Raw genomic sequence first — 69,613 nt, forward strand, 5'->3', positions numbered from 1 at the left:
AGGGGCGCTCCTGACAACAGAGAATGTCGTCCATATAGTGGTAAACCACTATATCCGGCCAGCGCTCACGAACCGGGCGCAGGGCCCAGGCAACGTAGAGCTGGCAGAGGGTTGGAGAGTTCTTCATGCCTTGTGGCAGCACTACCCATTCATAACGCTCTGCCGGTTCCGCTTTGTTCGGTGACGGTACAGTAAACGCAAAGCGCTGCGTATCCTGGGGGTGCAGCGGAATGGTAAAGAAACAGTCTTTCAGGTCCACAATCAAGATGTGCCAGCCTTCGGGCAGCATGTTCGGGGATGGTAGGCCAGGCTGGAGCCCCCCCATGCTCTGCATTTGTTCATTGATTTTTCTGAGATCATGGAGGAGTCGCCACTTGCCGCTTTTCTTCGGTATAATAAAAATCGGCGTATTCCAGGGGCTAACTGAGGGTTTAATATGTCCCAAGGCAAGTTGTTCTGCGACCAGCTGCTTGGTGATGTGCAGCCGCTCTGGACTCATGGGCCACTGGTCAACCCACACAGGCGTATCGGTAAGCCAGGTGAGCGGTGGGTTGGGCGGCTGCTCTCCAGCGCCCATGATCAAAAAGGCTGGGTTGTAAGAACCGCACCGACCTGATCCAGAGCGTCCCGGCCGATCAATGCCTCCAAGGTTCCCGGCAGCGACATCACAAATACCTTAAGGGTGGCTCGCTGACCTTCCGGGAATTGAATTTGTACCGGTTGTGTACTTACAACGGGATGAGAACGACCTCCGACGCCTGCGATAGATGAGGTCGGCTGTTCCACAGGCCATTGATTGGGCCACACGGAGCGGCTGATGATGGTCACGTCGGCCCCCGTGTCAAGCATGCCCTCGAGCCGTTTCGTGAGGCCGGATTGAGTGATGGCAAGGCACATTACAGGCCGGCGATTCATCCGAGCTGTAAAACAGACAGCAGGCCCGGAAGAGCCAAAACCGCGAGTACCTCGGAGCGTGGCGGGTCGTGGGGTTTGTCCTTCGGTCGCAGCAAGCGCGATTATTTGCGCTATCCTGCTGCCCTTAGGGATCACCATGGGGGGGCTCAGTGTGTGGGCCATGATGTATACGCGGCCCGTCGAATCAGCATCAATTACTCCTGGTAAAACAATCAAACCCCGCATACTGGCAGACGAGCGACCCACAATTAAACCCCCAATCAGGCTATCTGGGTGAACGAGAGGCCCTATTACATTGCTGGGGATTTTTTGCACCGAGGAGTCTATAAGCGTGACGTCTACTGTGGTTTCCACGTCGACTCCCAGACTTCCTCAGGTGGCTGGTTGGTGCTGCCCAAGAAAGCCCCTGGGGTGGTGGAGGGGCGAGCTTGTGTCCGCGCGCGGCCCCCCCCCGCGCTCATCCGGTCGTTTCCCGAGCACACCTTAGTGGCATGGGAATCCCTTTGGCAGTTATCACACCACACTGCTGCACGGCATTTTGCCCTAAAATGTCCGGGCTCGCCACACCGGTGGCATAGTGGCCGCCCAGACTGTGGGGTCCGTCTCTGGCTCAGCCCTCGCCCCTTCTGCACTACTGCTGCGACCGCCCCTTGGACCGCAGCGGCGACCGTTGCTCCCTGTCTTTGCTGTTCCGCTCTCTCTACCCTCATCAGCATCTCCTCTACTCCTGCGCCTTTCGGTAGGGCGGCCAACAGTTGTCTGGTACTTTTATTCGCGTTGTCGAAGGCAAGGACTTTGAACATTTGGCTCTTCCCATCTTCTGTAAGGTCTGGGTGTTGCATGATTGCCTCCCACAGGCGATCGATGAAATTGCTGTACTTTTCTGTAGCCCCTTGAACCAGGCCACCGAAGGACGGCGCACTGGAGCCGGGGAGAGCCAGGAACGCGTCAAAGGCAAGGCGCGTTGCTAGCTGGAGCATAGTCGGGGGAAAGTTAAGCTGTTCCACATAACTGGCCCATGGACCGTCCCCCGTTAGCATTTCTGCTGTGATGCCGAGAAGGGGGTCCCCGGCTGACTGATGACGCATGGCCTCCTCCGTGCTGCGCTGCTGCCAGGACGCCACCCATAAAAGGTATTGGGTGGGCGTAAGCAGCAGGCGCATCAGATTCTTACAGTCATAGGGACACATCAGATCGGCTGAGAAAATCCAATGTAGGATTTGACGGGTGGCTTCTGATTTTATGCCGTAAGTGGAAACCGTCGTACGAGCCTGCTGCAGAAGTTTCCAATCGTGGGGCTGCCACTTCTTTTCACCTCCCCCATAGATCACTGGGAAAGCGAGGGCGGACGCTCCACCCCCCGCGCCCTTGGCGTCCCACTGTCCTTCTATGATCGCATCCCTGATGACGCCACTCCAACGCGACTCCTTACGGGGGGAGTGACCTGGCAGGGTCGGTTGCAGGCAGGGAGGAAGCGGCCGGCTGGCTGCTTGAGTCAGAGCTAGCTTTTCTAATTTCTCTGACAGTTCCTCTACACGCCTCTCTAAGCGTTCCGCAGCCCGCCCGCTAAGGTCCTGCTCGGGAGGCGTGACGATTTCTGACGAGCTAGGTGAGGGCGGCATAGCTGGTTTTTGCCATTCCCCCTGGGGCGCTTCTGCTGGGACCGGAAGGGGTGGTGCACTGGGGACAGCTCCGCCTTCCGCCGCGCAATTTCCGTTATCTCCACCGCCCGAAGTGTCCGCTGCAGGGATCTCCCCTTCGGATTCTGGGGTACCTGAGCCTTTTCTCAAGGACTGGAGCATCTCTGCCACAGTGCGGTACGGCTTGCCAGGGACGCTCGTTCCTTTGATGGCTAACTGATGCCCCCCTCCCGCGCCTTGAGAGGTGTTACTCTGAGGTGGGCTCAACATTCTGGTGGCGGCCGCCGCTACCTCTCTTTCTGCCTTCATGGCCACCAGAGTCTCTAGAACGGTGCTCCAGAGGGTCCGCACCGCCTTAATCTCCTTTTCATCCTTCGTTCCTCCCTCTATAGTTTTAGACCACATAGTGTCCCCAAAGTCTCTCCACTCCGATACGGAGAATAACAAGTGTGTATCTGAAAAATGTTCCCATTGCTGCCCCAGTTTAATCAACCTCTGTAACTGCTTCACCGGTGCGTCAATTCCTCTCTTGGAGAGTATACCGGCTAGCAAGGTGGCCGCGGCATCTGCTTCCATGCCGCTGTCTGGGAGACGGGGAGCGACCCCGGACCGTGTCTGGCGGGAGCCTTGTTCTGCCAGCACTTCCCCCAGCCCCTTCTATCCCCCACTCCCAGTCCTCTCGCTGCTTACCGCAGTCACGGACCATCAGCCGAGGTCAAGCCTCTTGGTAGACGCGGCGAACCATCCTCTGCTACCAGATGTTGGAGTGAGGGAGGGGACCCCGGAGTAACGATGAGTCTCAATATGAGTATGGTCGTTCTCGTTTTATTAGAGCTTACACAAAGTATATATATCATCAAGCACTACGCATGCGTTAGCAATAGTTACATGATTGGTTACAGTCTCTGTCCATACGTATAAAGCGGATACATGATTGGTGCAAAGTTGCTGACTGCGCTCCATCGACATTTATGGAACCTAGTTCCGTCCAGACTTGTTTACCAGGTTTGTGAATACCTTCCTTTGTAGTGCTCAAGGCCGCTATACGGCCACGTTCAGCAGGCCTCAGCAGGTTCGCTTGCCTTGGCCTACATAAGGCCGCTTTCAGCAAGTTCGCTTGCCTTGGCCTACATAAGGCCGCCTTCAGCAGGCTCACTGGCCTTGGCCTAGATGCCTTCCTCTACCCCGAAGCCGGGATTGCTCATCCCAAGCAGAGCATGCCCGCTCTCAATTAACCATTCCTCCACAACCTCACAACCACAAACTCCACCCACATCACCAGCACTGGCCTATCAGGCACTCAGCCACAACTGACATCACAAACACAAACTCCACGCACATTACCAGCACTGGCCTATAAGGCACTGAGCCACAAGTGACATCACAAACACAAAATGCAGACATGTGACCAGCATTGGCCTATCAGGCACTGAGACACAAGTGACCTCACAATCACAAATAGCACCCACATGACCAGCACTGGCCTATCAGGCACTGAGCCACAAGTGACATCACCAACACAAACTGCAGCCACATCACCAGCAATGGCCTATCAGGCACTGAGCCACAAGTAACATCACAACAACAAACTGCACCCACGTGACCAGCACTGGCCTATCAGGCACTCAGCCACAAGTGACATCACAAACACAAACTCCACCCACATCACCAGCACTGGCCTATCAGGCACTGAGCCACAAGTGACATCACCAACACAAACTCCACACACATGACCAGCACTGGCCTATCAGGCACTGAGCCACAAGTGACATCACAAACACAAACTCCACCCACATGACCAGCACTGGCCTATCAGGCACTGATCCACAAATGACATCACAACAACAAACTGCACCCATGTGATCAGCACTGGCCTATCAGGCACTGAGCCACAAGTGACCTCACAACCACAAACTCCACCCACAGGATCAGCACTGGCCTATCAGGCAGTAGAGGAACAAGTGACCTCTCAACCAAAAACAGCAGCCCTGGACCTAGCACTGGCCTATCAAGCACTCAGCAGATGTGGCCTCACAGATACAAAGAAGTAGCAACGTGGCTGCTGGTGGCCTAGCAGGTACTGAGGCCAAATAACTGCACAAACACAAACAGCAGCAATATGCATCAAGGTGGACTCTCAGGTGCTCATGCTGAAGTGACCTCACAGGCAGCCATGAAGCCAAATAGCTGCTCCTGGCCTCTTTGCAACTGAGGCACAATTGACCTCAACAAGCACAAACAGCAGCAATGTCCATGCTGATCGCCAGTCACATACTGATGCACAACTCACCACAAAAGCACCAACAGCAGCAAAGGGTCTGCCCACCCTTTAGGAGGCACTGAGACACAAGCATCACCAAAGCTATGGGCATGCTGTTGGCCTACCAGCTTCAGAGGCACAACTCACCTCACAAGCACAAATGGCATCGACCTGCCTGCTGCTGCCCTATCTTTGACTGAGTCACAAGGGAGCTCAAAAGTGCAAACCTTCACAGAGGAGAAGCTCACCTGGGCCACTCGCACGTCCCTTGATTACGCTGTGATCATTCCGTACAGAACAGTCTTCTGCAAAAGGCTTTCATCTCCTGACAAGACTCTCTCCAGATCATGCAACAGCTCCACTCTGCCACCCTGCACACAAATCACAAAAGGAACAATTGGTCTCGCTTTTCCTTTAGTACCATCAAGTCCGAGCTGGGAGCCTTCGCACTGCAGCACCTACACAATGGCAGCAGCATGCCACTTCCATTTCTAGTGCATTTCTAGGGACAGAGATCAGCTGAGGGAGCAGCTGCACTGCAAAGGCTTTCTGACACTCTCAGATCAACTCGGCACTGCACCAGGCATCAACCTGACGCCAGACCTCTGCTCTGCCACCTACTCTACAAACACACTGCCTCTGCCCCACACAGCTGCCTCTTCTGCTAGATACAACCAAGTGCCAGCAAGAAGAGATGCATGCAGGACACTCGCCACTTGCACACTCCCCAGCCACTGCTCTGCTCGCTGCCTTCCCTTGGCTTCTCAATCCAGACACTCAGGCAAGCTCTTGTGGTAACACCACAAGGTGGCCAAGGCACTCTAGGCTCACAAGGCCTGTGCAAATGAGCAGCACAAGATCAGGCACAGAGCTGCCTCCTTGGGTGATGCTGCTCTTTTCAGAGGGAAGCATCCTGCTTTCTTTGGGCACAGCAGGCTGCTGCTTTCCACCCCCATCCCCTCACGAACCTCCTGCTAGGGATGGGGACATGGGGATTTTCTGTAGTAATACAAAAGTTACAGATACAACACAGAAACACTTGAGAGTCCGGAAGGCCTCCTGAGCCCAAAGGAACCTCCCTTCCTTTCCTTTAGTTACTTGGACAAGGAGCTTGGACGGGGAAGGGAAAAAGGGTGCAGAGCCTTTGAAATGAGGCCCAAGCAATGAGACAGCCCCACACTGGACGGCTGCTGAAATGACAGCTCTCCTGGCTGCGCAGCCTCTGCAGCACCAGTCCGCGCTCCACAGCTGCCTTCACAGAGCACTGAGGGCTGGGTGCCACGGGCAACCTGGCCCTGGGCACATCTTCACCCCTCGCAGAGCCGGCAGCCCAAGAGCTCTGAGACTTCCACAGGTCAAGCTATGGACGCTTTGGGGCACTCACACAAAGGCACTCCAGACATGCTGGCATCTATTATAAGGGTCTTGGACTCGTCCTATATGGCACCACAACCTCCTAGGAAAAGGAGGGGGCACCGTAGCATTTGTTGAGCGGGCTGGCAATAACAGCACTTGTGGGAGGCGGAATTTGCAGCACAGCAGAGGTACCAGGAGCTGAACCCACAACCCAAGTCACCCAGGGAAGACAGGCGCATTTATGGAAGCCTTCGCATCCATACGTAGCCTCTTCTCAGTCACTTGCAGCTGCTTTCACAGAGGGCTCACGACGCTGGCCAAGATGTTGACAGGTACAGGGACACAGCCTGGCATCCTGCCTCCATCCTCAGCGCCTCTAGCACTGCACTGGGAACCTCCATGAGTGGAGCAACCTAGAAAGAAAGAAAGAATCGGAGTGTTACTGGCAGTTCTGCTGGCCTTACAGAGTCGCAACAGGCAGGGGCAAATGTCTCCCCTCTGTGCTGAGCTCTATTGGTGAGAACACAGCCAGCAGGGCCACCAAGACGTTCTACCCCTCTTTTTGGCACAGGTGACACCATGTCTGTATACCAGGTCCTGTTTGGGCTCTCCAGTTCTGCACAGGCGCTAACACACTGCAGGGAGTCCAGCACAGAGACACCAAGACGGTCAGGGGCTGCAGCGTGGGGCATAAAAGGAGAGGCTGCGAGAGCTGGCTTTGTTCAGCCTAGACAAGAGAAGGCCAACGGGGATCTTCATGCTGTGCACAGCTACCTTATGGAGGGCACAGAGAAGACGGAGCCGGATTTTCTTGGAGGTGCACACTAGTAGCATGGGAGGCAACGGGGACAAATCGGACAATGGGAAATGCTTCTGAGACATTAAGAAGAAACCTTTTTCTCCGTGACGGTGGCCAAACTGCGGCACACGGATCCAGAGAGGTTCCCAGATCTCCATCCTTGGAGGTAATCAAAACTTCACTGGAAAAGGCCCCAAGATACCTCCTCTACTGGCACCTGCCTGGAGCAGGGCGTTGGAGCCTTGCTACCTCCACATGGCTCCCCCATTGCAGCCTCAAGGAATATGCTATTATGAGACTCTTGCCAAAGGCACCAGAGGCTTTGGAGATGCCGCCTCCACCGCTCAACAAGGACAGGTGTCTCAGAGCCACCCATCGCCCTCACAGGCCTGACTTCTTGTGAGGGGGCATCTCCCCTCTCTGCAAGGCTCTGCGTAGGCACAACGTGCAGAAATGCCTCTGACTGCTTTCATTAACTACCCATCTCGCTGAGGGACTGGAATGGATTAGCGTCTGAGATGGGAAGATGCAATGAGGGTCCAGATTCAGCAGAAAGCCTTTAAGGAGGGAGAAGAGAACTCTCGCCAGCAGTCGGTAAAATCCCAAAGACTCACGGAAGCATCAAACCCTTCCGAAACTGCAAGCCTGAACCTCAGCTGACACAAACCACCAAACTGGGAGCAGCCCTGCCTCGCACCACGATGCTCCAAGGAGGCAACACGGTCACCAACAGTCCTCACCCACGTCTCCCAGAAGGACACCGTGATGGCAGGCTGGGCCTTGGGAGCAGAGCACTGCTCTCTCCAGACACCTCCTCCCACGCTGAGCAGCAAAACACCGGCGCCACCACCCGGCTCCACCACAGGGCATCTCGCACTGTAACACGCCGTTACCTCCACACCTCACAGAGGGTTGGCAACCAACACACGCCTCTGCATCAGCGACACACAGCCCACAGCACCACACACGGCACCACACAGGGCACCCCAAGCACCCCACAACACACAAAGCCCAACTCTCCAGACCTTCCATTCCTTTCTAGTCCTCCAAGGCCTTGCAACAGGCTCTGCCTCTGAACAGCCACTCACAGCCCGGGGCCTGCTCACTTCCCACCTTCCCACCAGGAAGCAGAGAAGAAGTGCTCTCACAGGGGCTGATCAGGCCAGCTTTTCCCTCTCGCTTGTGCCTCAACTTCTCTGAACAAGAAATCTCTTTCAAAATGTGGCCCATACCCTTTTTGGGGGGTGACATTCCTTCCATCTCCTCCAACAGCCTTTGCACCCATTCTCCAATGACTGCATACGTGCACAGAAAATCAGAGACCCCTAAAGTGTTACAGTTCTAAACGTGTCATAAAAGCAGCTGGACACCTCAAAGACAGACACAGCATGCAGACCTTGCAGGAAAATCTCACAAGCTCCCTGCTCTTTTGACAGGGGCAACTTCTAAAGCACACACACACCCTGGCAAGAAGAGATTATTCACACCACTGCTCACACCAGCACTACATTCACTTAGCAGCCTCAAAAGTCTAGCTGCACTCCCTAGCTGACCGGGAGGAGGCTGCAAGCTTCTACCTAGCAACAAGTGGAAAGGCCAACTCCATGTCCATGCTCACCACAGAACATCATCTGCATTTTAAATGTAGCAGTACTAACTCATGATGATGGAGTGGAATAAAATTTGTGTCAGATGATGTGGAATATCGACTTCTGCTTGATTAATGAGTTGCATTTCTGTATTGCTGTAGAGCTCTGCAGGGGTCAATCCCTCCTCTGAGCACACGCAACAAACCCAGAAGTGACCTCACCACCAGCATCCAAGCCATGCATCTTCCCCTGACCTGTCAGCTGCTCACACAGAGGTGTCATCACATCACAGATTCACATCATGGCCTCATAATACTCACAATGCTCTCAAACACCCATTGCCTACCAGTTACTACACCAAAAGATTAGCTTCTGCTATGCATTATCAACACCTAGCCTATGAAATTTAAGAATTGCAGAACAGCCTGCAAGTAATTCTTGGCAACATTTTCTAACGGGAGGATTGCATGGGAGCAGCGATCATCAAACTGAAGACAGCAGGGCCTCGTGTCCCAGGCACAGGGAGAAGCCTTCCCGCAACTCAGAACTCTGGTTCCTTCCCCAATGCTGAACAAAACCAGAAAATCCTCTACACATCCAGGACAACAAGCATTCTCCTATTTTAGGCCCTCACAACTGGAGGCACGTGGAAGGACTCAGGCCAGGGCATCTCAGTTGGTGAAACCAGCAGAGACACAATTCAGCAACTCTTCACCCTGACCTAGGAGCATGGAAAGAACAACAGCAAGTGCAAGCAATGGCCGTTCATCAACTTTCAAGGCCCCTGACAAGCAAAACAGCTCACACTTACAGAGCTCTTCTGCAAACACCCTTCACCCTGCTGCCAGGCTCACAGGTCTCGGTGCAAAGCAAGAGGCAGGGAGCAAAAACAACGGCTAAGGCACGGCATCACATGCGGGCACAGCCTCTCTCAGAGCCACTCGGAAATGCAGTTTTCACAACAAAAGACACCATCGGGAAGGGCACCTCGCGACGACACCAGCAGCCTGCTCACACTTTGCCCAGCACCTCCCAAATGCACCTCAAAGCAGCACCTGGGGCTGCGCTGGCAGCAGCAGCTCAGGGAAACGCTTTAACAGGGATCCCAGAGCCACCACAGGGCCAAAGCTTCCTGCCCCCAAACCCCACCGAGCCGCCCCGGCCCAGCTGCTCGCGGCAGGCCGCCACGTCTGGCTGCAGGGCAGCTCCCCCCTCTGGCCCACGTCGCTCTGGCCCCTGCTCACGGCCCCACCAGCCCCTGCTGCAGCTCCTGCAGCAAAGCAGCCCCGGCAAAGCCAGCACCGCTGCCCCGCCCCGGCGGGAGGGCACCCGCCGCCATTTGAACGCGCCCGCAGCCCCCACCAAACGCTCTCGCCCGCTCGCTTCTCGCCTGCTTTGCTCCCGCTCCTCTTCCACCTCTTTGACGTCTTTTTTTTCCCCACATGCTGGACTGCAATTGGCTGGCAGAGCCATCAGTGAAATCGATGCCCGCCCTCCTCCTCCTGACAGCCAATAGAAGGGCTGCACTGCGGCGATGCCATGGCAACGCTGGGCCCTCCTGCCCTGGCGGCCAGCTCCGCCCCCTCCCCCTTGGTCGGGCGCCATGTTGTGGGCGGCAGCGCGGGGCGCGGCGGGGCCTGGGTGCAGCGGGGTGCTGTGTGGGCGGGCAGTGTGGGGCCCCGGGGTGCGGCCGCTGCCCCGGCGGGGCTGGGCTGTGCGGCAGGGGCCCCGCGGGGCTGCTGGCCGCCCTGCGCCCTGGGGGCTGTGCGGGGCGTGGGGGGGGGCAGCACTGGGGCCTGTGCTGGTGGCCTCTGTGGTGCCGCTGTGGGGGCCCTGGGGCTGGCTGTGGCACCAGAGCCCTCAGGCAGCGTCCTCCTGCCCCCAGGGCAGGGCAGGGCAGGGCAGGGCAGTGTCCTCTCGCCCCTCCTGCCCCGGCCGCCTGCCCACGGCAGCCCTAGGGCTTGGCTAGGTAGCGGTGGTGTGGGGTCGTGAGGGTGCTGGGGGAGATGGCTGTGTTGGGCTCACCCCAGCGCTGCCCACCCAGCTCAGAGAAAAGACCTTGGTGTCAGCCAGGACCTGTTGAATGAGGATTGCACCTCCGCCTGTTTCCAGGCTGCTCTCTCCAATGTATTTTCTTTTGGGTGCAGAGGTTTGAGCCCAATTTGCAGGAAGACAGGGTCTGTGGCCATCTGAAGGTGGCATCTCTGAGCCCAAAACATGCTGCGCCAAGCTGGAAGCATAAAAGGATCGAGGGGGAAGGAAGAGAGATTTTTCCCAAACACCCAGAGGACTTGGGGTTATTAAAAGGTGAAGGTTTTATTATCATATACGGACATTTCCAGCAGGGTCTTGAGAGCCCCATGGAGCTGCAGGCCACCTCAGCATCTGGGATGCAGGACCCCTTTCCTCTCAGAGCCAGACCCCAAAGAGGACCCACTCCCAGGGAAACCTGTCATGGATTCCCATGCCCCCCCCCCACCCTAAGAGGCGATGGAGCTGGCCGCACAGAAGCCTTGGGGCTCAGGACAGCCCCATCCCCAGGACCCAGCAGTCCTGGCTGCCACATTGTCCCCCGAGCCAGAGGGGACCCTCAGGCAGGGCTCTTGCAGCAGCCCCCAGCCCTGTCCAGGCACCCCCACAGCCCGGGATCCACAGCAGTTTTGGCAGTTAACAGTCTCTGTGCGACACCTCGGGAAGGATCTCCCAAAGCCCTTACCCTCGGTGGAGAGCCGCAGGAGCGCAGGGGACAAGGAGCTGTGGTCCTGGCTGATGGTGTCCATCCAGCAGTCCTCCATCTCGCTTGCCCTCTTGCTCTCGTTTCACCTCTCCAGCCAGAGAAACAGGACGCTCTTCCCATCTCATTACCCAAAACTCCTTTCCAACATGCCCCTGCTCCTCCGTCTGTTGGTGAGGGGCCCCAACGTGGTCCCACTGCCTCCTGTCCCCTCTCCTTGCCGTGGAGCCACTATGAAAGGCAGCCGTGGGGAGGGTGTGAGCAGTGCCCAGGAGTGCCTGGGCCTCACAGGGAAGTGAGGGTCCCCGCCCACGACACCGGGGAGACCTCCCTGTGATGTGGCACGTCCCATTGTGACCTCAGCTCGTGTCATCTGGGGGCTCTGTAGGTCACTGTCATGGAGATGGCACAGCCAGGGAGAGAGCAGAGGGATTTCCCCTCATGTCCTGGAAAGCCATCACTTCCCTTCACTGCAGTTATTTTCCATAATTTTCTGATAAATCCTTCAGGAATGTCTCCAGACAGTGTCAAAGACTGTGAAATATCTCAAACGGGGCACTGGAGATGTCACTTCTGCGCCCCTGCACTGACAGGTCACTGCACTGGGCAGACCTGTGCAGGAATCTGGGGTTTGGGGGTTGGCGTTTTTACAGGATCCAAGGCATGTGGGATGAACCAGCACAAAGCATGGCCACAGGCTGAGAAATGCTTTGGTGAGCCTCAAAACTGGTTTCTGCTGTGGGCCCCTCTTTTTGTGGAAGCAGGATGCAGGACAATGTGGGACAGGACGTAGCTTTCCTCCTTTAGGCACCAAGGCAGGATCTCTGCTTTTAAAAGTGCTCAGCAAGGTTTCTCAGTCGGCAGTGCTTGAGCTAGAGATGCTATGCCAGAGAAGAGCAAACATAGCCTTAACACACGTCATCCAGAGGCCCTTATCCAGGACCCTGGAGCCTGCCAGGCTCCAAAGCCATGGGCGAGGCCAGGTAGCAAATGTGGGGAAGTTTTCCCATTTCCCATGAAGTTTGCCCATCTTTCCTTCTGGCTGAGCCTGAGGAAGCCATTTCTCATCCCTGGGCCTCATTTGGTCCTTGTGCTTTTCAGTGTCACCTTGGGGCTGTGCTTCTCCCCTGGGTACGCTCCTCAGCCCCCTGCCCTCCTCCTCCCCGCAGGCACCCTTGCTCTCCCGGGTCTGTACAGCCCCGACATCCTGGATCTCCCACATTTTATGACTCTGGGCTTCTCAGGACATGCTCACACACTGCAGTGCTGCTGTCCAGGCTCCGGTGCAGAGCCTATGAGGCAGTGCGATGCCTCAGGATGTGCATTTTGACTCACTCCCAAGTTTGTGAGATGACCAGCTCCCAGCTCTGCAGCTGCTGAAGTTTGAGAACATCCCTACAACCAGCCTTCCTGCTCTTCCTAATCTCTGCACAGTTTTGGGGCAAATCTTGCAGAAGGGAGACTCCATCCCCCTTGAATACTGTGAGAGATGTGGCTTTCCAAGTCACTGCAAAAGGAAGGACTCCTTTACTTCTTTGGGTTGCTTCTTGAGCCTGTGGCACCCCCTCTGTGATGCTGGGAGCCCCAGCTCTGCAGCCTGCTGTCTTTGCCCTTTCTCTCCCGTGTCTCCTGTTTGTCTACCCAAAGTCTTCTCTCCACACCAGGGGCATGGGAAGTGCTGCTTTAGAGAGCTCATTTGAAGCTGTGACATGTTGTGAAGCTGAAGGCCTGAAGGAGGCTAGTCTGGGACATGGCTGTGCCCACAGACCCCCTCCTGTTCCCAGCCTGAGGATCCAGGAAGGTCTCCAGGGAGAGCAGTGGGCTTGGGGGTGGGTGAGATGGGTTTCCCTCAACATCCCTGGGTCCTGCATGGGTTTCTCTGAGTGCTCAGGAAAATCCCTCTTCTCTAGGGGCTTGCATCAAGACTTTTCCAGACTTTTGTACAGAAACACAGCCTGGTCCAAGATCCCCAAGAGCAGCACGGCCCCCAGCATCGCCCGGGACCCCCAGGAGCTGTCTGGCTCTCTCTTCTGTTCCCCCATTCCCCGATTAAATGGACAGTTTGTAGCCTCACCTTTACAACACTCCATCTGGACACTGCAACATTGTGACTCCTCCCCTAGCTCATTCCCATAGGCAGCTGCTGATTTGCGACCTGCCTATTGGCTGGCAGGAGGAGGGGGGCGGGCCTGGATTTCACTGACGGCTCTGTCAGCCAATCGGAGTCCACCATGTGGAAGAAAAACAGACGTGAAAGAGAGAAGTGAAAGAGGAGAGGGAGCGAAGCAGGGGAGGCTTTGGGTGGAAAGCAGGACCGGGCTTGGGCAGCTTGTTTCTCACAAGACCGTGAGAAACGCTCTGCCCCCCCTGGCCAGTATAACTGCTCTGCCTGGCACTGAGGCACAGGAGGACTCAGGGTGGAGATTGGGCTCTGCAGAGAAGAGCCCCAGGGGCAGAGTTAGGAAACAAGAAAAGACCTCGAATGCGAAAAAACAGCATCTTTAAGTACACCAGAAACCAGCAGGGGCTGGAAAATGCCCCAAGCTGTAGTAAAAGTTTCTGAGCATAAAGAAAAATCAATGAAAAAAAAGAAAAACTGTTCAAATTTGAAAAATAGATGGATGTAACCGAGTAACCTTAAAAGAAGTAGCTTCAGCAGTTACAGTTAAAACCAAACTATAACAACCTAATGGCCTTGGTAGGCTTTTCTTTTTGTTTGGGTTCTACAGAGTGACCCTCTGAAGAGCAACAACTTGAAAAGAAGCAGCCAGAAAGAGTGGTAGAATTGTTAGGCTAAGTAATGTGGTTTTTAAAAGTATCTAAATAATAGAATGAATCTAGGAGCCAGGAGAGAAGTAACATCAAAGGAAGATGGCAGACCTAAGAATGAGGGGATACACATACCAGGCTGATAACGAAACTCAACAGCTGTATTCTAGTGTTTGTAAAAATTGATGATCCTAAGGAAGGGGCTAACACCTTCCCTTGATGAAAGGAAAGGAAAGAAAGAGAAAAAGATGGTAAAATTAAGCATAAATGTAACAGCTGTTGATCTGAAGTTAAAGTTGTCTGTTTCCTATAGAGAAGACAGGGAAATACGGAAAAAGAATAATAAAAAAAAGGTGACCAACTCTATTTGAAGCTCCTCTAAAGGGAACTATTCCAGCTTGGGGAACAAACTGATCTTTCGGTGCAGGAAAGAAATGCCTGCAATTAAAGGAAATAAGATTTCTGTGTTAAGATATGGAGCTGGAACAACACTCGGATTCACCGAATTTGGGTCAATAGGCCAGACCAATCATGTTGCTATTAGGATTAAGACTGTTATTTTTAACAGTTGTTTACGTGTTACTGCAAATGGGCATGCTTTGCTTTTGGCGTCTATTAATAGCAGTGCGCATTTCCCCAGTACACTGTGCTTACCCAAAAGCCGCCCACTGCACACCAAGGGGAATTAGCTGACTTCTGAAATAAATGCGTGTGTCTGGCGGTGTCAAGGGGTGGAGTGACAGGCGCCACACAGGCAAGCGTGGGACTCTGGATGGTGCAGCCCACAGAAGAGGGGTTTGCTCTGGGGTGATCCCAGGAGTTAAGGAACCCCGGGTGCATCACGGCTGGAGCCACCACACTGTGGGGTTGCTGCAGCCTGGGGGCAACCGTCTAACGACCCCACGACTGACAATTCCAGACAGAGGAGAAGTGACACCACAGACTCACCCCATAAACATCTAGGTGCTGTGGAACCATTCCCCACAGAAAGACCTGTTAGTGGGCAAGTTGTTACTAACTGAACAGTGCTGTGGGCTGAGCACTAGGTTACCTGTTGATGTGCACGCTGTTATTGACTGAGGCCATACAGCTTTTGTGTAACTGCGGTCTGGCGTTGTTTTGACTCGCTATAGAAAAGAGTAAGCCACAGAAGTTGGTGTGGACTCTGACCGACCATCAGCTGGCCTGTGGATGTCAATGGCGTGATGAGGAGAATCCAGGAAAACTACCAGGTTTGTTATAAGCTCTTATCTCTAATAAATTCTCATACTTGACAAATGATGATCTCTTGGAGTTCAGTGCAAATAACCCCCGAATTCAAAAGAATCACAGACACCCCTCTATTGGCGTGTCACAGGTAACACTCACAAGGGGCATCAAATCTCTTGAACGGGATGGTTGGTTACTGTCCAGATGGTGGTGGCAGTCTCCTTTGCCAGGGTCCTTCCAACAGTGGCTTCCACTGGATCAGATGAGACTCCCCGAACTGTTCTTCTGGGGAATTTTTATAGTCCAGCTGGCTTGTGGTCCTGTGTGACCTCTCCAGCATATGCATGATCCATTGCTACTGATTACCTTAAATTGCATATCAAAGCATCTCCTAACTCTCCTAAGAATGCACAAAAGACTGTCCTACATAGCCGCTTCTTCATTTGCAGGAGCAGTTTGTACTGTCGATTTTCAAGGGCCTTAAGTATTTACAGTTTAATCAGTTCTGCAGCAGGAGCTGCTGCAGAGATTCTGAAACAGCCAGATACTCCACCTGAGGTGGTACTCACCACATTTAAGCACAGGAATTGGTCCAGGCACAGCAGGATCTGCCTCTAGAAATCTCTAGAACTGTCTGAAATACCCACTTGGAGAGGTTCTGCACCAGTCAGTCCAACACTTAATTTGGAAAGTGGTAGGAGTTCTGTCAGTCTCCTAGTTTTAAGTCCATCCCCTGTTTCAGACGACCAGCCCCAGGGCCCCCACGCTGGCGCCAGGGCTGCCACCAGCACAGGCCCCAGTGCTGCCCCCCCCCACGCCCCGCACAGCCCCCAGGGCGCAGGGCGGCCAGCAGCCCCGCGGGGCCCCTGCCGCACAGCCCAGCCCCGCCGGGGCAGCGGCCGCACCCCGGGGCCCCACACTGCCCGCCCACACAGCACCCCGCTGCACCCAGGCCCCGCCGCGCCCCGCGCTGCCGCCCACAACATGGCGCCCGACCAAGGGGGAGGGGGCGGAGCTGGCCGCCAGGGCAGGAGGGCCCAGCGTTGCCATGGCATCGCCGCAGTGCAGCCCTTCTATTGGCTGTCAGGAGGAGGAGGGCGGGCATCGATTTCACTGATGGCTCTGCCAGCCAATTGCAGTCCAGCATGTGGGGAAAAAAAAGACGTCAAAGAGGTGGAAGAGGAGCGGGAGCAAAGCAGGCGAGAAGCGAGCGGGCGAGAGCGTTTGGTGGGGGCTGCGGGCGCGTTCAAATGGCGGCGGGTGCCCTCCCGCCGGGGCGGGGCAGCGGTGCTGGCTTTGCCGGGGCTGCTTTGCTGCAGGAGCTGCAGCAGGGGCTGGTGGGGCCGTGAGCAGGGGCCAGAGCGACGTGGGCCAGAGGGGGGAGCTGCCCTGCAGCCAGACGTGGCGGCCTGCCGCGAGCAGCTGGGCCGGGGCGGCTCGGTGGGGTTTGGGGGCAGGAAGCTTTGGCCCTGTGGTGGCTCTGGGATCCCTGTTAAAGCGTTTCCCTGAGCTGCTGCTGCCAGCGCAGCCCCAGGTGCTGCTTTGAGGTGCATTTGGGAGGTGCTGGGCAAAGTGTGAGCAGGCTGCTGGTGTCGTCGCGAGGTGCCCTTCCCGATGGTGTCTTTTGTTGTGAAAACTGCATTTCCGAGTGGCTCTGAGAGAGGCTGTGCCCGCATGTGATGCCGTGCCTTAGCCGTTGTTTTTGCTCCCTGCCTCTTGCTTTGCACCGAGACCTGTGAGCCTGGCAGCAGGGTGAAGGGTGTTTGCAGAAGAGCTCTGTAAGTGTGAGCTGTTTTGCTTGTCAGGGGCCTTGAAAGTTGATGAACGGCCATTGCTTGCACTTGCTGTTGTTCTTTCCATGCTCCTAGGTCAGGGTGAAGAGTTGCTGAATTGTGTCTCTGCTGGTTTCACCAACTGAGATGCCCTGGCCTGAGTCCTTCCACGTGCCTCCAGTTGTGAGGGCCTAAAATAGGAGAATGCTTGTTGTCCTGGATGTGTAGAGGATTTTCTGGTTTTGTTCAGCATTGGGGAAGGAACCAGAGTTCTGAGTTGCGGGAAGGCTTCTCCCTGTGCCTGGGACACGAGGCCCTGCTGTCTTCAGTTTGATGATCGCTGCTCCCATGCAATCCTCCCGTTAGAAAATGTTGCCAAGAATTACTTGCAGGCTGTTCTGCAATTCTTAAATTTCATAGGCTAGGTGTTGATAATGCATAGCAGAAGCTAATCTTTTGGTGTAGTAACTGGTAGGCAATGGGTGTTTGAGAGCATTGTGAGTATTATGAGGCCATGATGTGAATCTGTGATGTGATGACACCTCTGTGTGAGCAGCTGACAGGTCAGGGGAAGATGCATGGCTTGGATGCTGGTGGTGAGGTCACTTCTGGGTTTGTTGCGTGTGCTCAGAGGAGGGATTGACCCCTGCAGAGCTCTACAGCAATACAGAAATGCAACTCATTAATCAAGCAGAAGTCGATATTCCACATCATCTGACACAAATTTTATTCCACTCCATCATCATGAGTTAGTACTGCTACATTTAAAATGCAGATGATGTTCTGTGGTGAGCATGGACATGGAGTTGGCCTTTCCACTTGTTGCTAGGTAGAAGCTTGCAGCGTCCTCGCAGTCAGCTAGGGAGTGCAGCTAGACTTTTGAGGCTGCTAAGTGAATGTAGTGCTGGTGTGAGCAGTGGTGTGAATAATCTCTTCTTGCCAGGGTGTGTGTGTGCTTTAGAAGTTGCCCCTGTCAAAAGAGCAGGGAGCTTGTGAGATTTTCCTGCAAGGTCTGCATGCTGTGTCTGTCTTTGAGGTGTCCAGCTGCTTTTATGACACGTTTAGAACTGTAACACTTTAGGGGTCTCTGATTTTCTGTGCACGTATGCAGTCATTGGAGAATGGGTGCAAAGGCTGTTGGAGGAGATGGAAGGAATGTCACCCCCCAAAAAGGGTATGGGCCACATTTTGAAAGAGATTTCTTGTTCAGAGAAGTTGAGGCACAAGCGAGAGGGAAAAGCTGGCCTGATCAGCCCCTGTGAGAGCACTTCTTCTCTGCTTCCTGGTGGGAAGGTGGGAAGTGAGCAGGCCCCGGGCTGTGAGTGGCTGTTCAGAGGCAGAGCCTGTTGCAAGGCCTTGGAGGACTAGAAAGGAATGGAAGGTCTGGAGAGTTGGGCTTTGTGTGTTGTGGGGTGCTTGGGGTGCCCTGTGTGGTGCCGTGTGTGGTGCTGTGGGCTGTGTGTCGCTGATGCAGAGGCGTGTGTTGGTTGCCAACCCTCTGTGAGGTGTGGAGGTAACGGCGTGTTACAGTGCGAGATGCCCTGTGGTGGAGCCGGGTGGTGGCGCCAGTGTTTTGCTGCTCAGCGTGGGAGGAGGTGTCTGGAGAGAGCAGTGCTCTGCTCCCAAGGCCCAGCCTGCCATCACGGTGTCCTTCTGGGAGACGTGGGTGAGGACTGTTGGTGACCGTGTTGCCTCCTTGGAGCATCGTGGTGCGAGGCAGGGCTGCTCCCAGTTTGGTGGTTTGTGTCAGCTGAGGTTCAGGCTTGCAGTTTCGGAAGGGTTTGATGCTTCCGTGAGTCTTTGGGATTTTACCGACTGCTGGCGAGAGTTCTCTTCTCCCTCCTTAAAGGCTTTCTGCTGAATCTGGACCCTCATTGCATCTTCCCATCTCAGACGCTAATCCATTCCAGTCCCTCAGCGAGATGGGTAGTTAATGAAAGCAGTCAGAGGCATTTCTGCACGTTGTGCCTACGCAGAGCCTTGCAGAGAGGGGAGATGCCCCCTCACAAGAAGTCAGGCCTGTGAGGGCGATGGGTGGCTCTGAGACACCTGTCCTTGTTGAGCGGTGGAGGCGGCATCTCCAAAGCCTCTGGTGCCTTTGGCAAGAGTCTCATAATAGCATATTCCTTGAGGCTGCAATGGGGGAGCCATGTGGAGGTAGCAAGGCTCCAACGCCCTGCTCCAGGCAGGTGCCAGTAGAGGAGGTATCTTGGGGCCTTTTCCAGTGAAGTTTTGATTACCTCCAAGGATGGAGATCTGGGAACCTCTCTGGATCCCTGTGCCGCAGTTTGGCCACCGTCACGGAGAAAAAGGTTTCTTCTTAATGTCTCAGAAGCATTTCCCATTGTCCGATTTGTCCCCGTTGCCTCCCATGCTACTAGTGTGCACCTCCAAGAAAATCCGGCTCCGTCTTCTCTGTGCCCTCCATAAGGTAGCTGTGCACAGCATGAAGATCCCCGTTGGCCTTCTCTTGTCTAGGCTGAACAAAGCCAGCTCTCGCAGCCTCTCCTTTTATGCCCCACGCTGCAGCCCCTGACCGTCTTGGTGTCCCTGTGCTGGACTCCCTGCAGTGTGTTAGCGCCTGTGCAGAACTGGAGAGCCCAAACAGGACCTGGTATACAGACATGGTGTCACCTGTGCCAAAAAGAGGGGTAGAACGTCTTGGTGGCCCTGCTGGCTGTGCTCTCACCAATAGAGCTCAGCACAGAGGGGAGACATTTGCCCCTGCCTGTTGCGACTCTGTAAGGCCAGCAGAACTGCCAGTAACACTCCGATTCTTTCTTTCTTTCTAGGTTGCTCCACTCATGGAGGTTCCCAGTGCAGTGCTAGAGGCGCTGAGGATGGAGGCAGGATGCCAGGCTGTGTCCCTGTACCTGTCAACATCTTGGCCAGCGTCGTGAGCCCTCTGTGAAAGCAGCTGCAAGTGACTGAGAAGAGGCTACGTATGGATGCGAAGGCTTCCATAAATGCGCCTGTCTTCCCTGGGTGACTTGGGTTGTGGGTTCAGCTCCTGGTACCTCTGCTGTGCTGCAAATTCCGCCTCCCACAAGTGCTGTTATTGCCAGCCCGCTCAACAAATGCTACGGTGCCCCCTCCTTTTCCTAGGAGGTTGTGGTGCCATATAGGACGAGTCCAAGACCCTTATAATAGATGCCAGCATGTCTGGAGTGCCTTTGTGTGAGTGCCCCAAAGCGTCCATAGCTTGACCTGTGGAAGTCTCAGAGCTCTTGGGCTGCCGGCTCTGCGAGGGGTGAAGATGTGCCCAGGGCCAGGTTGCCCGTGGCACCCAGCCCTCAGTGCTCTGTGAAGGCAGCTGTGGAGCGCGGACTGGTGCTGCAGAGGCTGCGCAGCCAGGAGAGCTGTCATTTCAGCAGCCGTCCAGTGTGGGGCTGTCTCATTGCTTGGGCCTCATTTCAAAGGCTCTGCACCCTTTTTCCCTTCCCCGTCCAAGCTCCTTGTCCAAGTAACTAAAGGAAAGGAAGGGAGGTTCCTTTGGGCTCAGGAGGCCTTCCGGACTCTCAAGTGTTTCTGTGTTGTATCTGTAACTTTTGTATTACTACAGAAAATCCCCATGTCCCCATCCCTAGCAGGAGGTTCGTGAGGGGATGGGGGTGGAAAGCAGCAGCCTGCTGTGCCCAAAGAAAGCAGGATGCTTCCCTCTGAAAAGAGCAGCATCACCCAAGGAGGCAGCTCTGTGCCTGATCTTGTGCTGCTCATTTGCACAGGCCTTGTGAGCCTAGAGTGCCTTGGCCACCTTGTGGTGTTACCGCAAGAGCTTGCCTGAGTGTCTGGATTGAGAAGCCAAGGGAAGGCAGCGAGCAGAGCAGTGGCTGGGGAGTGTGCAAGTGGCGAGTGTCCTGCATGCATCTCTTCTTGCTGGCACTTGGTTGTATCTAGCAGAAGAGGCAGCTGTGTGGGGCAGAGGCAGTGTGTTTGTAGAGTAGGTGGCAGAGCAGAGGTCTGGCGTCAGGTTGATGCCTGGTGCAGTGCCGAGTTGATCTGAGAGTGTCAGAAAGCCTTTGCAGTGCAGCTGCTCCCTCAGCTGATCTCTGTCCCTAGAAATGCACTAGAAATGGAAGTGGCATGCTGCTGCCATTGTGTAGGTGCTGCAGTGCGAAGGCTCCCAGCTCGGACTTGATGGTACTAAAGGAAAAGCGAGACCAATTGTTCCTTTTGTGATTTGTGTGCAGGGTGGCAGAGTGGAGCTGTTGCATGATCTGGAGAGAGTCTTGTCAGGAGATGAAAGCCTTTTGCAGAAGACTGTTCTGTACGGAATGATCACAGCGTAATCAAGGGACGTGCGAGTGGCCCAGGTGAGCTTCTCCTCTGTGAAGGTTTGCACTTTTGAGCTCCCTTGTGACTCAGTCAAAGATAGGGCAGCAGCAGGCAGGTCGATGCCATTTGTGCTTGTGAGGTGAGTTGTGCCTCTGAAGCTGGTAGGCCAACAGCATGCCCATAGCTTTGGTGATGCTTGTGTCTCAGTGCCTCCTAAAGGGTGGGCAGACCCTTTGCTGCTGTTGGTGCTTTTGTGGTGAGTAGTGCATCAGTATGTGACTGGCGATCAGCATGGACATTGCTGCTGTTTGTGCTTGTTGAGGTCAATTGTGCCTCAGTTGCAAAGAGGCCAGGAGCAGCTATTTGGCTTCATGGCTGCCTGTGAGGTCACTTCAGCATGAGCACCTGAGAGTCCACCTTGATGCATATTGCTGCTGTTTGTGTTTGTGCAGTTATTTGGCCTCAGTACCTGCTAGGCCACCAGCAGCCACGTTGCTACTTCTTTGTATCTGTGAGGCCACTTCTGCTGAGTGCTTGATAGGCCAGTGCTAGGTCCAGGGCTGCTGTTTTTGGTTGAGAGGTCACTTGTTCCTCTACTGCCTGATAGGCCAGTGCTGATCCTGTGGGTGGAGTTTGTGGTTGTGAGGTCACTTGTGGCTCAGTGCCTGATAGGCCAGTGCTGATCACATGGGTGCAGTTTGTTGTTGTGATGTCGCTTGTGGATCAGTGCCTGATAGGCCAGTGCTGGTCATGTGGATAGAGTTTGTGGTTGTGATGTCACTTGTGACTCAGTGCCTGATAGGCCAGTGCTGGTCCTGTGTGTGCAGTTTGTGGTTTTGATGTCACTTGTGGCTGAGTGCCTGATAGGCCAGTGCTGGTCATGTGGGTGCAGTTTGTTGTTGTGATGTCATTTGCGGATCAGTGCCTGATAGGCCAGTGCTAGTCACGTGGCTGCAGTTTGTGTTTGTGATGTCACTTGTGGCTGAGTGCCTGATAGGATATTGCTGGTCCTGTGGCTGCAGTTTGTGGTTGTGATGTCACTTGTGGCTCAGTGCCTGATAGGCCAGTGCTGGTCCTGTGTGTGCAGTTTGTGGTTTTGATGTCACTTGTGGCTCAGTGCCTGATAGGCCAGTACTGGTGATGTGGGTGGAGTTTGTGTTTGTGATGTCACTTGTGGCTGAGTGCCTGATAGGCCAGTGCTGTTCATGTGGGTGCAGTTTGTGTTTGTGATGTCACTTGTGGCTCAGTGCCTGATAGGCCAGTGAGGGTCATGTGGGTTCAGTTTGTGTTTGTGATGTCACTTGTGGCTCAGTGCCTGATAGGCCATGCTCTTCCTGTGGTGCAGTTTGTGGTTGTGATATCACTTGTGGCTCAGTGCCTGATAGGCCAGTGCTGGTGATGTGGGTGGTATTTGTGATTGTGAGGTCACTTGTGTCTCAGTGCCTGATAGGCCAATGCTGGTCACATGTCTGCATTTTGTGTTTGTGATGTCACTTGTGGCTGAGTGCCTGATAGGATATTGCTGGTCCTGTGGCTGCAGTTTGTGGTTGTGATGTCACTTGTGGCTCAGTGCCTGATAGGCCAGTGCTGGTCATGTGGATAGAGTTTGTGGTTGTGATGTCACTTGTGGCTCAGTGCCTGATAGGCCAGTGCTGGTCAAGTGGGTGGAGTTTGTTGTTGTGATGTCACTTGTGGCTCAGTGCCTGATAGGCCAGTGCTGGTGATGTGGGTGGAGTTTGTGTTTGTGATGTCACTTGTGGCTCAGTGCCTGATAGGCCAGTGCTGGTGATGTGGGTGGAGTTTGTGTTTGTGATGTCACTTGTGGCTCAGAGCCTGATAGGCCAGTGCTGGTGATGTGTGCAGGTTTGTTTGTGATGTCACTTGTGGCTCAGTGCCTGATAGGCCAGTGCTGTTCATGTGGGTGCAGTTTGTGATTGTGATGTCACTTGTGGCTCAGTGCCTGATAGGCCAGTGCTGGTCATGTGGATAGAGTTTGTGGTTGTGATGTCACTTGTGGCTCAGTGCCTGATAGGCCAGTGCTGGTCCTGTGTGTGCAGTTTGTGGTTGTGATGTCACTTGTGGCTCAGTGCCTGATAGGCCAGTGCTGGTCCTGTGTGTGCAGTTTGTGGTTTTGATGTCACTTGTGGCTCAGTGCCTGATAGGCCAGTGCTGGTGATGTGGGTGGAGTTTGTGGTTGTGATGTCACTTGTGGCTCAGTGCCTGATAGGCCAGTGCTGGTCATGTGGATAGAGTTTGTGGTTGTGATGTCACTTGTGGCTCAGTGCCTGATAGGCCAGTGCTGGTCCTGTGTGTGCAGTTTGTGGTTGTGATGTCACTTGTGGCTCAGTGCCTGATAGGCCAGTGCTGGTGATGTGGGTGCAGTTTGTGGTTTTGATGTCACTTGTGGCTCAGTGCCTGATAGGCCAGTGCTGGTGATGTGGGTGGAGTTTGAGTTTGTGATGTCACTTGTGGCTCAGTGCCTGATAGGCCAGTGCTGGTCATGTGGATAGAGTTTGTGGTTGTGATGTCACTTGTGGCTCAGTGCCTGATAGGCCAGTGCTGGTCCTGTGTGTGCAGTTTGTGGTTGTGATGTCACTTGTGGCTCAGTGCCTGATAGGCCAGTGCTGGTCCTGTGTGTGCAGTTTGTGGTTTTGATGTCACTTGTGGCTCAGTGCCTGATAGGCCAGTGCTGGTGATGTGGGTGCAGTTTGTGGTTGTGATGTCACTTGTGGCTCAGTGCCTGATAAGCCAGTGCTGGTCACGTGGGTGGAGTTTGTGTTTGTGATGTCACTTGTGGCTCAGTGCCTGATAGGCCAGTGCTGTTCATGTGGGTGCAGTTTGTGTTTGTGATGTCACTTGTGGCTCAGTGCCTGATAGGCCAGTGCTGGTCATGTGGATAGAGTTTGTGGTTGTGAGGTCACTTGTGGCTCAGTGCCTGATAGGCCAGTGCTGGTGATGTGGCTGCAGTTTGTGTTTGTGATGTCACCTGTGGCTGAGTGCCTGCTAGGCCAGTGCTGGTCACGTGGCTGCAGTTTGTGTTTGTGATGTCACTTGTGGCTCAGTGCCTGATAGGCCAGTGCTGGCGATGTGGGTGGAGTCTGTGGTTGTGATGTCACTTGTGGCTCAGTGCCTGATAGGCCACTGCTGGTCACGTGGGTGGAGTTTGTGCTTGTGATGTCTCTTCTGGCTCAGTGACTGGTAGGCCAGTGCTAATCACGTGGCTGCAGTTTGTGTTTGTGATGTCACTTGTGGCTCAGTGCCTGATAAGCCAGTGCTGGTCACGTGGGTGGAGTTTGTGTTTGTGATGTCACTTGTGGCTCAGTGCCTGATAGGCCAGTGCTGGTGATGTGGGTGCAGTTTGTGTTTGTGATGTCACTTGTGGCTCAGTGCCTGATAGGCCAGTGCTGGTCATGTGGATAGAGTTTGTGGTTGTGATGTCACTTGTGGCTCAGTGCCTGATAGGCCAGTGCTGGTCCTGTGTGTGCAGTTTGTGGTTTTGATGTCACTTGTGGCTGAGTGCCTGATAGGCCAGTGCTGGTGATGTGGGTGCAGTTTGTGGTTGTGATGTCACTTGTGGCTCAGTGCCTGATAAGCCGGTGCTGGTGATGTGGGTGCAGTTTGTGGTTGTGATGTCACTTGTGGCTCAGTGCCTGATAAACCAGTGCTGGTCATGTGGGTGCAGTTTGTGTTTGTGATGTCACTTGTGGCTGAGTGCCTGATAGGCCAGTGCTGGTCATGTGGCTGCAGTTTGTGGTTGTGATGTCACTTGTGGCTCAGTGCCTGATAGGCCAATGCTGTTCATGTGGGTGCAGTTTGTGGTTGTGATGTCACTTGTGGCTCAGTGCCTGATAGGCCAGTGCTGGTCATGTGGGTGCAGTTTGTTGTTGTGATGTCATTTGCGGATCAGTGCCTGATAGGCCAGTGCTGGTGATGTGGGTGGAGTTTGTGTTTGTGATGTCACTTGTGGCTCAGTGCCTGATAGGCCAGTGCTGGTGATGTGGGTGGAGTTAGTGTTTATCATCTCACTTGTGGCTCAGTGCCTGATAGGCCAGTGCTGGTGATGTGGGTGCAGTTTGTGATTGTGATGTCACTTGTGGCTCAGTGCCTGATAGGCCAGTGCTGGTCATGTGGATAGAGTTTGTGGTTGTGATGTCACTTGTGGCTCAGTGCCTGATAGGCCAGTGCTGGTCCTGTGTGTGCAGTTTGTGGTTTTGATGTCACTTGTGGCTGAGTGCCTGATAGGCCAGTGCTGGTGATGTGGGTGCAGTTTGTGGTTGTGATGTCACTTGTGGCTCAGTGCCTGATAAGCCGGTGCTGGTCATGTGGGTGCAGTTTGTTGTTGTGATGTCATTTGCGGATCAGTGCCTGATAGGCCAGTGAGGGTCATGTGGGTTCAGTTTGAGGTTGTGATGTCACTTGTGGCTCAGTGCCTGACAGTCCAGTGCTGGTGATGTGGCTGCAGTTTGTGTTTGTGATGTCACTTGTGGCTCAGTGCCTGATAGGCCAGTGCTGGTCACGTGGGTGCAGTTTGTTGTTGTGATGTCATTTGCGGATCAGTGCCTGATAGGCCAGTGCTGGTGATGTGGGTGGAGTTTGTGTTTGTGATGTCACTTGTGGCTCAGTGCCTGATAGGCCAGTGCTGGTGATGTGGGTGGAGTTAGTGTTTATCATCTCACTTGTGGCTCAGTGCCTGATAGGCCAGTGCTGGTGATGTGGGTGGAGTTAGTGTTTATCATCTCACTTGTGGCTCAGTGCCTGATAGGCCAGTGCTGGTCCTGTGTGTGCAGTTTGTGTTTGTGATGTCACTTGTGGCTGAGTGCCTGATAGGCCAGTGCTGGTGATGTGGATAGAGTTTGTGGTTGTGATGTCACTTGTGGCTCAGTGCCTGATAGGCCAGTGCTGGTGATGTGGGTGGAGTTTGTGGTTGTGATGTCACTTGTGGCTCAGTGCCTGATGGGACATTGCTGGTCCTGTGGCTGCAGTTTGTGGTTGTGATGTCACTTGTGGCTCAGTGCCTGATAAGCCAGTGCTGGTCATGTGGGTGCAGTTTGTTGTTGTGATGTCATTTGCGGATCAGTGCCTGATAGGCCAGTGCTGGTCACGTGGGTGCAGTTTGTTGTTGTGATGTCACTTGTGGCTCAGTGCCTGATAGGCCAGTGCTGGTGATGTGGGTGCAGTTTGTTGTTGTGATGTCATTTGCGGATCAGTGCCTGATAGGCCAGTGCTGTTCATGTGGGTGGAGTTTGTGTTTGTGATGTCACTTGTGGCTCAGTGCCTGATAGGCCAGTGCTGGTGATGCGGCTGCAGTTTGTGTTTGTGATGTCACTTGTGGCTCAGTGCCTGATAGGCCAGTGCTGGTCATGTGGGTGCAGTTTGTGGTTGTGATGTCACTTGTGGCTCAGTGCCTGATAGGCCAGTGTTGGTCACATGTTTGCAGTTTGTGTTTGTGATGTCACTTGTGGCTCAGTGCCTGATAGTCCATTGCTGGTCCTGTGTGTGCAGTTTGTGGTTTTGATGTCACTTGTGGCTCAGTGCCTGATAGGCCAGTGCTGGTGATGTGGGTGCAGTTTGTGGTTGTGATGTCACTTGTGGCTGAGTGCCTGATAGGCCAGTGCTGGTCACGTGGGTGCAGTTTGTTGTTGTGATGTCACTTGTGGCTCAGTGCCTGATAGGCCAGTGCTGGTCATGTGGGTGGAGTTTGTGTTTGTGATGTCACTTGTGGCTCAGTGCCTGATAGGCCAGTGCTGGTCACGTGGGTGCAGTTTGTTGTTGTGATGTCACTTGTGGCTCAGTGCCTGATAGGCCAGTGCTGGTGATGTGGGTGGAGTTAGTGTTTATCATCTCACTTGTGGCTCAGTGCCTGATAGGCCAGTGCTGGTCCTGTGTGTGCAGTTTGTGGTTTTGATGTCACTTGTGGCTCAGTGCCTGATAGGCCACTGCTGGTCACGTGGGTGGAGTTTGTGCTTGTGATGTCTCTTCTGGCTCAGTGACTGGTAGGCCAGTGCTAATCACGTGGCTGCAGTTTGTGTTTGTGATGTCACTTGTGGCTGAGTGCCTGATAGGATATTGCTGGTCCTGTGGCTGCAGTTTGTGGTTGTGATGTCACTTGTGGCTCAGTGCCTGATAGGCCAGTGCTGGTCCTGTGTGTGCAGTTTGTGGTTTTGATGTCACTTGTGGCTCAGTGCCTGATAGGCCAGTGCTGGTGATGTGGGTGCAGTTTGTGGTTGTGATGTCACTTGTGGCTCAGTGCCTGATAAGCCAGTGCTGGTCACGTGGGTGGAGTTTGTTGTTGTGATGTCACTTGTGGCTCAGTGCCTGATAGGCCAGTGCTGTTCATGTGGGTGCAGTTTGTGTTTGTGATGTCACTTGTGGCTGAGTGCCTGATAGGCCAGTGCTGGTCATGTGGATAGAGTTTGTGGTTGTGATGTCACTTGTGGCTCAGTGCCTGATAGGCCAGTGCTGGTGATGTGGGTGGAGTTTGTGGTTGTGATGTCACTTGTGGCTCAGTGCCTGATAGGCCAGTGCTGGTCATGTGGGTGCAGTTTGTGGTTGTGATGTCACTTGTGGCTCAGTGCCTGATAAACCAGTGCTGGTGATGTGGGTGGAGTTTGTGTTTGTGATGTCACTTGTGGCTGAGTGCCTGATAGGCCAGTACTGGTCATGTGGGTGGAGTTTGTGTTTGTGATGTCACTTGTGGCTCAGTGCCTGATAGGCCAGTGCTGGTCATGTGGGTGCAGTTTGTGGTTGTCAGGTCACTTGTGGCTCAGAGCCTGATAGGCCAGTGCTGGTCACGTGGGTGCAGTTTGTTGTTGTGATGTCATTTGCGGATCAGTGCCTGATAGGCCAGTGCTGGTGATGTGGGTGGAGTTTGTGTTTGTGATGTCACTTGTGGCTCAGTGCCTGATAGGCCAGTGCTGTTCATGTGGGTGCAGTTTGTGATTGTGATGTCACTTGTGGCTCAGTGCCTGATAGGCCAGTGCTGGTCATGTGGATAGAGTTTGTGGTTGTGATGTCACTTGTGGCTCAGTGCCTGATAGGCCAGTGCTGGTCCTGTGTGTGCAGTTTGTGGTTTTGATGTCACTTGTGGCTGAGTGCCTGATAGGCCAGTGCTGGTGATGTGGGTGCAGTTTGTGGTTGTGATGTCACTTGTGGCTCAGTGCCTGATAGGCCAGTGCTGGTGATGTGGGTGGAGTCTGTGTTTGTGATGTCACTTGTGGCTCAGTGCCTGACAGTCCAGTGCTGGTGATGTGGCTGCAGTTTGTGTTTGTGATGTCACTTGTGGCTCAGTGCCTGATAGGCCAGTGCTGGTCACGTGGGTGCAGTTTGTTGTTGTGATGTCATTTGCGGATCAGTGCCTGATAGGCCAGTGCTGGTGATGTGGGTGGAGTTTGTGTTTGTGATGTCACTTGTGGCTCAGTGCCTGATAGGCCAGTGCTGGTGATGTGGGTGGAGTTAGTGTTTATCATCTCACTTGTGGCTCAGTGCCTGATAGGCCAGTGCTGGTGATGTGGGTGGAGTTAGTGTTTGTGATGTCACTTGTGGCTGAGTGCCTGATAGGCCAGTGCTGGTCATGTGGATAGAGTTTGTGGTTGTGATGTCACTTGTGGCTCAGTGCCTGATAGGCCAGTGCTGGTGATGTGGGTGGAGTTTGTGGTTGTGATGTCACTTGTGGCTCAGTGCCTGATGGGACATTGCTGGTCCTGTGGCTGCAGTTTGTGGTTGTGATGTCACTTGTGGCTCAGTGCCTGATAAGCCAGTGCTGGTCATGTGGGTGCAGTTTGTTGTTGTGATGTCATTTGCGGATCAGTGCCTGATAGGCCAGTGCTGGTCACGTGGGTGCAGTTTGTTGTTGTGATGTCACTTGTGGCTCAGTGCCTGATAGGCCAGTGCTGGTGATGTGGGTGCAGTTTGTTGTTGTGATGTCATTTGCGGATCAGTGCCTGATAGGCCAGTGCTGTTCATGTGGGTGGAGTTTGTGTTTGTGATGTCACTTGTGGCTCAGTGCCTGATAGGCCAGTGCTGGTGATGCGGCTGCAGTTTGTGATTGTGATGTCACTTGTGGCTCAGTGCCTGATAGGCCAGTGCTGGTCATGTGGGTGCAGTTTGTGGTTGTGATGTCACTTGTGGCTCAGTGCCTGATAGGCCAGTGTTGGTCACATGTTTGCAGTTTGTGTTTGTGATGTCACTTGTGGCTCAGTGCCTGATAGTCCAGTGCTGGTCCTGTGTGTGCAGTTTGTGGTTTTGATGTCACTTGTGGCTCAGTGCCTGATAGGCCAGTGCTGGTGATGTGGGTGCAGTTTGTTGTTGTGATGTCACTTGTGGCTGAGTGCCTGATAGGCCAGTGCTGGTCACGTGGGTGCAGTTTGTTGTTGTGATGTCACTTGTGGCTCAGTGCCTGATAGGCCAGTGCTGGTCATGTGGGTGGAGTTTGTGTTTGTGATGTCACTTGTGGCTCAGTGCCTGATAGGCCAGTGCTGGTCACGTGGGTGCAGTTTGTTGTTGTGATGTCACTTGTGGCTCAGTGCCTGATAGGCCAGTGCTGGTGATGTGGGTGGAGTTAGTGTTTATCATCTCACTTGTGGCTCAGTGCCTGATAGGCCAGTGCTGGTCCTGTGTGTGCAGTTTGTGGTTTTGATGTCACTTGTGGCTCAGTGCCTGATAGGCCACTGCTGGTCACGTGGGTGGAGTTTGTGCTTGTGATGTCTCTTCTGGCTCAGTGACTGGTAGGCCAGTGCTAATCACGTGGCTGCAGTTTGTGTTTGTGATGTCACTTGTGGCTGAGTGCCTGATAGGATATTGCTGGTCCTGTGGCTGCAGTTTGTGGTTGTGATGTCACTTGTGGCTCAGTGCCTGATAGGCCAGTGCTGGTCCTGTGTGTGCAGTTTGTGGTTTTGATGTCACTTGTGGCTCAGTGCCTGATAGGCCAGTGCTGGTGATGTGGGTGCAGTTTGTGGTTGTGATGTCACTTGTGGCTCAGTGCCTGATAAGCCAGTGCTGGTCACGTGGGTGGAGTTTGTGTTTGTGATGTCACTTGTGGCTCAGTGCCTGATAGGCCAGTGCTGTTCATGTGGGTGGAGTTTGTGTTTGTGATGTCACTTGTGGCTCAGTGCCTGATAGGCCAGTGCTGGTCATGTGGATAGAGTTTGTGGTTGTGATGTCACTTGTGGCTCAGTGCCTGATAGGCCAGTGCTGGTGATGTGGGTGGAGTTTGTGGTTGTGATGTCACTTGTGGCTCAGTGCCTGATAGGCCAGTGCTGGTCATGTGGGTGCAGTTTGTGGTTGTGATGTCACTTGTGGCTCAGTGCCTGATAAACCAGTGCTGGTCATGTGGGTGCAGTTTGTGTTTGTGATGTCACTTGTGGCTGAGTGCCTGATAGGCCAGTGCTGGTCATGTGGGTGGAGTTTGTGTTTGTGATGTCACTTGTGGCTCAGTGCCTGATAGGCCAGTGCTGGTCATGTGGGTGCAGTTTGTGGTTGTCAGGTCACTTGTGGCTCAGAGCCTGATAGGCCAGTGCTGGTCACGTGGGTGCAGTTTGTTGTTGTGATGTCATTTGCGGATCAGTGCCTGATAGGCCAGTGCTGGTGATGTGGGTGGAGTTTGTGTTTGTGATGTCACTTGTGGCTCAGTGCCTGATAGGCCAGTGCTGTTCATGTGGGTGCAGTTTGTGATTGTGATGTCACTTGTGGCTCAGTGCCTGATAGGCCAGTGCTGGTCATGTGGATAGAGTTTGTGGTTGTGATGTCACTTGTGGCTCAGTGCCTGATAGGCCAGTGCTGGTCCTGTGTGTGCAGTTTGTGGTTTTGATGTCACTTGTGGCTGAGTGCCTGATAGGCCAGTGCTGGTGATGTGGGTGCAGTTTGTGGTTGTGATGTCACTTGTGGCTCAGTGCCTGATAAGCCGGTGCTGGTCATGTGGGTGCAGTTTGTGGTTGTGATGTCACTTGTGGCTCAGTGCCTGATAAACCAGTGCTGGTCATGTGGGTGCAGTTTGTGTTTGTGATGTCACTTGTGGCTGAGTGCCTGATAGGCCAGTGCTGGTCATGTGGCTGCAGTTTGTGGTTGTGATGTCACTTGTGGCTCAGTGCCTGATAGGCCAATGCTGTTCATGTGGGTGCAGTTTGTGGTTGTGATGTCACTTGTGGCTCAGTGCCTGATAGGCCAGTGCTGGTCATGTGGGTGCAGTTTGTTGTTGTGATGTCATTTGCGGATCAGTGCCTGATAGGCCAGTGCTGGTGATGTGGGTGGAGTTTGTGTTTGTGATGTCACTTGTGGCTCAGTGCCTGATAGGCCAGTGCTGGTGATGTGGGTGGAGTTAGTGTTTATCATCTCACTTGTGGCTCAGTGCCTGATAGGCCAGTGCTGTTCATGTGGGTGCAGTTTGTGATTGTGATGTCACTTGTGGCTCAGTGCCTGATAGGCCAGTGCTGGTCATGTGGATAGAGTTTGTGGTTGTGATGTCACTTGTGGCTCAGTGCCTGATAGGCCAGTGCTGGTCCTGTGTGTGCAGTTTGTGGTTTTGATGTCACTTGTGGCTCAGTGCCTGATAGGCCAGTGCTGGTGATGTGGGTGCAGTTTGTGGTTGTGATGTCACTTGTGGCTCAGTGCCTGATAAGCCGGTGCTGGTCATGTGGGTGCAGTTTGTTGTTGTGATGTCATTTGCGGATCAGTGCCTGATAGGCCAGTGAGGGTCATGTGGGTTCAGTTTGAGGTTGTGATGTCACTTGTGGCTCAGTGCCTGACAGTCCAGTGCTGGTGATGTGGCTGCAGTTTGTGTTTGTGATGTCACTTGTGGCTCAGTGCCTGATAGGCCAGTGCTGGTCACGTGGGTGCAGTTTGTTGTTGTGATGTCATTTGCGGATCAGTGCCTGATAGGCCAGTGCTGGTGATGTGGGTGGAGTTTGTGTTTGTGATGTCACTTGTGGCTCAGTGCCTGATAGGCCAGTGCTGGTGATGTGGGTGGAGTTAGTGTTTATCATCTCACTTGTGGCTCAGTGCCTGATAGGCCAGTGCTGGTGATGTGGGTGGAGTTAGTGTTTATCATCTCACTTGTGGCTCAGTGCCTGATAGGCCAGTGCTGGTCCTGTGTGTGCAGTTTGTGTTTGTGATGTCACTTGTGGCTGAGTGCCTGATAGGCCAGTCCTGGTCATGTGGATAGAGTTTGTGGTTGTGATGTCACTTGTGGCTCAGTGCCTGATAGGCCAGTGCTGGTGATGTGGGTGGAGTTTGTGGTTGTGATGTCACTTGTGGCTCAGTGCCTGATGGGACATTGCTGGTCCTGTGGCTGCAGTTTGTGGTTGTGATGTCACTTGTGGCTCAGTGCCTGATAAGCCAGTGCTGGTCATGTGGGTGCAGTTTGTTGTTGTGATGTCATTTGCGGATCAGTGCCTGATAGGCCAGTGCTGGTCACGTGGGTGCAGTTTGTTGTTGTGATGTCACTTGTGGCTCAGTGCCTGATAGGCCAGTGCTGGTGATGTGGGTGCAGTTTGTTGTTGTGATGTCATTTGCGGATCAGTGCCTGATAGGCCAGTGCTGTTCATGTGGGTGGAGTTTGTGTTTGTGATGTCACTTGTGGCTCAGTGCCTGATAGGCCAGTGCTGGTGATGCGGCTGCAGTTTGTGTTTGTGATGTCACTTGTGGCTCAGTGCCTGATAGGCCAGTGCTGGTCATGTGGGTGCAGTTTGTGGTTGTGATGTCACTTGTGGCTCAGTGCCTGATAGGCCAGTGTTGGTCACATGTTTGCAGTTTGTGTTTGTGATGTCACTTGTGGCTCAGTGCCTGATAGTCCAGTGCTGGTCCTGTGTGTGCAGTTTGTGGTTTTGATGTCACTTGTGGCTCAGTGCCTGATAGGCCAGTGCTGGTGATGTGGGTGCAGTTTGTGGTTGTGATGTCACTTGTGGCTGAGTGCCTGATAGGCCAGTGCTGGTCACGTGGGTGCAGTTTGTTGTTGTGATGTCACTTGTGGCTGAGTGCCTGATAGGCCAGTGCTGGTCATGTGGGTGGAGTTTGTGTTTGTGATGTCACTTGTGGCTCAGTGCCTGATAGGCCAGTGCTGGTCACGTGGGTGCAGTTTGTTGTTGTGATGTCACTTGTGGCTCAGTGCCTGATAGGCCAGTGCTGGTGATGTGGGTGGAGTTAGTGTTTATCATCTCACTTGTGGCTCAGTGCCTGATAGGCCAGTGCTGGTCCTGTGTGTGCAGTTTGTGGTTTTGATGTCACTTGTGGCTCAGTGCCTGATAGGCCACTGCTGGTCACGTGGGTGGAGTTTGTGCTTGTGATGTCTCTTCTGGCTCAGTGACTGGTAGGCCAGTGCTAATCACGTGGCTGCAGTTTGTGTTTGTGATGTCACTTGTGGCTGAGTGCCTGATAGGATATTGCTGGTCCTGTGGCTGCAGTTTGTGGTTGTGATGTCACTTGTGGCTCAGTGCCTGATAGGCCAGTGCTGGTCCTGTGTGTGCAGTTTGTGGTTTTGATGTCACTTGTGGCTCAGTGCCTGATAGGCCAGTGCTGGTGATGTGGGTGCAGTTTGTGGTTGTGATGTCACTTGTGGCTCAGTGCCTGATAGGCCAGTGCTGTTCATGTGGGTGCAGTTTGTGTTTGTGATGTCACTTGTGGCTCAGTGCCTGATAGGCCAGTGCTGGTCATGTGGATAGAGTTTGTGGTTGTGATGTCACTTGTGGCTCAGTGCCTGATAGGCCAGTGCTGGTGATGTGGGTGGAGTTTGTGGTTGTGATGTCACTTGTGGCTCAGTGCCTGATAGGCCAGTGCTGGTCATGTGGGTGCAGTTTGTGGTTGTGATGTCACTTGTGGCTCAGTGCCTGATAAACCAGTGCTGGTGATGTGGGTGGAGTTTGTGTTTGTGATGTCACTTGTGGCTGAGTGCCTGATAGGCCAGTACTGGTCATGTGGGTGGAGTTTGTGTTTGTGATGTCACTTGTGGCTCAGTGCCTGATAGGCCAGTGCTGGTCATGTGGGTGCAGTTTGTGGTTGTCAGGTCACTTGTGGCTCAGTGCCTGATAGGCCAGTGCTGGTCACGTGGGTGCAGTTTGTTGTTGTGATGTCACTTGTGGCTCAGTGCCTGATAGGCCAGTGCTGGTCATGTGGGTGCAGTTTGTGGTTGTCAGGTCACTTGTGGCTCAGTGCCTGATAGGCCAGTGCTGGTCCTGTGTGTGCAGTTTGTGGTTTTGATGTCACTTGTGGCTCAGTGCCTGACAGTCCAGTGCTGGTGATGTGGCTGCAGTTTGTGTTTGTGATGTCACTTGTGGCTCAGTGCCTGATAGGCCAGTGCTGGTCACGTGGGTGCAGTTTGTTGTTGTGATGTCATTTGCGGATCAGTGCCTGATAGGCCAGTGCTGGTGATGTGGGTGGAGTTTGTGTTTGTGATGTCACTTGTGGCTCAGTGCCTGATAGGCCAGTGCTGGTGATGTGGGTGGAGTTAGTGTTTATCATCTCACTTGTGGCTCAGTGCCTGATAGGCCAGTGCTGGTGATGTGGGTGGAGTTAGTGTTTATCATCTCACTTGTGGCTCAGTGCCTGATAGGCCAGTGCTGGTCCTGTGTGTGCAGTTTGTGTTTGTGATGTCACTTGTGGCTGAGTGCCTGATAGGCCAGTCCTGGTCATGTGGATAGAGTTTGTGGTTGTGATGTCACTTGTGGCTCAGTGCCTGATAGGCCAGTGCTGGTGATGTGGGTGGAGTTTGTGGTTGTGATGTCACTTGTGGCTCAGTGCCTGATGGGACATTGCTGGTCCTGTGGCTGCAGTTTGTGTTTGTGATGTCACTTGTGGCTCAGTGCCTGATAAGCCAGTGCTGGTCATGTGGGTGCAGTTTGTTGTTGTGATGTCATTTGCGGATCAGTGCCTGATAGGCCAGTGCTGGTCACGTGGGTGCAGTTTGTTGTTGTGATGTCACTTGTGGCTGAGTGCCTGATAGGCCAGTGCTGGTGATGTGGGTGCAGTTTGTTGTTGTGATGTCATTTGCGGATCAGTGCCTGATAGGCCAGTGCTGTTCATGTGGGTGGAGTTTGTGTTTGTGATGTCACTTGTGGCTCAGTGCCTGATAGGCCAGTGCTGGTGATGCGGCTGCAGTTTGTGTTTGTGATGTCACTTGTGGCTCAGTGCCTGATAGGCCAGTGCTGGTCATGTGGGTGCAGTTTGTGGTTGTGATGTCACTTGTGGCTCAGTGCCTGATAGGCCAGTGTTGGTCACATGTTTGCAGTTTGTGTTTGTGATGTCACTTGTGGCTCAGTGCCTGATAGTCCAGTGCTGGTCCTGTGTGTGCAGTTTGTGGTTTTGATGTCACTTGTGGCTCAGTGCCTGATAGGCCAGTGCTGGTGATGTGGGTGCAGTTTGTGGTTGTGATGTCACTTGTGGCTGAGTGCCTGATAGGCCAGTGCTGGTCACGTGGGTGCAGTTTGTTGTTGTGATGTCACTTGTGGCTGAGTGCCTGATAGGCCAGTGCTGGTCATGTGGGTGGAGTTTGTGTTTGTGATGTCACTTGTGGCTCAGTGCCTGATAGGCCAGTGCTGGTCACGTGGGTGCAGTTTGTTGTTGTGATGTCACTTGTGGCTCAGTGCCTGATAGGCCAGTGCTGGTGATGTGGGTGGAGTTAGTGTTTATCATCTCACTTGTGGCTCAGTGCCTGATAGGCCAGTGCTGGTCCTGTGTGTGCAGTTTGTGGTTTTGATGTCACTTGTGGCTCAGTGCCTGATAGGCCACTGCTGGTCACGTGGGTGGAGTTTGTGCTTGTGATGTCTCTTCTGGCTCAGTGACTGGTAGGCCAGTGCTAATCACGTGGCTGCAGTTTGTGTTTGTGATGTCACTTGTGGCTGAGTGCCTGATAGGATATTGCTGGTCCTGTGGCTGCAGTTTGTGGTTGTGATGTCACTTGTGGCTCAGTGCCTGATAGGCCAGTGCTGGTCCTGTGTGTGCAGTTTGTGGTTTTGATGTCACTTGTGGCTCAGTGCCTGATAGGCCAGTGCTGGTGATGTGGGTGCAGTTTGTGGTTGTGATGTCACTTGTGGCTCAGTGCCTGATAAGCCAGTGCTGGTCACGTGGGTGGAGTTTGTGTTTGTGATGTCACTTGTGGCTCAGTGCCTGATAGGCCAGTGCTGTTCATGTGGGTGGAGTTTGTGTTTGTGATGTCACTTGTGGCTCAGTGCCTGATAGGCCAGTGCTGGTCATGTGGATAGAGTTTGTGGTTGTGATGTCACTTGTGGCTCAGTGCCTGATAGGCCAGTGCTGGTGATGTGGGTGGAGTTTGTGGTTGTGATGTCACTTGTGGCTCAGTGCCTGATAGGCCAGTGCTGGTCATGTGGGTGCAGTTTGTGGTTGTGATGTCACTTGTGGCTCAGTGCCTGATAAACCAGTGCTGGTCATGTGGGTGCAGTTTGTGTTTGTGATGTCACTTGTGGCTGAGTGCCTGATAGGCCAGTGCTGGTCATGTGGGTGGAGTTTGTGTTTGTGATGTCACTTGTGGCTCAGTGCCTGATAGGCCAGTGCTGGTCATGTGGGTGCAGTTTGTGGTTGTCAGGTCACTTGTGGCTCAGAGCCTGATAGGCCAGTGCTGGTCACGTGGGTGCAGTTTGTTGTTGTGATGTCATTTGCGGATCAGTGCCTGATAGGCCAGTGCTGGTGATGTGGGTGGAGTTTGTGTTTGTGATGTCACTTGTGGCTCAGTGCCTGATAGGCCAGTGCTGTTCATGTGGGTGCAGTTTGTGATTGTGATGTCACTTGTGGCTCAGTGCCTGATAGGCCAGTGCTGGTCATGTGGATAGAGTTTGTGGTTGTGATGTCACTTGTGGCTCAGTGCCTGATAGGCCAGTGCTGGTCCTGTGTGTGCAGTTTGTGGTTTTGATGTCACTTGTGGCTGAGTGCCTGATAGGCCAGTGCTGGTGATGTGGGTGCAGTTTGTGGTTGTGATGTCACTTGTGGCTCAGTGCCTGATAAGCCGGTGCTGGTCATGTGGGTGCAGTTTGTGGTTGTGATGTCACTTGTGGCTCAGTGCCTGATAAACCAGTGCTGGTCATGTGGGTGCAGTTTGTGTTTGTGATGTCACTTGTGGCTGAGTGCCTGATAGGCCAGTGCTGGTCATGTGGCTGCAGTTTGTGGTTGTGATGTCACTTGTGGCTCAGTGCCTGATAGGCCAATGCTGTTCATGTGGGTGCAGTTTGTGGTTGTGATGTCACTTGTGGCTCAGTGCCTGATAGGCCAGTGCTGGTCATGTGGGTGCAGTTTGTGGTTGTCAGGTCACTTGTGGCTCAGAGCCTGATAGGCCAGTGCTGGTAACGTGGGTGCAGTTTGTTGTTGTGATGTCATTTGCGGATCAGTGCCTGATAGGCCAGTGCTGGTCACGTGGGTGGAGTTTGTGTTTGTGATGTCACTTGTGGCTGAGTGCCTGATAGGCCAGTGCTGTTCATGTGGGTGCAGTTTGTGATTGTGATGTCACTTGTGGCTCAGTGCCTGATAGGCCAGTGCTGGTCATGTGGATAGAGTTTGTGGTTGTGATGTCACTTGTGGCTCAGTGCCTGATAGGCCAGTGCTGGTCCTGTGTGTGCAGTTTGTGGTTTTGATGTCACTTGTGGCTCAGTGCCTGATAGGCCAGTGCTGGTCATGTGGGTGCAGTTTGAGGTTGTGATGTCACTTGTGGCTCAGTGCCTGATAAGCCGGTGCTGGTCATGTGGGTGCAGTTTGTTGTTGTGATGTCATTTGCGGATCAGTGCCTGATAGGCCAGTGAGGGTCATGTGGGTTCAGTTTGAGGTTGTGATGTCACTTGTGGCTCAGTGCCTGACAGTCCAGTGCTGGTGATGTGGCTGCAGTTTGTGTTTGTGATGTCACTTGTGGCTCAGTGCCTGATAGGCCAGTGCTGGTCACGTGGGTGCAGTTTGTTGTTGTGATGTCATTTGCGGATCAGTGCCTGATAGGCCAGTGCTGGTGATGTGGGTGGAGTTTGTGTTTGTGATGTCACTTGTGGCTCAGTGCCTGATAGGCCAGTGCTGGTGATGTGGGTGGAGTTAGTGTTTATCATCTCACTTGTGGCTCAGTGCCTGATAGGCCAGTGCTGGTCCTGTGTGTGCAGTTTGTGTTTGTGATGTCACTTGTGGCTGAGTGCCTGATAGGCCAGTCCTGGTCATGTGGATAGAGTTTGTGGTTGTGATGTCACTTGTGGCTCAGTGCCTGATAGGCCAGTGCTGGTCATGTGGGTGGAGTTTGTGGTTGTGATGTCACTTGTGGCTCAGTGCCTGATGGGACATTGCTGGTCCTGTGGCTGCAGTTTGTGGTTGTGATGTCACTTGTGGCTCAGTGCCTGATAAGCCAGTGCTGGTCATGTGGGTGCAGTTTGTTGTTGTGATGTCATTTGCGGATCAGTGCCTGATAGGCCAGTGCTGGTCACGTGGGTGCAGTTTGTTGTTGTGATGTCACTTGTGGCTCAGTGCCTGATAGGCCAGTGCTGGTGATGTGGGTGCAGTTTGTTGTTGTGATGTCATTTGCGGATCAGTGCCTGATAGGCCAGTGCTGTTCATGTGGGTGGAGATTGTGTTTGTGATGTCACTTGTGGCTCAGTGCCTGATAGGCCAGTGCTGGTGATGTGGGTGGAGTTTGTGTTTGTGATGTCACTTGTGGCTCAGTGCCTGATAGGCCAGTGCTGGTCATGTGGGTGCAGTTTGTGGTTGTGATGTCACTTGTGGCTCAGTGCCTGATAGGCCAGTGTTGGTCACATGTTTGCAGTTTGTGTTTGTGATGTCACTTGTGGCTCAGTGCCTGATAGTCCAGTGCTGGTCCTGTGTGTGCAGTTTGTGGTTTTGATGTCACTTGTGGCTCAGTGCCTGATAGGCCAGTGCTGGTGATGTGGGTGCAGTTTGTGGTTGTGATGTCACTTGTGGCTCAGTGCCTGATAGGCCAGTGCTGGTCACGTGGGTGCAGTTTGTTGTTGTGATGTCACTTGTGGCTCAGTGCCTGATAGGCCAGTGCTGGTCATGTGGGTGGAGTTTGTGTTTGTGATGTCACTTGTGGCTCAGTGCCTGATAGGCCAGTGCTGGTCACGTGGGTGCAGTTTGTTGTTGTGATGTCACTTGTGGCTCAGTGCCTGATAGGCCAGTGCTGGTGATGTGGGTGGAGTTAGTTTTTATCATCTCACTTGTGGCTCAGTGCCTGATAGGCCAGTGCTGGTGATGTGGGTGGAGTTTGTGTTTATGATGTCACTTGTGGCTCAGTGCCTGATAGGCCAGTGCTGGTCATGTGGATAGAGTTTGTGGTTGTGATGTCACTTGTGGCTCAGTGCCTGATAGGCCAGTGCTGGTCCTGTGTGTGCAGTTTGTGGTTTTGATGTCACTTGTGGCTCAGTGCCTGATAGGCCAGTGCTGGTGATGTGGGTGCAGTTTGTGGTTGTGATGTCACTTGTGGCTCAGTGCCTGATAAGCCGGTGCTGGTCATGTGGGTGCAGTTTGTTGTTGTGATGTCATTTGCGGATCAGTGCCTGATAGGCCAGTGAGGGTCATGTGGGTTCAGTTTGAGGTTGTGATGTCACTTGTGGCTCAGTGCCTGACAGTCCAGTGCTGGTGATGTGGCTGCAGTTTGTGTTTGTGATGTCACTTGTGGCTCAGTGCCTGATAGGCCAGTGCTGGTCACGTGGGTGCAGTTTGTTGTTGTGATGTCATTTGCGGATCAGTGCCTGATAGGCCAGTGCTGGTGATGTGGGTGGAGTTTGTGTTTGTGATGTCACTTGTGGCTCAGTGCCTGATAGGCCAGTGCTGGTGATGTGGGTGGAGTTAGTGTTTATCATCTCACTTGTGGCTCAGTGCCTGATAGGCCAGTGCTGGTGATGTGGGTGGAGTTAGTGTTTATCATCTCACTTGTGGCTCAGTGCCTGATAGGCCAGTGCTGGTCCTGTGTGTGCAGTTTGTGTTTGTGATGTCACTTGTGGCTGAGTGCCTGATAGGCCAGTCCTGGTCATGTGGATAGAGTTTGTGGTTGTGATGTCACTTGTGGCTCAGTGCCTGATAGGCCAGTGCTGGTGATGTGGGTGGAGTTTGTGGTTGTGATGTCACTTGTGGCTCAGTGCCTGATGGGACATTGCTGGTCCTGTGGCTGCAGTTTGTGGTTGTGATGTCACTTGTGGCTCAGTGCCTGATAAGCCAGTGCTGGTCATGTGGGTGCAGTTTGTTGTTGTGATGTCATTTGCGGATCAGTGCCTGATAGGCCAGTGCTGGTCACGTGGGTGCAGTTTGTTGTTGTGATGTCACTTGTGGCTCAGTGCCTGATAGGCCAGTGCTGGTGATGTGGGTGCAGTTTGTTGTTGTGATGTCATTTGCGGATCAGTGCCTGATAGGCCAGTGCTGTTCATGTGGGTGGAGTTTGTGTTTGTGATGTCACTTGTGGCTCAGTGCCTGATAGGCCAGTGCTGGTGATGCGGCTGCAGTTTGTGTTTGTGATGTCACTTGTGGCTCAGTGCCTGATAGGCCAGTGCTGGTCATGTGGGTGCAGTTTGTGGTTGTGATGTCACTTGTGGCTCAGTGCCTGATAGGCCAGTGTTGGTCACATGTTTGCAGTTTGTGTTTGTGATGTCACTTGTGGCTCAGTGCCTGATAGTCCAGTGCTGGTCCTGTGTGTGCAGTTTGTGGTTTTGATGTCACTTGTGGCTCAGTGCCTGATAGGCCAGTGCTGGTGATGTGGGTGCAGTTTGTGGTTGTGATGTCACTTGTGGCTGAGTGCCTGATAGGCCAGTGCTGGTCACGTGGGTGCAGTTTGTTGTTGTGATGTCACTTGTGGCTCAGTGCCTGATAGGCCAGTGCTGGTCATGTGGGTGGAGTTTGTGTTTGTGATGTCACTTGTGGCTCAGTGCCTGATAGGCCAGTGCTGGTCACGTGGGTGCAGTTTGTTGTTGTGATGTCACTTGTGGCTCAGTGCCTGATAGGCCAGTGCTGGTGATGTGGGTGGAGTTAGTGTTTATCATCTCACTTGTGGCTCAGTGCCTGATAGGCCAGTGCTGGTCCTGTGTGTGCAGTTTGTGGTTTTGATGTCACTTGTGGCTCAGTGCCTGATAGGCCACTGCTGGTCACGTGGGTGGAGTTTGTGCTTGTGATGTCTCTTCTGGCTCAGTGACTGGTAGGCCAGTGCTAATCACGTGGCTGCAGTTTGTGTTTGTGATGTCACTTGTGGCTGAGTGCCTGATAGGATATTGCTGGTCCTGTGGCTGCAGTTTGTGGTTGTGATGTCACTTGTGGCTCAGTGCCTGATAGGCCAGTGCTGGTCCTGTGTGTGCAGTTTGTGGTTTTGATGTCACTTGTGGCTCAGTGCCTGATAGGCCAGTGCTGGTGATGTGGGTGCAGTTTGTGGTTGTGATGTCACTTGTGGCTCAGTGCCTGATAAGCCAGTGCTGGTCACGTGGGTGGAGTTTGTGTTTGTGATGTCACTTGTGGCTCAGTGCCTGATAGGCCAGTGCTGTTCATGTGGGTGCAGTTTGTGTTTGTGATGTCACTTGTGGCTCAGTGCCTGATAGGCCAGTGCTGGTCATGTGGATAGAGTTTGTGGTTGTGATGTCACTTGTGGCTCAGTGCCTGATAGGCCAGTGCTGGTGATGTGGGTGGAGTTTGTGGTTGTGATGTCACTTGTGGCTCAGTGCCTGATAGGCCAGTGCTGGTCATGTGGGTGCAGTTTGTGGTTGTGATGTCACTTGTGGCTCAGTGCCTGATAAACCAGTGCTGGTCATGTGGGTGCAGTTTGTGTTTGTGATGTCACTTGTGGCTGAGTGCCTGATAGGCCAGTGCTGGTCATGTGGGTGGAGTTTGTGTTTGTGATGTCACTTGTGGCTCAGTGCCTGATAGGCCAGTGCTGGTCATGTGGGTGCAGTTTGTGGTTGTCAGGTCACTTGTGGCTCAGAGCCTGATAGGCCAGTGCTGGTCACGTGGGTGCAGTTTGTTGTTGTGATGTCATTTGCGGATCAGTGCCTGATAGGCCAGTGCTGGTGATGTGGGTGGAGTTTGTGTTTGTGATGTCACTTGTGGCTCAGTGCCTGATAGGCCAGTGCTGTTCATGTGGGTGCAGTTTGTGATTGTGATGTCACTTGTGGCTCAGTGCCTGATAGGCCAGTGCTGGTCATGTGGATAGAGTTTGTGGTTGTGATGTCACTTGTGGCTCAGTGCCTGATAGGCCACTGCTGGTCCTGTGTGTGCAGTTTGTGGTTTTGATGTCACTTGTGGCTGAGTGCCTGATAGGCCAGTGCTGGTGATGTGGGTGCAGTTTGTGGTTGTGATGTCACTTGTGGCTCAGTGCCTGATAAGCCGGTGCTGGTCATGTGGGTGCAGTTTGTGGTTGTGATGTCACTTGTGGCTCAGTGCCTGATAAACCAGTGCTGGTCATGTGGGTGCAGTTTGTGTTTGTGATGTCACTTGTGGCTGAGTGCCTGATAGGCCAGTGCTGGTCATGTGGCTGCAGTTTGTGGTTGTGATGTCACTTGTGGCTCAGTGCCTGATAGGCCAATGCTGTTCATGTGGGTGCAGTTTGTGGTTGTGATGTCACTTGTGGCTCAGTGCCTGATAGGCCAGTGCTGGTCATGTGGGTGCAGTTTGTGGTTGTCAGGTCACTTGTGGCTCAGAGCCTGATAGGCCAGTGCTGGTAACGTGGGTGCAGTTTGTTGTTGTGATGTCATTTGCGGATCAGTGCCTGATAGGCCAGTGCTGGTCACGTGGGTGGAGTTTGTGTTTGTGATGTCACTTGTGGCTGAGTGCCTGATAGGCCAGTGCTGTTCATGTGGGTGCAGTTTGTGATTGTGATGTCACTTGTGGCTCAGTGCCTGATAGGCCAGTGCTGGTCATGTGGATAGAGTTTGTGGTTGTGATGTCACTTGTGGCTCAGTGCCTGATAGGCCAGTGCTGGTCCTGTGTGTGCAGTTTGTGGTTTTGATGTCACTTGTGGCTCAGTGCCTGATAGGCCAGTGCTGGTCATGTGGGTGCAGTTTGAGGTTGTGATGTCACTTGTGGCTCAGTGCCTGATAAGCCGGTGCTGGTCATGTGGGTGCAGTTTGTTGTTGTGATGTCATTTGCGGATCAGTGCCTGATAGGCCAGTGAGGGTCATGTGGGTTCAGTTTGAGGTTGTGATGTCACTTGTGGCTCAGTGCCTGACAGTCCAGTGCTGGTGATGTGGCTGCAGTTTGTGTTTGTGATGTCACTTGTGGCTCAGTGCCTGATAGGCCAGTGCTGGTCACGTGGGTGCAGTTTGTTGTTGTGATGTCATTTGCGGATCAGTGCCTGATAGGCCAGTGCTGGTGATGTGGGTGGAGTTTGTGTTTGTGATGTCACTTGTGGCTCAGTGCCTGATAGGCCAGTGCTGGTGATGTGGGTGGAGTTAGTGTTTATCATCTCACTTGTGGCTCAGTGCCTGATAGGCCAGTGCTGGTCCTGTGTGTGCAGTTTGTGTTTGTGATGTCACTTGTGGCTGAGTGCCTGATAGGCCAGTCCTGGTCATGTGGATAGAGTTTGTGGTTGTGATGTCACTTGTGGCTCAGTGCCTGATAGGCCAGTGCTGGTGATGTGGGTGGAGTTTGTGGTTGTGATGTCACTTGTGGCTCAGTGCCTGATGGGACATTGCTGGTCCTGTGGCTGCAGTTTGTGGTTGTGATGTCACTTGTGGCTCAGTGCCTGATAAGCCAGTGCTGGTCATGTGGGTGCAGTTTGTTGTTGTGATGTCATTTGCGGATCAGTGCCTGATAGGCCAGTGCTGGTCACGTGGGTGCAGTTTGTTGTTGTGATGTCACTTGTGGCTGAGTGCCTGATAGGCCAGTGCTGGTGATGTGGGTGCAGTTTGTTGTTGTGATGTCATTTGCGGATCAGTGCCTGATAGGCCAGTGCTGTTCATGTGGGTGGAGTTTGTGTTTGTGATGTCACTTGTGGCTCAGTGCCTGATAGGCCAGTGCTGGTGATGTGGGTGGAGTTTGTGTTTGTGATGTCACTTGTGGCTCAGTGCCTGATAGGCCAGTGCTGGTCATGTGGGTGCAGTTTGTGGTTGTGATGTCACTTGTGGCTCAGTGCCTGATAGGCCAGTGTTGGTCACATGTTTGCAGTTTGTGTTTGTGATGTCACTTGTGGCTCAGTGCCTGATAGTCCAGTGCTGGTCCTGTGTGTGCAGTTTGTGGTTTTGATGTCACTTGTGGCTCAGTGCCTGATAGGCCAGTGCTGGTGATGTGGGTGCAGTTTGTGGTTGTGATGTCACTTGTGGCTCAGTGCCTGATAGGCCAGTGCTGGTCACGTGGGTGCAGTTTGTTGTTGTGATGTCACTTGTGGCTCAGTGCCTGATAGGCCAGTGCTGGTCATGTGGGTGGAGTTTGTGTTTGTGATGTCACTTGTGGCTCAGTGCCTGATAGGCCAGTGCTGGTCACGTGGGTGCAGTTTGTTGTTGTGATGTCACTTGTGGCTCAGTGCCTGATAGGCCAGTGCTGGTGATGTGGGTGGAGTTAGTTTTTATCATCTCACTTGTGGCTCAGTGCCTGATAGGCCAGTGCTGGTGATGTGGGTGGAGTTTGTGTTTATGATGTCACTTGTGGCTCAGTGCCTGATAGGCCAGTGCTGGTGATGTGGGTGGAGTTTGTGTTTGTGATGTCACTTGTGGCTGAGTGCCTGATAGGCCAGTGCTGTTCATGTGGGTGCAGTTTGTGTTTGTGATGTCACTTGTGGCTGAGTGCCTGATAGGCCAGTCCTGGTCATGTGGATAGAGTTTGTGGTTGTGATGTCACTTGTGGCTCAGTGCCTGATAGGCCAGTGCTGGTGATGTGGGTGGAGTTTGTGTTTGTGATGTCACTTGTGGCTCAGTGCCTGATGGGACATTGCTGGTCCTGTGGCTGCAGTTTGTGGTTGTGAGGTCACTTGTGGCTCAGTGCCTGATAGGCCAGTGCTGGTGATGTGGCTGCAGTTTGTGTTTGTGATGTCACCTGTGGCTGAGTGCCTGCTAGGCCAGTGCTGGTCACGTGGCTGCAGTTTGTGTTTGTGATGTCACTTGTGGCTCAGTGCCTGATAGGCCAGTGGTGGCGATGTGGGTGGAGTCTGTGGTTGTGATGTCACTTGTGGCTCAGTGCCTGATAGGCCACTGCTGGTCACGTGGGTGGAGTTTGTGCTTGTGATGTCTCTTCTGGCTCAGTGACTGGTAGGCCAGTGCTAATCACGTGGCTGCAGTTTGTGTTTGTGATGTCACTTGTGGCTGAGTGCCTGATAGGATATTGCTGGTCCTGTGGCTGCAGTTTGTGGTTGTGATGTCACTTGTGGCTCAGTGCCTGATAGGCCAGTGCTGGTGATGTGGGTGGAGTTAGTGTTTATCATCTCACTTGTGGCTCAGTGCCTGATAGGCCAGTGCTGGTGATGTGGGTGGAGTTAGTGTTTATCATCTCACTTGTGGCTCAGTGCCTGATAGTCCAGTGCTGGTCCTGTGTGTGCAGTTTGTGGTTTTGATGTCACTTGTGGCTCAGTGCCTGATAGGCCAGTGCTGGTGATGTGGGTGCAGTTTGTGGTTGTGATGTCACTTGTGGCTCAGTGCCTGATAGGCCAGTGCTGGTCACGTGGGTGCAGTTTGTTGTTGTGATGTCACTTGTGGCTCAGTGCCTGATAGGCCAGTGCTGGTCACGTGGGTGCAGTTTGTTGTTGTGATGTCACTTGTGGCTCAGTGCCTGATAGGCCAGTGCTGGTGATGTGGGTGGAGTTAGTGTTTATCATCTCACTTGTGGCTCAGTGCCTGATAGGCCAGTGCTGGTGATGTGGGTGGAGTTTGTGTTTGTGATGTCACTTGTGGCTGAGTGCCTGATAGGCCAGTGCTGTTCATGTGGGTGCAGTTTGTGTTTGTGATGTCACTTGTGGCTGAGTGCCTGATAGGCCAGTCCTGGTCATGTGGATAGAGTTTGTGGTTGTGATGTCACTTGTGGCTCAGTGCCTGATAGGCCAGTGCTGGTGATGTGGGTGGAGTTTGTGTTTGTGATGTCACTTGTGGCTCAGTGCCTGATGGGACATTGCTGGTCCTGTGGCTGCAGTTTGTGGTTGTGAGGTCACTTGTGGCTCAGTGCCTGATAGGCCAGTGCTGGTGATGTGGCTGCAGTTTGTGTTTGTGATGTCACCTGTGGCTGAGTGCCTGCTAGGCCAGTGCTGGTCACGTGGCTGCAGTTTGTGTTTGTGATGTCACTTGTGGCTCAGTGCCTGATAGGCCAGTGCTGGCGATGTGGGTGGAGTCTGTGGTTGTGATGTCACTTGTGGCTCAGTGCCTGATAGGCCACTGCTGGTCACGTGGGTGGAGTTTGTGCTTGTGATGTCTCTTCTGGCTCAGTGACTGGTAGGCCAGTGCTAATCACGTGGCTGCAGTTTGTGTTTGTGATGTCACTTGTGGCTGAGTGCCTGATAGGATATTGCTGGTCCTGTGGCTGCAGTTTGTGGTTGTGATGTCACTTGTGGCTCAGTGCCTGATAGGCCAGTGCTGGTGATGTGGGTGGAGTTAGTGTTTATCATCTCACTTGTGGCTCAGTGCCTGATAGGCCAGTGCTGGTGATGTGGGTGGAGTTAGTGTTTATCATCTCACTTGTGGCTCAGTGCCTGATAGGCCAGTGCTGGTCCTGTGTGTGCAGTTTGTGTTTGTGATGTCACTTGTGGCTGAGTGCCTGATAGGCCAGTCCTGGTCATGTGGATAGAGTTTGTGGTTGTGATGTCACTTGTGGCTCAGTGCCTGATAGGCCAGTGCTGGTGATGTGGGTGGAGTTTGTGGTTGTGATGTCACTTGTGGCTCAGTGCCTGATGGGACATTGCTGGTCCTGTGGCTGCAGTTTGTGGTTGTGATGTCACTTGTGGCTCAGTGCCTGATAAGCCAGTGCTGGTCATGTGGGTGCAGTTTGTTGTTGTGATGTCATTTGCGGATCAGTGCCTGATAGGCCAGTGCTGGTCACGTGGGTGCAGTTTGTTGTTGTGATGTCACTTGTGGCTCAGTGCCTGATAGGCCAGTGCTGGTGATGTGGGTGCAGTTTGTTGTTGTGATGTCATTTGCGGATCAGTGCCTGATAGGCCAGTGCTGGTCATGTGGGTGGAGTTTGTGTTTGTGATGTCACTTGTGGCTCAGTGCCTGATAGGCCAGTGCTGGTGATGCGGCTGCAGTTTGTGTTTGTGATGTCACTTGTGGCTCAGTGCCTGATAGGCCAGTGCTGGTCATGTGGGTGCAGTTTGTGGTTGTGATGTCACTTGTGGCTCAGTGCCTGATAGGCCAGTGTTGGTCACATGTTTGCAGTTTGTGTTTGTGATGTCACTTGTGGCTCAGTGCCTGATAGTCCAGTGCTGGTCCTGTGTGTGCAGTTTGTGGTTTTGATGTCACTTGTGGCTCAGTGCCTGATAGGCCAGTGCTGGTGATGTGGGTGCAGTTTGTGGTTGTGATGTCACTTGTGGCTCAGTGCCTGATAAGCCAGTGCTGGTCACGTGGGTGGAGTTTGTGTTTGTGATGTCACTTGTGGCTCAGTGCCTGATAGGCCAGTGCTGTTCATGTGGCTGCAGTTTGTGTTTGTGATGTCACTTGTGGCTGAGTGCCTGATAGGCCAGTGCTGGTCATGTGGATAGAGTTTGTGGTTGTGATGTCACTTGTGGCTCAGTGCCTGATAGGCCAGTGCTGGTGATGTGGGTGGAGTTTGTGGTTGTGATGTCACTTGTGGCTCAGTGCCTGATAGGCCAGTGCTGGTCATGTGGGTGCAGTTTGTGGTTGTGATGTCACTTGTGGCTCAGTGCCTGATAAACCAGTGCTGGTCATGTGGGTGCAGTTTGTGTTTGTGATGTCACTTGTGGCTGAGTGCCTGATAGGCCAGTGCTGGTCATGTGGCTGCAGTTTGTGGTTGTGATGTCACTTGTGGCTCAGTGCCTGATAGGCCAATGCTGTTCATGTGGGTGCAGTTTGTGGTTGTGATGTCACTTGTGGCTCAGTGCCTGATAGGCCAGTGCTGGTCATGTGGGTGCAGTTTGTGGTTGTCAGGTCACTTGTGGCTCAGAGCCTGATAGGCCAGTGCTGGTCACGTGGGTGCAGTTTGTTGTTGTGATGTCATTTGCGGATCAGTGCCTGATAGGCCAGTGCTGGTCACGTGGGTGGAGTTTGTGTTTGTGATGTCACTTGTGGCTCAGTGCCTGATAGGCCAGTGCTGTTCATGTGGGTGCAGTTTGTGATTGTGATGTCACTTGTGGCTCAGTGCCTGATAGGCCAGTGCTGGTCATGTGAATAGAGTTTGTGGTTGTGATGTCACTTGTGGCTCAGTGCCTGATAGGCCAGTGCTGGTCCTGTGTGTGCAGTTTGTGGTTTTGATGTCACTTGTGGCTCAGTGCCTGATAGGCCAGTGCTGGTGATGTGGGTGCAGTTTGTGGTTGTGATGTCACTTGTGGCTCAGTGCCTGATAGGCCAGTGCTGGTGATGTGGGTGGAGTTTGTGGTTGTGATGTCACTTGTGGCTCAGTGCCTGATGGGACATTGCTGGTCCTGTGGCTGCAGTTTGTGGTTGTGATGTCACTTGTGGCTCAGTGCCTGATAAGCCAGTGCTGGTCATGTGGGTGCAGTTTGTTGTTGTGGTGTCATTTGCGGATCAGTGCCTGATAGGCCAGTGCTGGTCACGTGGGTGCAGTTTGTTGTTGTGATGTCACTTGTGGCTCAGTGCCTGATAGGCCAGTGCTGGTGATGTGGGTGCAGTTTGTTGTTGTGATGTCATTTGCGGATCAGTGCCTGATAGGCCAGTGCTGTTCATGTGGGTGGAGTTTGTGTTTGTGATGTCACTTGTGGCTCAGTGCCTGATAGGCCAGTGCTGGTGATGTGGGTGGAGTTTGTGTTTGTGATGTCACTTGTGGCTCAGTGCCTGATAGGCCAGTGCTGGTCATGTGGGTGCAGTTTGTGGTTGTGATGTCACTTGTGGCTCAGTGCCTGATAGGCCAGTGTTGGTTCACATGTTTGCAGTTTGTGTTTGTGATGTCACTTGTGGCTCAGTGCCTGATAGTCCAGTGCTGGTCCTGTGTGTGCAGTTTGTGGTTTTGATGTCACTTGTGGCTCAGTGCCTGATAGGCCAGTGCTGGTGATGTGGGTGGAGTTTGTGGTTGTGATGTCACTTGTGGCTCAGTGCCTGATAGGCCAGTGCTGGTCACGTGGGTGCAGTTTGTTGTTGTGATGTCACTTGTGGCTCAGTGCCTGATAGGCCAGTGCTGGTCATGTGGGTGGAGTTTGTGTTTGTGATGTCACTTGTGGCTCAGTGCCTGATAGGCCAGTGCTGGTCACGTGGGTGCAGTTTGTTGTTGTGATGTCACTTGTGGCTCAGTGCCTGATAGGCCAGTGCTGGTGATGTGGGTGGAGTTTGTGTTTATGATGTCACTTGTGGCTCAGTGCCTGATAGGCCAGTGCTGGTGATGTGGGTGGAGTTTGTGTTTGTGATGTCACTTGTGGCTGAGTGCCTGATAGGCCAGTGCTGTTCATGTGGGTGCAGTTTGTGTTTGTGATGTCACTTGTGGCTGAGTGCCTGATAGGCCAGTCCTGGTCATGTGGATAGAGTTTGTGGTTGTGATGTCACTTGTGGCTCAGTGCCTGATAGGCCAGTGCTGGTGATGTGGGTGGAGTTTGTGTTTGTGATGTCACTTGTGGCTCAGTGCCTGATGGGACATTGCTGGTCCTGTGGCTGCAGTTTGTGGTTGTGATGTCACTTGTGGCTCAGTGCCTGATAGGCCAGTGCTGGTGATGTGGCTGCAGTTTGTGTTTGTGATGTCACCTGTGGCTCAGTGCCTGATAGGCCAGTGCTGGCGATGTGGGTGGAGTCTGTGGTTGTGATGTCACTTGTGGCTCAGTGCCTGATAGGCCACTGCTGGTCACGTGGGTGGAGTTTGTGCTTGTGATGTCTCTTCTGGCTCAGTGACTGGTAGGCCAGTGCTAATCACGTGGCTGCAGTTTGTGTTTGTGATGTCACTTGTGGCTGAGTGCCTGATAGGATATTGCTGGTCCTGTGGCTGCAGTTTGTGGTTGTGATGTCACTTGTGGCTCAGTGCCTGATAGGCCAGTGCTGGTCCTGTGTGTGCAGTTTGTGGTTTTGATGTCACTTGTGGCTCAGTGCCTGATAGGCCAGTGCTGGTGATGTGGGTGCAGTTTGTGGTTGTGATGTCACTTGTGGCTCAGAGCCTGATAGGCCAGTGCTGGTCACGTGGGTGCAGTTTGTTGTTGTGATGTCATTTGTGGATCAGTGCCCGATAGGCCAGTGCTGGTCACGTGGGTGGAGTTTGTGTTTGTGATGTCACTTGTGGCTCACTGCCTGATAGGCCAGTGCTGGTCATGTGGATAGAGTTTGTGGTTGTGATGTCACTTGTGGCTCAGTGCCTGATAGGCCAGTGCTGGTCCTGTGTGTGCAGTTTGTGGTTTTGATGTCACTTGTGGCTGAGTGCCTGATAGGCCAGTGCTGGTGATGTGGGTGCAGTTTGTGGTTGTGATGTCACTTGTGGCTCAGTGCCTGATAAGCCGGTGCTGGTCATGTGGGTGCAGTTTGTTGTTGTGATGTCATTTGCGGATCAGTGCCTGATAGGCCAGTGCTGGTGATGTGGGTGGAGTTTGTGTTTGTGATGTCACTTGTGGCTCAGTGCCTGATAGGCCAGTGCTGGTCACGTGGGTGCAGTTTGTTGTTGTGATGTCATTTGCGGATCAGTGCCTGATAGGCCAGTGCTGGTGATGTGGGTGGAGTTTGTGTTTGTGATGTCACTTGTGGCTCAGTGCCTGATAGGCCAGTGCTGGTCATGTGGATAGAGTTTGTGGTTGTGATGTCACTTGTGGCTCAGTGCCTGATAGGCCAGTGCTGGTGATGTGGGTGGAGTTTGTGGTTGTGATGTCACTTGTGGCTCAGTGCCTGATAGGCCAGTGCTGGTCATGTGGGTGGAGTTTGTTGTTGTGATGTCATTTGCGGATCAGTGCCTGATAGGCCAGTGCTGGTGATGTGTGTGCAGTTTGTGTTTGTGATGTCACTTGTGGCTCAGTGCCTGATAGGCCAGTGCTGGTGATGTGGGTGGAGTTTGTGGTTGTGATGTCACTTGTGGCTCAGTGCCTGATGGGACATTGCTGGTCCTGTGGCTGCAGTTTGTGGTTGTGATGTCACTTGTGGCTCAGTGCCTGATAAGCCAGTGCTGGTCATGTGGGTGCAGTTTGTTGTTGTGATGTCATTTGCGGATCAGTGCCTGATAGGCCAGTGCTGGTCACGTGGGTGCAGTTTGTTGTTGTGATGTCACTTGTGGCTCAGTGCCTGATAGGCCAGTGCTGGTGATGTGGGTGCAGTTTTTTGTTGTGATGTCATTTGCGGATCAGTGCCTGATAGGCCAGTGCTGTTCATGTGGGTGGAGTTTGTGTTTGTGATGTCACTTGTGGCTCAGTGCCTGATAGGCCAGTGCTGGTGATGCGGCTGCAGTTTGTGTTTGTGATGTCACTTGTGGCTCAGTGCCTGATAGGCCAGTGCTGGTCATGTGGGTGCAGTTTGTGGTTGTGATGTCATTTGCGGATCAGTGCCTGATAGGCCAGTGCTGGTCACGTGGGTGGAGTTTGTGTTTGTGATGTCACTTGTGGCTCAGTGCCTGATAGGCCAGTGCTGGTCATGTGGGTGCAGTTTGTGGTTGTGATGTCACTTGTGGCTGAGTGCCTGATAGGGCAGTGCTGGTCACGTGGGTTCAGTTTGAGGTTGTGATGTCACTTGCGGCTCAGTGCCTGATGGGACATTGCTGGTCCTGTGGCTGCAGTTTGTGGTTGTGATGTCACTTGTGGCTGAGTGCCTGATAGGCCAGTGCTGGTGATGTGGCTGCAGTTTGTGTTTGTGATGTCACCTGTAGCTGAGTGCCTGATAGGCCACTGCTGGTCACGTGGCTGCAGTTTGTGTTTGTGATGTCACTTGTGGCTCAGTGCCTGATAGGCCAGTGCTGGTGATGTGGGTGGAGTCTATGGTTGTGATGTCACTTGTGGCTCAGTGCCTGATAGGCCAGTGCTGGTCATGTGGGTGGAATTTGTGCTTGTGATGTCTCTTCTGGCTCAGTGCCTGGTAGACCAGTGCTAGTCACGTGGCTGCAGTTTGTGTTTGTGATGTCACTTGTGGCTGAGTGCCTGATAGGATATTGCTGGTCCTGTGGCTGCAGTTTGTGGTTGTGATGTCACTTGTGGCTCAGTGCCTGATAGGCCAGTGCTGGTGATGTGGGTGCAGTTTGTGGCTGTAAGGTCACTTGCGGCTCAGTGCCTGATGGGACATTGGTGGTCCTGTGGCTGCAGTTTGTGGTTGTGATGTCACTTGTGGCTCAGTGCCTGATAGGCCAGTGCTGTTCATGTGGGTTCATTTTGTGGCTGTGAGGTCACTTGTGGCTCAGTGCCTGATAGGCCAGTACTGGTGATGTGGGTGGAGTTTGTGTTTGTGATGTCACTTGTGGCTGAGTGCCTGATAGGCCAATGCTGTTCATGTGGGTGCAGTTTGTGGTTGTGATGTCACTTGTGGCTCAGTGCCTGATAGGCCAGTGCTGGTGATGTGGGTGGAGTTTGTGTTTGTGATGTCACTTGTGGCTCAGTGCCTGATAGGCCAATGCTGGTCACATGTCTGCATTTTGTGTTTGTGATGTCACTTGCGGCTCAGTGCCTGATGGGACATTGGTGGTCCTGTGGCTGCAGTTTGTGGTTGTGATGTCACTTGTGGCTCAGTGCCTGATAGGCCAGTGCTGTTCATGTGGGTGCAGTTTGTGATTGTGATGTCACTTGTGGCTCAGTGCCTGATAGGCCAGTGCTGGTCATGTGGATAGAGTTTGTGGTTGTGATGTCACTTGTGGCTCAGTGCCTGATAGGCCAGTGCTGGTCCTGTGTGTGCAGTTTGTGGTTTTGATGTCACTTGTGGCTCAGTGCCTGATAGGCCAGTGCTGGTGATGTGGGTGCAGTTTGTGGTTGTGATGTCACTTGTGGCTCAGTGCCTGATAAGCCGGTGCTGGTCATGTGGGTGCAGTTTGTTGTTGTGATGTCATTTGCGGATCAGTGCCTGATAGGCCAGTGAGGGTCATGTGGGTTCAGTTTGAGGTTGTGATGTCACTTGTGGCTCAGTGCCTGACAGTCCAGTGCTGGTGATGTGGCTGCAGTTTGTGTTTGTGATGTCACTTGTGGCTCAGTGCCTGATAGGCCAGTGCTGGTGATGTGGGTGCAGTTTGTTGTTGTGATGTCATTTGCGGATCAGTGCCTGATAGGCCAGTGCTGTTCATGTGGGTGGAGTTTGTGTTTGTGATGTCACTTGTGGCTCAGTGCCTGATAGGCCAGTGCTGGTGATGCGGCTGCAGTTTGTGTTTGTGATGTCACTTGTGGCTCAGTGCCTGATAGGCCAGTGCTGGTGATGTGGGTGCAGTTTGTGGTTGTGATGTCACTTGTGGCTCAGTGCCTGATAGGCCAGTGCTGGTCACGTGGGAGCAGTTTGTTGTTGTGATGTCACTTGTGGCTCAGTGCCTGATAGGCCAGTGCTGGTGATGTGGGTGGAGTTTGTGTTTGTGATGTCACTTGTGGCTCAGTGCCTGATAGGCCAGTGCTGGTCACGTGGGTGCAGTTTGTTGTTGTGATGTCACTTGTGGCTCAGTGCCTGATAGGCCAGTGCTGGTGATGTGGGTGGAGTTAGTGTTTATGATGTCACTTGTGGCTCAGTGCCTGATAGGCCAGTGCTGGTGATGTGGGTGGAGTTTGTGTTTATGATGTCACTTGTGGCTCAGTGCCTGATAGGCCAGTGCTGGTGATGTGGGTGGAGTTTGTGTTTGTGATGTCACTTGTGGCTGAGTGCCTGATAGGCCAGTGCTGTTCATGTGGGTGCAGTTTGTGTTTGTGATGTCACTTGTGGCTGAGTGCCTGATAGGCCAGTCCTGGTCATGTGGATAGAGTTTGTGGTTGTGATGTCACTTGTGGCTCAGTGCCTGATAGGCCAGTGCTGGTGGTGTGGGTGCAGTTTGTGGTTGTGATGTCACTTGTGGCTCAGTGCCTGATAGGCCAGTGCTGGCGATGTGGGTGGAGTCTGTGGTTGTGATGTCACTTGTGGCTCAGTGCCTGATAGGCCACTGCTGGTCACGTGGGTGGAGTTTGTGCTTGTGATGTCTCTTCTGGCTCAGTGACTGGTAGGCCAGTGCTAATCACGTGGCTGCAGTTTGTGTTTGTGATGTCACTTGTGGCTGAGTGCCTGATAGGATATTGCTGGTCCTGTGGCTGCAGTTTGTGGTTGTGATGTCACTTGTGGCTCAGTGCCTGATAGGCCAGTGCTGGTCCTGTGTGTGCAGTTTGTGGTTTTGATGTCACTTGTGGCTCAGTGCCTGATAGGCCAGTGCTGGTGATGTGGGTGCAGTTTGTGGTTGTGATGTCACTTGTGGCTCAGTGCCTGATAAGCCAGTGCTGGTCACGTGGGTGGAGTTTGTTGTTGTGATGTCACTTGTGGCTCAGTGCCTGATAGGCCAGTGCTGTTCATGTGGGTGCAGTTTGTGTTTGTGATGTCACTTGTGGCTCAGTGCCTGATAGGCCAGTGCTGGTCATGTGGATAGAGTTTGTGGTTGTGATGTCACTTGTGGCTCAGTGCCTGATAGGCCAGTGCTGGTGATGTGGGTGGAGTTTGTGGTTGTGATGTCACTTGTGGCTCAGTGCCTGATAGGCCAGTGCTGGTCATGTGGGTGCAGTTTGTGGTTGTGATGTCACTTGTGGCTCAGTGCCTGATAAACCAGTGCTGGTCACGTGGGTGCAGTTTGTTGTTGTGATGTCATTTGTGGATCAGTGCCCGATAGGCCAGTGCTGGTCACGTGGGTGGAGTTTGTGTTTGTGATGTCACTTGTGGCTCAGTGCCTGATAGGCCAGTGCTGTTCATGTGGGTGCAGTTTGTGATTGTGATGTCACTTGTGGCTCAGTGCCTGATAGGCCAGTGCTGGTCATGTGGATAGAGTTTGTGGTTGTGATGTCACTTGTGGCTCAGTGCCTGATAGGCCAGTGCTGGTCCTGTGTGTGCAGTTTGTGGTTTTGATGTCACTTGTGGCTCAGTGCCTGATAGGCCAGTGCTGGTGATGTGGGTGCAGTTTGTGGTTGTGATGTCACTTGTGGCTCAGTGCCTGATAAGCCGGTGCTGGTCATGTGGGTGCAGTTTGTTGTTGTGATGTCATTTGCGGATCAGTGCCTGATAGGCCAGTGCTGGTGATGTGGGTGGAGTTAGTGTTTATCATCTCACTTGTGGCTCAGTGCCTGATAGGCCAGTGCTGGTCCTGTGTGTGCAGTTTGTGTTTGTGATGTCACTTGTGGCTGAGTGCCTGATAGGCCAGTCCTGGTCATGTGGATAGAGTTTGTGGTTGTGATGTCACTTGTGGCTCAGTGCCTGATAGGCCAGTGCTGGTGATGTGGGTGGAGTTTGTGGTTGTGATGTCACTTGTGACTCAGTGCCTGATGGGACATTGCTGGTCCTGTGGCTGCAGTTTGTGGTTGTGATGTCACTTGTGGCTCAGTGCCTGATAAGCCAGTGCTGGTCATGTGGGTGCAGTTTGTTGTTGTGATGTCATTTGCGGATCAGTGCCTGATAGGCCAGTGCTGGTCACGTGGGTGCAGTTTGTTGTTGTGATGTCACTTGTGGCTCAGTGCCTGATAGGCCAGTGCTGGTGATGTGGGTGCAGTTTGTTGTTGTGATGTCATTTGCGGATCAGTGCCTGATAGGCCAGTGCTGTTCATGTGGGTGGAGTTTGTGTTTGTGATGTCACTTGTGGCTCAGTGCCTGATAGGCCAGTGCTGGTGATGCGGCTGCAGTTTGTGTTTGTGATGTCACTTGTGGCTCAGTGCCTGATAGGCCAGTGCTGGTCATGTGGGTGCAGTTTGTGGTTGTGATGTCATTTGCGGATCAGTGCCTGATAGGCCAGTGCTGGTCACGTGGGTGGAGTTTGTGTTTGTGATGTCACTTGTGGCTCAGTGCCTGATAGGCCAGTGCTGGTCATGTGGGTGCAGTTTGTGGTTGTGATGTCACTTGTGGCTGAGTGCCTGATAGGGCAGTGCTGGTCACGTGGGTTCAGTTTGAGGTTGTGATGTCACTTGCGGCTCAGTGCCTGATGGGACATTGCTGGTCCTGTGGCTGCAGTTTGTGGTTGTGATGTCACTTGTGGCTGAGTGCCTGATAGGCCAGTGCTGGTGATGTGGCTGCAGTTTGTGTTTGTGATGTCACCTGTAGCTGAGTGCCTGATAGGCCACTGCTGGTCACGTGGCTGCAGTTTGTGTTTGTGATGTCACTTGTGGCTCAGTGCCTGATAGGCCAGTGCTGGTGATGTGGGTGGAGTCTATGGTTGTGATGTCACTTGTGGCTCAGTGCCTGATAGGCCAGTGCTGGTCATGTGGGTGGAATTTGTGCTTGTGATGTCTCTTCTGGCTCAGTGCCTGGTAGACCAGTGCTAGTCACGTGGCTGCAGTTTGTGTTTGTGATGTCACTTGTGGCTGAGTGCCTGATAGGATATTGCTGGTGATGTGGGTGCAGTTTGTGGCTGTAAGGTCACTTGCGGCTCAGTGCCTGATGGGACATTGGTGGTCCTGTGGCTGCAGTTTGTGTTTGTGAGGTCACTTGTGGCTCAGTGCCTGATAGGCCAGTGTTGGTCACATGGCTGCAGTTTGTGTTTGTGATGTCACTTGTGGCTCAGTGCCTGATAGGCCAGTGCTGGTGATGTGGGTGCAGTTTGTGGTTGTGATGTCACTTGTGGCTCAGTACCTGCTAGGCCAGTGCTGGTCACGTGGGTGCAGTTTGTGTTTGTGATGTCACTTGTGGCTGAGTGCCTGATAGGCCAGTGCTTGTCATGTGGGTGCAGTTTGTGATTGTGATGTCACTTGTGGCTGAGTGCCTGATAGGCCAGTGCTGGTCATGTGGATAGAGTTTGTGGTTTTGATGTCACTTGTGGCTCAGTGCCTGATAGGCCAGTGGTGGTCATGTGGCTGCAGTTTATATTTGTGATGTCACTTGTGGCTGAGTGCCTGATAGGCCAGTGCTGCTCCTGTGTGTGCAGTTTGTGTTTGTGATGTCACTTGCGGATCAGTGCCTGATAGGCCAATGCTGTTCATGTGGGTGCAGTTTGTGGTTGTGATGTCACTTGTGGCTGAGTGCCTGATAGGTCAGTGCTGGTCATGTGGGTGCAGTTTGTGTTTGTGATGTCACTTGTGGCTGAGTGCCTGATAGGCCAGTACTGGTGATGTGGGTGGAGTTTGTGTTTGTGATGTCACTTGTGGCTGAGTGCCTGATAGGCCAGTGCTGGTCACGTGGGTGCAGTTTGTTGTTGTGATGTCATTTGCGGATCAGTGCCTGATAGGCCAGTGCTGGTCATGTGGATAGAGTTTGGGGTTGTGATGTCACTTGTGGCTCAGTGCCTGATAGGCCAGTGCTGGTCCTGTGGGTGCAGTTTGTGATTGTGATGTCACTTGTGGCTCAGTGCCTGATAGGCCAGTGCTGGTGATGTGGGTGGAGTTTGTTGTTGTGATGTCACTTGTGGCTCAGTGCCTGATAGGCCAGTGCTGGTGATGTGGGTAGAGTTTGTGTTTGTGATGTCACTTGTGTCTGAGTGCCTGATAGGCCAATGCTGTTCATGTGGGTGGAGTTTGTTGTTGTGATGTCACTTGTGGCTCAGTGCCTGATAGGCCAGTGCTGGTGATGTGGGTGCTGGTTGTGGTTGTGATGTCACTTGTGGCTCAGTACCTGCTAGGCCAGTGCTTTTCATGTGGGTGCAGTTTGTGTTTGTGATGTCACTTGTGGCTCACTGCCTGATAGGCCAGTGCTGGTGATGTGTGTGCAGGTTTGTTTGTGATGTCACTTGTGGCTCAGTGCCTGATAGGCCAGTGTTGGTCACATGGCTGCAGTTTGTGTTTGTGATGTCACTTGTGGCTCAGTGCCTGATAGGCCAGTGCTGGTCACGTGGGAGCAGTTTGTTGTTGTGATGTCATTTGCGGATCAGTGCCTGATAGGCCAGTGCTGGTCACGTGGGTGGAGTTTGTGTTTGTGATGTCACTTGTGGCTCAGTGCCTGATAGGCCAGTGCTGTTCATGTGGGTGCAGTTTGTGATTGTGATGTCACTTGTGGCTCAGTGCCTGATAGGCCAGTGCTGGTCATGTGGATAGAGTTTGTGGTTGTGATGTCACTTGTGGCTCAGTGCCTGATAGGCCAGTGCTGGTCATGTGGGTGCAGTTTGTGGTTGTCAGGTCACTTGTGGCTCAGAGCCTGATAGGCCAGTGTTGGTCACATGGCTGCAGTTTGTGATTGTGATGTCACTTGTGGCTCAGTGCCTGATAGGCCAGTGCTGGTCACGTGGGTGCAGTTTCTGGTTGTGATGTCACTTGTGGCTCAGTGCCTGATAGGCCAGTGCTGGTGATGTGGGTGGAGTTTGTTGTTGTGATGTCATTTGCGGATCAGTGCCTGATAGGCCAGTGCTGGTCACGTGGGTGGAGTTTGTGTTTGTGATGTCACTTGTGGCTCAGTGCCTGATAGGCCAGTGCTGGTCCTGTGTGTGCAGTTTGTGGTTGTGATGTCACTTGTGGCTCAGTGCCTGATAGGCCAGTGCTGGTGATGTGGGTGGAGTTAGTGTTTATCATCTCACTTGTGGCTCAGTGCCTGATAGGCCAGTGCTGGTGATGTGGGTGGAGTTTGTGTTTATGATGTCACTTGTGGCTGAGTGCCTGATAGGCCAGTGCTGGTGATGTGGGTGGAGTTTGTGTTTGTGATGTCACTTGTGGCTCAGTGCCTGATAGGCCAGTGCTGTTCATGTGGGTGCAGTTTGTGTTTGTGATGTCACTTGTGGCTGAGTGCCTGATAGGCCAGTCCTGGTCATGTGGATAGAGTTTGTGATTGTGATGTCACTTGTGGCTCAGTGCCTGATAGGCCAGTGCTGGTGATGTGTGTGCAGTTTGTGTTTGTGATGTCACTTGTGGCTCAGTGCCTGATAGGCCATGCTCTTCCTGTGGTGCAGTTTGTGGTTGTGATATCACTTGTGGTTCAGTGCCTGATAGGCCAGTGCTTGTCCTATGGGTGCAGTTTGTGGTTGTGATGTCACTTGTGGCTCAGTGCCTGACAGGCCAGTGCTGGTGATGTGGGTGCAGTTTGTGTTTGTGATGTCACCTGTGGCTCAGTGCCTGATAGGCCAGTGCTGGTGATGTGGGTGGTATTTGTGATTGTGAGGTCACTTGTGTCTCAGTGCCTGATAGGCCAATGCTGGTCACATGTCTGCATTTTGTGTTTGTGATGTCACTTGCGGCTCAGTGCCTGATGGGACATTGGTGGTCCTGTGGCTGCAGTTTGTGGTTGTGATGTCACTTGTGGCTCAGTGCCTGATAGGCCAGTGCTGTTCATGTGGGTTCATTTTGTGGCTGTGAGGTCACTTGTGGCTCAGTGCCTGATAGGCCAGTGCTGGTGATGTGGGTGCAGTTTGTGGTTGTGATGTCACTTGTGGCTCAGTGCCTGATAGGCCAGTGCTGGTCACATGGCTGCAGTTTGTGGTTGTGATGTCACTTGTGGCTCAGTGCCTGATAGGCCAGTGCTGGTCCTGTGTGTGCAGTTTGTGGTTTTGATGTCACTTGTGGCTCAGTGCCTGATAGGCCAGTACTGGTGATGTGGGTGGAGTTTGTGTTTGTGATGTCACTTGTGGCTGAGTGCCTGATAGGCCAGTGCTGGTCACGTGGGTGCAGTTTGTTGTTGTGATGTCACTTGTGGCTCAGTGCCTGATAGGCCAGTGCTGGTCATGTGGATAGAGTTTGGGGTTGTGATGTCACTTGTGGCTGAGTGCCTGATAGGCCAATGCTGTTCATGTGGGTGCAGTTTGTGGTTGTGAGGTCACTTGTGTCTCAGAGCCTGATAGGCCAGTGTTGGTCACATGGCTGCAGTTTGTGATTGTGATGTCACTTGTGGCTCAGTGCCTGATAGGCCAGTGCTGGTGATGTGGGTGGAGTTTGTTGTTGTGATGTCATTTGCGGATCAGTGCCTGATAGGCCAGTGCTGGTCACGTGGGTGGAGTTTGTGTTTGTGATGTCACTTGTGGCTCAGTGCCTGATAGGCCAGTGCTGGTGATGTGGGTGGAGTTTGTGTTTGTGATGTCACTTGTGGCTGAGTGCCTGATAGGCCAGTGCTGGTGATGTGTGTGCAGGTTTGTTTGTGATGTCACTTGTGGCTCAGTGCCTGATAGGCCAGTGTTGGTCACATGGCTGCAGTTTGTGTTTGTGATGTCACTTGTGGCTGAGTGCCTGATAGGCCAGTGCTGGTCACGTGGGTGCAGTTTGTTGTTGTGATGTCATTTGCGGATCAGTGCCTGATAGGCCAGTGCTGGTCACGTGGGTGGAGTTTGTGTTTGTGATGTCACTTGTGGCTCAGTGCCTGATAGGCCAGTGCTGTTCATGTGGGTGCAGTTTGTGATTGTGATGTCACTTGTGGCTCAGTGCCTGATAGGCCAGTGCTGGTCATGTGGATAGAGTTTGTGGTTGTGATGTCACTTGTGGCTCAGTGCCTGATAGGCCAGTGCTGGTCCTGTGTGTGCAGTTTGTGGTTTTGATGTCACTTGTGGCTCAGTGCCTGATAGGCCAGTGCTGGTGATGTGGGTGCAGTTTGTGGTTGTGATGTCACTTGTGGCTCAGTGCCTGATAAGCCAGTGCTGGTCATGTGGGTGCAGTTTGTTGTTGTGATGTCATTTGCGGATCTGTTCCTGATAGGCCAGTGCTGGTCACGTGGGTGGAGTTTGTGTTTGTGATGTCACTTGTGGCTCAGTGCCTGATAGGCCAGTGCTGGTCACGTGGGTGCAGTTTGTTGTTGTGATGTCATTTGCGGATCAGTGCCTGATAGGCCAGTGCTGGTCACGTGGGTGGAGTTTGTGTTTGTGATGTCACTTGTGGCTCAGTGCCTGATAGGCCAGTGCTGGTCCTGTGTGTGCAGTTTGTGGTTTTGATGTCACTTGTGGCTCAGTGCCTGATAGGCCAGTGCTGGTGATGTGGGTGGAGTTTGTGTTTGTGATGTCACTTGTGGCTGAGTGCCTGATTGGCCAGTGCTGGTCACGTGGGTGCAGTTTGTTGTTGTGATGTCATTTGCGGATCAGTGCCTGATAGGCCAGTGCTGGTCATGTGGATAGAGTTTGGGGTTGTGATGTCACTTGTGGCTCAGTGCCTGATAGGCCAGTGCTGGTCATGTGGGTGCAGTTTGTGATTGTGATGTCACTTGTGGCTCAGTGCCTGATAGGCCAGTGCTGGTGATGTGGGTGGAGTTTGTTGTTGTGATGTCACTTGTGGCTCAGTGCCTGGTAGACCAGTGATTTTCATGTGCCTGCAGTTTGTGTTTGTGATGTCACTTGTGGCTCAGTGCCTGATAGGCCAGTGCTGGTCACGTGGGTGGAGTTTGTGTTTGTGATGTCACTTGTGGCTCAGTGCCTGATAGGCCAGTGCTGGTCACGTGGGTGCAGTTTGTTGTTGTGATGTCATTTGCGGATCAGTGCCTGATAGGCCAGTGCTGGTCACGTGGGTGGAGTTTGTGTTTGTGATGTCACTTGTGGCTCAGTGCCTGATAGGCCAGTGCTGGTGATGTGGCTGCAGTCTGTGTTTGTGATGTCACTTGTGGCTCAGTGCCTGATAGGCCAGTGCTGGTGATGTGGGTGGAGTTTGTGTTTGTGATGTCACTTGTGGCTCAGTGCCTGATAGGCCAGTGCTGGTCACGTGGGTGCAGTTTGTGGTTGTGATGTCACTTGTGGCTGAGTGCCTGATAGGCCAGTGCTGGTCATGTGGATAGAGTTTGGGGTTGTGATGTCACTTGTGGCTCAGTGCCTGATAGGCCAGTGCTGGTGATGTGGGTGGAGTTTGTTGTTGTGATGTCACTTGTGGCTCAGTGCCTGATAGGCCAGTGCTGGTGATGTGGGTAGAGTTTGTGTTTGTGATGTCACTTGTGGCTGAGTGCCTGATATGCCAATGCTGTTCATGTGGGTGCAGTTTGTGGTTGTGATGTCACTTGTGGCTCAGTGCCTGATAGGCCAGTGCTGGTCATGTGGGTGCAGTTTGTGGTTGTCAGGTCACTTGTGGCTCAGAGCCTGATAGGCCAGTGTTGGTCACATGGCTGCAGTTTGTGTTTGTGATGTCACTTGTGGCTCAGTGCCTGATAGGCCAGTGCTGGTCCTGTGTGTGCAGTTTGTGGTTTTGATGTCACTTGTGGCTCAGTGCCTGATAGGCCAGTGCTGGTGATGTGGGTGGAGTTTGTGTTTGTGATGTCACTTGTGGCTCAGTGCCTGATAGGCCAGTGCTGGTCATGTGGGTGCAGTTTGTGGTTGTGATGTCACTTGTGGCTCAGGGCCTGGTAGACCAGTGCTAGTAACGTGGCTGCAGTTTGTGGTTGTGATGTCACTTGTGGCTCAGTGCCTGATAGGCCAGTGCTTGTCACATGGCTGCAGTTTGTGTTTGTGATGTCACTTGTGGCTGAGTGCCTGATAGGCCAGTGCTGGTGGTGTGGGTGCAGTTTGTGTTTGTGATGTCACTTGTGGCTCAGTGCCTGATAGGCCAGTGCTGGTGATGTGGTTGGAGTTTGTGTTTGTGATGTCACTTGTGGCTCAGTGCCTGATGGGACATTGCTGGTCCTGTGGCTGCAGTTTGTGTTTGTGATGTCACTTGTGGCTCAGTGCCTGATAAGCCAGTGCTGGTCATGTGGGTGCAGTTTGTTGTTGTGATGTCATTTGCGGATCAGTGCCTGATAGGCCAGTGCTGGTCACGTGGGTGCAGTTTGTTGTTGTGATGTCACTTGTGGCTCAGTGCCTGATAGGCCAGTGCTGGTGATGTGGGTGCAGTTTATTGTTGTGATGTCATTTGCGGATCAGTGCCTGATAGGCCAGTGCTGTTCATGTGGGTGGAGTTTGTGTTTGTGATGTCACTTGTGGCTCAGTGCCTGATAGGCCAGTGCTGGTGATGCGGCTGCAGTTTGTGTTTGTGATGTCACTTGTGGCTCAGTGCCTGATAGGCCAGTGCTGGTGATGTGGGTGCAGTTTGTGGTTGTGATGTCACTTGTGGCTCAGTGCCTGATAGGCCAGTGTTGGTCACATGTTTGCAGTTTGTGTTTGTGATGTCACTTGTGGCTCAGTGCCTGATAGTCCAGTGCTGGTCCTGTGTGTGCAGTTTGTGGTTTTGATGTCACTTGTGGCTCAGTGCCTGATAGGCCAGTGCTGGTGATGTGGGTGCAGTTTGTGGTTGTGATGTCACTTGTGGCTGAGTGCCTGATAGGCCAGTGCTGGTCACGTGGGTGCAGTTTGTTGTTGTGATGTCACTTGTGGCTCAGTGCCTGATAGGCCAGTGCTGGTCATGTGGGTGGAGTTTGTGTTTGTGATGTCACTTGTGGCTCAGTGCCTGATAGGCCAGTGCTGGTCACGTGGGTGCAGTTTGTTGTTGTGATGTCACTTGTGGCTCAGTGCCTGATAGGCCAGTGCTGGTGATGTGGGTGGAGTTAGTGTTTATCATCTCACTTGTGGCTCAGTGCCTGATAGGCCAGTGCTGGTCCTGTGTGTGCAGTTTGTGATTGTGATGTCACTTGTGGCTCAGTGCCTGATAGGCCAGTGCTGGTCATGTGGATAGAGTTTGTGGTTGTGATGTCACTTGTGGCTCAGTGCCTGATAGGCCAGTGCTGGTCCTGTGTGTGCAGTTTGTGGTTTTGATGTCACTTGTGGCTGAGTGCCTGATAGGCCAGTGCTGGTGATGTGGGTGCAGTTTGTGGTTGTGATGTCACTTGTGGCTCAGTGCCTGATAAGCCGGTGCTGGTCATGTGGGTGCAGTTTGTGGTTGTGATGTCACTTGTGGCTCAGTGCCTGATAAACCAGTGCTGGTCATGTGGGTGCAGTTTGTGTTTGTGATGTCACTTGTGGCTGAGTGCCTGATAGGCCAGTGCTGGTCATGTGGCTGCAGTTTGTGGTTGTGATGTCACTTGTGGCTCAGTGCCTGATAGGCCAATGCTGTTCATGTGGGTGCAGTTTGTGGTTGTGATGTCACTTGTGGCTCAGTGCCTGATAGGCCAGTGCTGGTCATGTGGGTGCAGTTTGTTGTTGTGATGTCATTTGCGGATCAGTGCCTGATAGGCCAGTGCTGGTGATGTGGGTGGAGTTTGTGTTTGTGATGTCACTTGTGGCTCAGTGCCTGATAGGCCAGTGCTGGTGATGTGGGTGGAGTTAGTGTTTATCATCTCACTTGTGGCTCAGTGCCTGATAGGCCAGTGCTGTTCATGTGGGTGCAGTTTGTGATTGTGATGTCACTTGTGGCTCAGTGCCTGATAGGCCAGTGCTGGTCATGTGGATAGAGTTTGTGGTTGTGATGTCACTTGTGGCTCAGTGCCTGATAGGCCAGTGCTGGTCCTGTGTGTGCAGTTTGTGGTTTTGATGTCACTTGTGGCTCAGTGCCTGATAGGCCAGTGCTGGTGATGTGGGTGCAGTTTGTGGTTGTGATGTCACTTGTGGCTCAGTGCCTGATAAGCCGGTGCTGGTCATGTGGGTGCAGTTTGTTGTTGTGATGTCATTTGCGGATCAGTGCCTGATAGGCCAGTGAGGGTCATGTGGGTTCAGTTTGAGGTTGTGATGTCACTTGTGGCTCAGTGCCTGACAGTCCAGTGCTGGTGATGTGGCTGCAGTTTGTGTTTGTGATGTCACTTGTGGCTCAGTGCCTGATAGGCCAGTGCTGGTCACGTGGGTGCAGTTTGTTGTTGTGATGTCATTTGCGGATCAGTGCCTGATAGGCCAGTGCTGGTGATGTGGGTGGAGTTTGTGTTTGTGATGTCACTTGTGGCTCAGTGCCTGATAGGCCAGTGCTGGTGATGTGGGTGGAGTTAGTGTTTATCATCTCACTTGTGGCTCAGTGCCTGATAGGCCAGTGCTGGTGATGTGGGTGGAGTTAGTGTTTATCATCTCACTTGTGGCTCAGTGCCTGATAGGCCAGTGCTGGTCCTGTGTGTGCAGTTTGTGTTTGTGATGTCACTTGTGGCTGAGTGCCTGATAGGCCAGTCCTGGTCATGTGGATAGAGTTTGTGGTTGTGATGTCACTTGTGGCTCAGTGCCTGATAGGCCAGTGCTGGTGATGTGGGTGGAGTTTGTGGTTGTGATGTCACTTGTGGCTCAGTGCCTGATGGGACATTGCTGGTCCTGTGGCTGCAGTTTGTGGTTGTGATGTCACTTGTGGCTCAGTGCCTGATAAGCCAGTGCTGGTCATGTGGGTGCAGTTTGTTGTTGTGATGTCATTTGCGGATCAGTGCCTGATAGGCCAGTGCTGGTCACGTGGGTGCAGTTTGTTGTTGTGATGTCACTTGTGGCTCAGTGCCTGATAGGCCAGTGCTGGTGATGTGGGTGCAGTTTGTTGTTGTGATGTCATTTGCGGATCAGTGCCTGATAGGCCAGTGCTGTTCATGTGGGTGGAGTTTGTGTTTGTGATGTCACTTGTGGCTCAGTGCCTGATAGGCCAGTGCTGGTGATGCGGCTGCAGTTTGTGTTTGTGATGTCACTTGTGGCTCAGTGCCTGATAGGCCAGTGCTGGTCATGTGGGTGCAGTTTGTGGTTGTGATGTCACTTGTGGCTCAGTGCCTGATAGGCCAGTGTTGGTCACATGTTTGCAGTTTGTGTTTGTGATGTCACTTGTGGCTCAGTGCCTGATAGGCCAGTGCTGGTCCTGTGTGTGCAGTTTGTGGTTTTGATGTCACTTGTGGCTCAGTGCCTGATAGGCCAGTGCTGGTGATGTGGGTGCAGTTTGTGGTTGTGATGTCACTTGTGGCTGAGTGCCTGATAGGCCAGTGCTGGTCACGTGGGTGCAGTTTGTTGTTGTGATGTCACTTGTGGCTCAGTGCCTGATAGGCCAGTGCTGGTCATGTGGGTGGAGTTTGTGTTTGTGATGTCACTTGTGGCTCAGTGCCTGATAGGCCAGTGCTGGTCACGTGGGTGCAGTTTGTTGTTGTGATGTCACTTGTGGCTCAGTGCCTGATAGGCCAGTGCTGGTGATGTGGGTGGAGTTAGTGTTTATCATCTCACTTGTGGCTCAGTGCCTGATAGGCCAGTGCTGGTCCTGTGTGTGCAGTTTGTGGTTTTGATGTCACTTGTGGCTCAGTGCCTGATAGGCCACTGCTGGTCACGTGGGTGGAGTTTGTGCTTGTGATGTCTCTTCTGGCTCAGTGACTGGTAGGCCAGTGCTAATCACGTGGCTGCAGTTTGTGTTTGTGATGTCACTTGTGGCTGAGTGCCTGATAGGATATTGCTGGTCCTGTGGCTGCAGTTTGTGGTTGTGATGTCACTTGTGGCTCAGTGCCTGATAGGCCAGTGCTGGTCCTGTGTGTGCAGTTTGTGGTTTTGATGTCACTTGTGGCTCAGTGCCTGATAGGCCAGTGCTGGTGATGTGGGTGCAGTTTGTGGTTGTGATGTCACTTGTGGCTCAGTGCCTGATAAGCCAGTGCTGGTCACGTGGGTGGAGTTTGTGTTTGTGATGTCACTTGTGGCTCAGTGCCTGATAGGCCAGTGCTGTTCATGTGGGTGCAGTTTGTGTTTGTGATGTCACTTGTGGCTCAGTGCCTGATAGGCCAGTGCTGGTCATGTGGATAGAGTTTGTGGTTGTGATGTCACTTGTGGCTCAGTGCCTGATAGGCCAGTGCTGGTGATGTGGGTGGAGTTTGTGGTTGTGATGTCACTTGTGGCTCAGTGCCTGATAGGCCAGTGCTGGTCATGTGGGTGCAGTTTGTGGTTGTGATGTCACTTGTGGCTCAGTGCCTGATAAACCAGTGCTGGTGATGTGGGTGGAGTTTGTGTTTGTGATGTCACTTGTGGCTGAGTGCCTGATAGGCCAGTACTGGTCATGTGGGTGGAGTTTGTGTTTGTGATGTCACTTGTGGCTCAGTGCCTGATAGGCCAGTGCTGGTCATGTGGGTGCAGTTTGTGGTTGTCAGGTCACTTGTGGCTCAGAGCCTGATAGGCCAGTGCTGGTCACGTGGGTGCAGTTTGTTGTTGTGATGTCATTTGCGGATCAGTGCCTGATAGGCCAGTGCTGGTGATGTGGGTGGAGTTTGTGGTTGTGATGTCACTTGTGGCTCAGTGCCTGATAGGCCAGTGCTGGTCCTGTGTGTGCAGTTTGTGGTTTTGATGTCACTTGTGGCTGAGTGCCTGATAGGCCAGTGCTGGTCATGTGGGTGCAGTTTGTGGTTGTCAGGTCACTTGTGGCTCAGAGCCTGATAGGCCAGTGCTGGTCACGTGGGTGCAGTTTGTTGTTGTGATGTCACTTGTGGCTCAGTGCCTGATAGGCCAGTGCTGGTCATGTGGATAGAGTTTGTGGTTGTGATGTCACTTGTGGCTCAGTGCCTGATAGGCCAGTGCTGGTCCTGTGTGTGCAGTTTGTGGTTTTGATGTCACTTGTGGCTCAGTGCCTGATAGGCCAGTGCTGGTGATGTGGGTGCAGTTTGTGGTTGTGATGTCACTTGTGGCTCAGTGCCTGATAAGCCGGTGCTGGTCATGTGGGTGCAGTTTGTTGTTGTGATGTCATTTGCGGATCAGTGCCTGATAGGCCAGTGAGGGTCATGTGGGTTCAGTTTGAGGTTGTGATGTCACTTGTGGCTCAGTGCCTGACAGTCCAGTGCTGGTGATGTGGCTGCAGTTTGTGTTTGTGATGTCACTTGTGGCTCAGTGCCTGATAGGCCAGTGCTGGTCACGTGGGTGCAGTTTGTTGTTGTGATGTCATTTGCGGATCAGTGCCTGATAGGCCAGTGCTGGTGATGTGGGTGGAGTTTGTGTTTGTGATGTCACTTGTGGCTCAGTGCCTGATAGGCCAGTGCTGGTGATGTGGGTGGAGTTAGTGTTTATCATCTCACTTGTGGCTCAGTGCCTGATAGGCCAGTGCTGGTGATGTGGGTGGAGTTAGTGTTTATCATCTCACTTGTGGCTCAGTGCCTGATAGGCCAGTGCTGGTCCTGTGTGTGCAGTTTGTGTTTGTGATGTCACTTGTGGCTGAGTGCCTGATAGGCCAGTCCTGGTCATGTGGATAGAGTTTGTGGTTGTGATGTCACTTGTGGCTCAGTGCCTGATAGGCCAGTGCTGGTGATGTGGGTGGAGTTTGTGGTTGTGATGTCACTTGTGGCTCAGTGCCTGATGGGACATTGCTGGTCCTGTGGCTGCAGTTTGTGTTTGTGATGTCACTTGTGGCTCAGTGCCTGATAAGCCAGTGCTGGTCATGTGGGTGCAGTTTGTTGTTGTGATGTCATTTGCGGATCAGTGCCTGATAGGCCAGTGCTGGTCACGTGGGTGCAGTTTGTTGTTGTGATGTCACTTGTGGCTCAGTGCCTGATAGGCCAGTGCTGGTGATGTGGGTGCAGTTTGTTGTTGTGATGTCATTTGCGGATCAGTGCCTGATAGGCCAGTGCTGTTCATGTGGGTGGAGTTTGTGTTTGTGATGTCACTTGTGGCTCAGTGCCTGATAGGCCAGTGCTGGTGATGTGGGTGGAGTTTGTGTTTGTGATGTCACTTGTGGCTCAGTGCCTGATAGGCCAGTGCTGGTCACGTGGGTGCAGTTTGTGGTTGTGATGTCACTTGTGGCTCAGTGCCTGATAGGCCAGTGTTGGTCACATGTTTGCAGTTTGTGTTTGTGATGTCACTTGTGGCTCAGTGCCTGATAGTCCAGTGCTGGTCCTGTGTGTGCAGTTTGTGGTTTTGATGTCACTTGTGGCTCAGTGCCTGATAGGCCAGTGCTGGTGATGTGGGTGCAGTTTGTGGTTGTGATGTCACTTGTGGCTGAGTGCCTGATAGGCCAGTGCTGGTCACGTGGGTGCAGTTTGTTGTTGTGATGTCACTTGTGGCTGAGTGCCTGATAGGCCAGTGCTGGTCATGTGGGTGGAGTTTGTGTTTGTGATGTCACTTGTGGCTCAGTGCCTGATAGGCCAGTGCTGGTCACGTGGGTGCAGTTTGTTGTTGTGATGTCACTTGTGGCTCAGTGCCTGATAGGCCAGTGCTGGTGATGTGGGTGGAGTTAGTGTTTATCATCTCACTTGTGGCTCAGTGCCTGATAGGCCAGTGCTGGTCCTGTGTGTGCAGTTTGTGGTTTTGATGTCACTTGTGGCTCAGTGCCTGATAGGCCACTGCTGGTCACGTGGGTGGAGTTTGTGCTTGTGATGTCTCTTCTGGCTCAGTGACTGGTAGGCCAGTGCTAATCACGTGGCTGCAGTTTGTGTTTGTGATGTCACTTGTGGCTGAGTGCCTGATAGGATATTGCTGGTCCTGTGGCTGCAGTTTGTGGTTGTGATGTCACTTGTGGCTCAGTGCCTGATAGGCCAGTGCTGGTCCTGTGTGTGCAGTTTGTGGTTTTGATGTCACTTGTGGC

This window comes from Apteryx mantelli, chromosome 25 (genome assembly GCF_036417845.1).
Source record: "Apteryx mantelli isolate bAptMan1 chromosome 25, bAptMan1.hap1, whole genome shotgun sequence".
Lineage (NCBI taxonomy): Eukaryota > Metazoa > Chordata > Aves > Apterygiformes > Apterygidae > Apteryx > Apteryx mantelli.